This window comes from Triticum urartu, chromosome 3A (genome assembly GCF_056163025.1).
Source record: "Triticum urartu cultivar PI428250 chromosome 3A, HENAU_Tu73, whole genome shotgun sequence".
Lineage (NCBI taxonomy): Eukaryota > Viridiplantae > Streptophyta > Magnoliopsida > Poales > Poaceae > Triticum > Triticum urartu.
The window spans coordinates 141,295,535-141,367,623 of NC_141875.1; positions in this window are offsets into that span (position 1 = coordinate 141,295,535).

Genomic DNA, 72,089 nt, shown 5'->3' on the forward strand with positions numbered 1-72,089 from the left:
CATACCAAGTACCCATCACAATCCCTATCTCTCGCATTACATTAGTTGCCATTTGCCTCTCATTTTCCTCTCCCCCACTTCACCCTTGCCGTTTTATTCGCCCTCTCTTTCCCAATCTCCTTCTCCTTCTCTTTCTCCGTTTGCCTTTTTTCTCGCTAGCCTTTTTGTTTGACCGTGTGTTGGATTGCTTGTTTGTCGCGATGGCTCAAGATACTACCAAATTGTGTGACTTCACTAATACCAATAATAATGACTTCCTTAGCACTCCAATTGCTCCTCTTGCCAATACTGAATCTTGTGAAATCAATACTGCTTTGTTGAATCTTGTTATGAAAGATCAATTCGCCGGCCTTCCTAGTGAAGATGCCGCTACTCATCTGAATAGCTTCGTTGATTTATGTGATATGCAAAAGAAAAAAGATGTCAATAATGATGTCATTAAATTGAAGCTATTTCCTTTTTCACTTAGAGATCGTGCTAAAGCTTGGTTTTCGTCTTTGCCTAAAAATAGTATTGATTCTTGGAACAAGTGCAAAGATGCTTTTATCTCTAAATATTTCCCTCCCGCTAAGATCATCTCTCTTAGAAATGATATTATGAACTTTAAGCAACTTGATAATGAACATGTTGCACAATCTTGGGAGAGAATGAAATTAATGATACATAATTGCCCTACTCATGGTTTGAATTTGTGGATGATTATACAAAAAATTTATGCCGGATTGAATTTTGCTTCTAGAAATCTTTTAGATTCCGCCGCAGGAGGCACTTTTATGGAAATCACTTTAGGAGATGCTACCAAACTCCTAGATAATATTATGGTTAATTATTCTCAATGGCATACTGAAAGAACTTCTAATAAAAAAGTGCATGCGATAGAAGAAATCAATGTTTTGAGTGGAAAGATGGATGAACTTATGAAATTATTTGCTACTAAGAGTGTTTTTTCTGATCCTAATGATATGGCTTTATCTACTTTGATTGATAATAACAATGAATCTATGGATATGAATTTTGTTGGTAGGAATAATTTTGGTAACAACGCTTATAGAGGGAATTTTAATCCTAGGCCATATCCTAGTAATCCTTCTAATAATTATGGGAATTCCTACAACAACTCTTATGGAAATTATAATAAGATGCCCTCTGAATTTGAGAATAGTGTTAAAGAGTTTACGAATTCACAAAAGAATTTTAATGCTTTGCTTGAAGAGAAATTGCTTAAAGTTGATGATTTGGCTAGGAACATTGATAGAATTTCTCTTGAGGTTGATTCTTTAAAGCTTAGATATATTCCCCCTAAGCATGCTATCAATGAGTCTCTCAAAGCCATGAGAATTTCCATTGATGAGTGCAAGGAAAGAACCGCTAGAATGCGTGCTTCCAAAGATGCCTTTATTAAACTATGTTCTTCCAATTCCTATGAAAATCAAGATGAAGATCTAAAAGTTATTGATGTGTCTCCTATCAAATCTTTGTTTTGCAATATGAATCTTGATGAAACTGAATATGATCTTGTGGGGGGCCCGACTCATAAGCCGTGATCACCGAATGCACGTGTACAGTGATCCCAGAGATCAATGCTCACTGAACACACAGAAGCTGAATAACAAGAGTCTTACATCCATACATACCGTATTACACAAGTAGGACCATTATGGTCAAGTCTTGAGTATAACATCGCATCGGAAATCTTCGTCGATAACTTGGACCCATGCCATCTGCCTTAACCCTACAGGCATTCTGACTGGGAAGCGTCCTAGCTCGCATGTTCGTCACCGAAGTATTCTTCATCATATCCTGTTCTTTCATGCCTGGCCAATAAAATAACCAGGGGCAAGCCAATGAGTACTTAGAATATACTCGCAAGCAACCCATGTTTTGGTTCAAGATACAACAATGCATGATATAGGTAATTTTTTGCGGAAAGCTAGTTTTTGAGTGCAATGACATGTTCAACAACTCGTAAGACATGCATCAGGAGAATTCAAGTAACCAAGAGGACAGGTTACAGATATCAACACAAAGGGAGTGGGCTCCAACCCAACTCATCCATGTCAAGTCCTTTGACTTGACCCAAGTAGTTCTTCCCACACACACTGGTTTGTAAACAAGTGGACGTAGCCCAAGAGGGGTTACCTAACTGTCCTTGACCGTGGACACGGCTATTTGAATAGTTTTACACTCTGCAGAGGTTGCACACTTTACCCACAAGATCCGAGGAATTTCCGTGTCATCCACGACCCGCGGTACCTTAAGTACCCGGGGTAAGCACCCGATCACTATCTTTCCCTAGATGACACTAACATAGAGTCCACTCGATTGGCATTAACTCCCGTGCCCAACATTTCACATCTTAAAATTGTGGAGCCTCGCTCCCATTTTCATCACATACCACAAGCACGGGGTACCAACGGTGTGTCCGGTGCCCTGTGAAGACAGTCATGGCCACCCTACCTGGCACGACCCCGTCCCGAGAGAGAGCACCAACTCTCCCCCGTCACTAGTAATGCGTGCTCCAAGCTAGTATCGGCCTAGGTAATCAATAATGCCCTTTCCCATACAAGGGTAGAGTGGTTGCGCATGTAAGGTTGGAATAACGGTCGCAACTTAAACCAATCCGTTTTGAAAACAACACACATACTTGCCTCGATACACCACTTCGTCATCAAGTGGCTACCCAACTCATCATCTCCCTCGGGCATAAGTGGCACCCGACGGGGTTTTCGAAAAGTCCTTTGAAAATACTTTGTCTCCATCACCATGCATATTCCCATCCCTTTTGCGTAACACTACTTAGCATCCTATCTACTCCCACCGTCATAACCCTCATAAGGAGGTAGGGTCATGCACAATGCAAGTATCAACGAGGAAGTAACAGAGGCAACCCATCAAAGTGGTTACCATCTCATCATGATTCCGATGCAACACTAATAAAGTGCTATATGACATGCATAAAAACGGTTTCATAAATATGGTCAAAGGGCTACTTGCCTGTTTTAACAAAGTCTTCGAGGTCTTCAAATATCTCTGGTCCAACTCCAAGCATTTCGTCTACTTCGTCAACTATCGTCGAAAGCAACCATAATAAGCAACACAACAAGGCAGGAAATGAAAGTGCTCTAAAAATATTAATTTGACTTTTCTAGGACATCTCTGGTTATATGAAAATTAACCAGAGTGGTTTCATTGGAATTGGGTCAGTGGATATTTCTAAACATTTGGATATGATGGAATCAAGGGGTTTATGGATTTGCAAGAGGTGTACAGAAATATTATTTTGAAAAATGAGCAAGGATACCCATTTAACAAGGCATGATTTTAGAAGCATCTAGGAGTTGGTTTCACTGGTTTTGGAGTTCAAATGATTTCTCTATGAATTTGCAAAGTTGGCTATATATGAAGAAATAGACCATTATTTGAGGTGATACAGAAAGTATTAGTAAAAATGTTCAAAAACTAAGTTTTGAACTTATAGACATCTAGGATTTTGAATCATGGAATTTGGATAAAAAATGGGCTCTCTGTGATTTTCTAAAGTTTATGACAGAAATGGAAAAATGAGATTTGATAATTATTTGTGAAATAGATACTTGTGGAAAAATGTGCAAATAGCACCATGAGATAGGGCATGATTTTAGAAACTACTAGAAATTTGAATCATCAAATTTGGAGGTAATATGAATATTTGGGAGATTTTACAAATTATCTAGGAAAAGAAAATAAGAAAAAGACTATACCCTTATTCTGCGCACTGGGCGAGAGATAGGCATGGGCCGGCCCAGCTGCTCGGCTGCGCGGGTGACAGGGGCAACATCGAAGGCGTACCGAGGTAATACGCCTTCCCGCACGGGAGGCAACCCCGAGCTGGACCCGTGTCCACTTGCCAGCGTGGCCCGGTGGGTTTAGACACTGACGAGCGGGGCCCACCCGCAGGTCATCGTCTTCGTCTTCCTCCCGCGCGCTCGCCTGGCCGAGGGAGCAGAGAGCCCCGACGACGACTGCCGGTGCTACGGAGCACCTCTGGCGACGCTCTGGCTATGGATGAGCTCGGCGTCGAGCGCCACATCCATTCGTGTATGCCACAGCTGGCGGGGATGGTCGAGGCGACGGCGGCTTGGATGCCGGCGGACGGTGGCACCGGGCGAGATTGGGCACGGCGCTACGGTGCGTCCTCGGACGAGAGGAAGAGCGTGGGAGCTCCGCCTTGCTCAGGGGAGCCTGCTGGTGGAGAGAGGAGAGGGAGAAGAGCTCGGGCTCGGCTGAATTTAGGTGGAGGCCGGCGGCTCGGCTCCGGCCATGGGGAGCGATGGAGGGCTCGGGGACAGGTTTCGCTTCATCCCGTGGGTCTCTGGGAGGGAGAGAGGGCGAGTGGTGAGGAGAGGAGGGCTCGGGGAGGCCCTTAAATAGACGGGCGACGGTCCACCGAGGACTCGTGCGCCGGCGAGCTCGTTGCCGTCACCACGGGTCACAGGAGCTCGTCACGGTGTGTCTGGGGTGTTCCTGGATTCGGTCCAGTGCTAGGGGAGAGAAGAGAGAGAGCAGGGGGGCCAGGGGCACCGCGCGTGTGAGCTTGCTCACTGGTGCACTCAGGCGGCTGGCGCGCGTGCGAGCAGGGGTAGGAGGAGCGAGAAGGAGGAGGGGGCCGACCGGCTGTCGTGTTGAGGACGCCGAGGAGCATCGTCGGGCGCGCTGGGGAGGCCCGAGGTGGCCGGAGGTGCTTGGCAGGGGGCGGCTACAGTGCGAGAGCGCACTGTAGCACGCTCCAGAGCGCCCAAATGGCATGCCATGGCATTTTATATGCCTTGTGGGCGCGGCCACTAATGTCTGGTAGCTCTAGGAGGGATTAAAGAAAGGGGAGGAAGCATTGGATGCCATGGAGGGCCACTGGAATGAGGAGGGAGGTGAGAAAGGAGAAGAATGCTGCTGTCCAGAAGGGTAAATGGGGGTGTTTCACCCCTCAATCATTGAGCTGAGGCCAGGGAAGAGTTACTGGAGATAGGAGAAGACTAGGAGGAGATGTGGTAAAAAGTTGAGCTCAAGGAGAATAGTGTAAGTGGTCAAAATGGTGATTTTTGAAAAGTGACAGAAGGTGTTTGATGCAAATTTGGGCAAGCAAATTAACTCCACTTGACATGAGAATTAACAGGATCAAGTGTCACACATAATTGTGGTTGACCACCAAGTTTGAGTCCATTTTGAGAAAGTTGCCAATGCAACTTTTGTAAACCCTAGAAATCAGCAGAAATGGCTTTACCAAGATTTAGTCATGCAAATCTATTCTCCTTGATGCACCACTTGGTGTAGTGTCACCATTTGAGGATTTGAACATGTCCACAAAAATTCAGATCAAAAGGACACACTTGGCAATGTAGAGTTGTTCAAATTTGGTTCTGGACAGAAAGGGTTTTGGGGTACTTTGATCAAGATAACATTCTCTCCAACTTGTGCCATTTGGTCTAGATGAATTATTACACCATTTGAGCATGTGCACCAAGTTTGAGAGCATTTGGACATGTTTGACAGTGCAAAAATGTTCAAACTTGAAAAAGGACAGAAGTGGTTTTGAGAGGGTTTCATGGGGTTATACTATTCTCCATGACATGGTACTTGGCAAGATCATCAAAAATGTCATATGTGACATGTTAGAATTTTCTTGGATTTTTATGAAAATATTTCCTGTAGAAATATTTCAAATCCTTGATATGAGAAGAAATGGTTTTGGGAGGTTTTGTCCAATATTTTGATCATGACCATGTGTTGAAACTCATATATATGGAAAATATATGTCCATTGAGTCTCCCTAATTTTTCTCAATTTTTTTTAAAGCTTTAAAATAATTTTAACCTATTAAAGACCATTTCTGGCCTTAAGAAAAAGCATTTAAATCAAATAGGAAAATAACTTTTAAAATTATATTTTTGTGGTTTCTGGGTATCCTATATCTAATAGGAGTCAAACATATTTTTGGAAAGATTTTTACTGCCCTGAATTAAGTACTTGCAGTACAATTCTTAATTCAGGGATTTTTGGAAAACTAATTTTTGAAAATACTTTTTGGCCAAATTATTTTTGTAAGAAAATACCATATTGCTCTATACACATGGCATGATCATTGGTTCAAGAGTTTGGAGCAAGAAGATGAAGTATAGGAGTTGGAGGATTTATTTGATTTTTAGAGCACTTGCAAACAACAGACAAAATCCAAACAAGGCAAGGTCCAAAACACTCAAAAGTTTTTGTCAAACCACATTTTATCATGATTTATTAGCTTAAGTGTTGTGGCATGAAAATCAGGGTGTGATAGACCTACCCCCCTTACAAGAATCTAGTCCCCGAGATTCCCAGACTAGGCGCGGAAAGGAATACGGAAACTTGGATTTGGGGTAGTCTTCATGTCTTCATACTGCTTCTGCTTCCGTTTTGTGATCCATTGAACCTTGAAGTACTCGATGGCGTGGCTTCGTGTTTGTCGTCCTGCTTGATCCAGATTGCAATTGGGGTCTCTCGCGTAGGTCATATTGGGCTAGAGGTCGATGGCTCGTGGTCGATGTCCTTGTAGAGACCGGGCTAGTTAGGAAGTTGGAAACGTTTCCGGAGTGTGATGCGTGGAAAACGTTGTGCACAATGGGTAACTCAGGTGGTAACTCTAGCTGGTAGCCGTCTACTCTTCATATTGAGGTGATCTCGGAGGGGGCTGATGAACCTTGGTGTTGGTTCCCTTGGCATGGAAATGCTTGGTCCCATTGAGAGAAGTGGCTTGCAGTTACACCTGGTCTTCAACGCGGACGTTTATTTCTTGGCGATGGTGGTTGGTATAGTTCTTCCTCCTTGGCATGGCGGTCTTCAAATGTTTCTTCACCAGCTCAGTGATTCTTCTTCCGTCTTCGGGTAGACAAGTATGTTACCAAAATAAGGATGACAACTATCTTGTCTGAGCACTCCATGAAAACTTTGTTCACGGGGTACATAAAGTAGGCTGGGGGTATTGGTGGTGGTCACGGTTGAGTATGGTCCGAGGTGTTCTCGATTTAGAGTCAAGACCTATGGTAATGACCTGACCATGTTGTGGCTTAGTAGGGCTTAAGGGTTTCAAGGATTCTAGTGTGCGAGTGAACATTTTATTATCTTATCCTTAAGCACGGTTTTTGAGATGCCAATAGTCTATCTAGTCCTTCCAAAAAATAACCTTATACCATCGAAAGCATCATCTCGTATAGGCCAAATCCAATCATCACTCATGATTTACCAAAGTCTCAGATAATTCCTCAGGGTCACTGATACAAACTCATGAAGTCATTTGTCCTCTATTCCTATATCCTCAAATTGGTCTTCCTTATGGCATCGTCAGTTCTTGTGCTATATTAGGGTGACAATGTGCTTGCTCACTACGTCCACTAGTTCCGTAATGAGCCCAGTGATAAGCAAGGTTACGGAGGCTTAACTGGTTCTCTTGCAATTCTATGGGTTAAGCACATGGTTAAGGACTCGAGCTGGGGTATCTCATGAAGTCTCGAAGGGTCTAAGAATGGGTTTCTAGTCTGGGGGGTTAAACATGACTCTACGGGGTTTTACTTGGTCGAGGAGGCTGTAGAAAAGTTCTTCGGTGCTAGTTGGTTGCCGAAGTAGACTCCTTGGTGCATCTTGTCTTGCTGGTCTTCAGTTGAGGAGAGAGATGAGAGGGATAAGTAGCATAAAGGGGGATGCCTAAAGGGGGGGTTCTATAGTGTAGGTGCAAACAACGGGTGGCAAAAAGGGCCAAACAAAAGAAACAAGGTAAGGAAGGTGATATAGTCGCATACTTGTTGCCTAGGGCAAAAGTGCGACCTATATCAAAACACAAACAAATAAAAAGAAGCAAGACACAATCATGGTTCTATTCGAACCATCATACGGACTCGACTGCGCATAGGGGGTACACGACTCATCCTACCCTAGGGGTTCTCGGACTCAGTAATCGTGCCTTGAGCCTTGTGCAGTCTTTTGAGTTTTCCTCAGGTGTTGCTACGTCTCTTGTAGTTGTTTGATGAAACGATCCAGGTTGAGCCTGAATTCTTCAACAACTTCTTGCTTGTTGAAGTGATGGGGTGAAGGTGGCTCCTCGTAGCAGGCATTGACTCGGTCTTCTGTTGTCTTCTTATTCATGACGATCCCGTTTTGTCTTCTAAGGCGTCGATGGTACCAGGTAGGTAATCCTTTATGCAATGACATTAACAAGGCATAGTAGAGATCCAACATGTCGGTTACGTTGATGACAACATCGACACCAAGAGCGGGGGATGAAGAGAACCGTTTTCCTGCTCACTATAGTGAGGCGGACCAAATGGCGAGGTTCTCATCCACCGGTGGTTGCCGATACAACAACGGTAGTGACAGGGTTACTCTATTAGCAATGTATATCATGATCTCGCATATCCTATGCCATGATCATCATAGGCTAACGTTGCATCATCCTGGGCAAATTCAAAGGTGTCACCGTCCTCTGGGTCTTCATGTCCTCATTCTTCAAAGGCGTATCTTCTGTTGGCATCATCTTGCTGTGGTGTTGCCAATCTTGTGTTCAGAAGAGGTGGGTGAGTGTTTGGCAAGATGTAATCCTTCTAGGCTACCCATGAGGATTACAAGGAATCCCGTGGTCAGGGGCTTGAGGGTTCTAGCGACCGTTTGCAATAGTTTTGAAGGGAAGAGATCGATAGGGAAAGTATACCTTAGTTTTCAAAAAAAACTGAGAAGGGAAGAGAAGTATAGATAGTTTTGAAAACTAGTAATAGTTTTGGAAATAGTTTTACCCTAACTAACGACCATGCTAACTAAGGCTTCCTATAGTCAGGATGGCTCTGATACCAGCTCTGTGGGGACCCCGACTCATAAGCCGTGATCACCGAATGCACGTGTACAGTGATCCCAGAGATCAATGCTCACTGAACACACAGAAGCTGAATAACAAGAGTCTTACATCCATACATACCGTATTACACAAGTAGGACCATTATGGTCAAGTCTTGAGTATAACATCGCACGGAAATCTTCATCGATAACTTGGACCCATGCCATCTGCCTTAACCCTACAGGCATTCTGACTGGGAAGCGTCCTAGCTCGCATGTTCGTCACCGAAGTATTCTTCATCATATCCTATTCTTTCATGCCTGGCCAATAAAATAACCAGGGGCAATCCAATGAGTACTTAGAATGTACTCGCAAGCAACCCATGTTTTGGTTCAAGATACAACAATGCATGATATAGGTAATTTTTTTTGCGGAAAGCTAGTTTTTGAGTGCAATGACATGTTCAACAACTCGTAAGACATGCATCAGGAGAATTCAAGTAACCAAGAGGACAGGTTACAGATATCAACACAAAGGGAGTGGGCTCCAACCCAACTCATCCATGTCAAGTCCTTTGACTTGACCCAAGTAGTTCTTCCCACACACACTGGTTTGTAAACAAGTGGACGTAGCCCAAGAGCGGTTACCCAACTGTCCTTGACCATGGACACGGCTATTCGAATAGTTTTACACTCTGCAGAGGTTGCACACTTTACCCACAAGATCCGAGGAATTTCCGTGTCATCCACGACCCGCGGTACCTTAAGTACCCGGGGTAAGCACCCGATCACTATCTTTCCCTAGATGACACTAACATAGAGTCCACTCGATTGGCATTAACCCCCGTGCCCAACATTTCACATCTTAAAATTGTGGAGCCTCGCTCCCATTTTCATCACATACCACAAGCACGGGGTACCAACGGTGTGTCCGGTGCCCTGTGAAGACAGTCATGGCCACCCTACCTGGCACGACCCCGTCCCGAGAGAGAGCACCAACTCTCCCCCGTCACTAGTAATGCGTGCTCCAAGCTAGTATCGGCCTAGGTAATCAATAATGCCCTTTCCCATACAAGGGTAGAGTGGTTGCGCATGTAAGGTTGGAATAACGGTCGCAACTTAAACCAATCCGTTTTGAAAACAACACACATACTTGCCTCGATACACCACTTCGTCATCAAGTGGCTACCCAACTCATCATCTCCCTCGGGCATAAGTGGCACCCGACGGGGTTTTCGAAAAGTCCTTTGAAAATACTTTGTCTCCATCACCATGCATATTCCCATCCCTTTTGCGTAACACTACTTAGCATCCTATCTACTCCCACCGTCATAACCCTCATAAGGAGGTAGGGTCATGCACAATGCAAGTATCAACGAGGAAGTAACAGAGGCAACCCATCAAAGTGGTTACCATCTCATCATGATTCCGATGCAACACTAATAAAGTGCTATATGACATGCATAAAAACGGTTTCATAAATATGGTCAAAGGGCTACTTGCCTGTTTTAACAAAGTCTTCGAGGTCTTCAAATATCTCTGGTCCAACTCCAAGCATTTCGTCTACTTCGTCAACTATCGTCGAAAGCAACCATAATAAGCAACACAACAAGGCAGGAAATGAAAGTGCTCTAAAAATATTAATTTGACTTTTCTAGGACATCTCTGGTTATATGAAAATTAACCAGAGTGGTTTCATTGGAATTGGGTCAGTGGATATTTCTAAACATTTGGATATGATGGAATCAAGGGGTTTATGGATTTGCAAGAGGTGTACAGAAATATTATTTTGAAAAATGAGCAAGGATACCCATTTAACAAGGCATGATTTTAGAAGCATCTAGGAGTTGGTTTCACTGGTTTTGGAGTTCAAATGATTTCTCTATGAATTTGCAAAGTTGGCTATATATGAAGAAATAGACCATTATTTGAGGTGATACAGAAAGTATTAGTAAAAATGTTCAAAAACTAAGTTTTGAACTTATAGACATCTAGGATTTTGAATCATGGAATTTGGATAAAAAATGGGCTCTCTATGATTTTCTAAAGTTTATGACAGAAATGGAAAAATGAGATTTGATAATTATTTGTGAAATAGATACTTGTGGAAAAATGTGCAAATAGCACCATGAGATAGGGCATGATTTTAGAAACTACTAGAAATTTGAATCATCAAATTTGGAGGTAATATGAATATTTGGGAGATTTTACAAATTATCTGGGAAAAGAAAATAAGAAAAAGACTATACCCTTATTCTGCGCACTGGGCGAGAGATAGGCATGGGCCGGCCCAGCTGCTCGGCTGCGCGGGCGACAGGGGCAACGTCGAAGGCGTACCGAGGTAATACGCCTTCCCGCACGGGAGGCAACCCTGAGCTGGACCCGTGTCCACTTGCCAACGTGGCCCGGTGGGTTTAGCCACTGACGAGCGGGGCTCGACCGCAGGTCATCGTCTTCGTCTTCCTCCCGCGCGCTCGCCTGGCCGAGGGAGCAGAGGGCCTCGACGACGACTGCCGGTGCTACGGAGCACCTCTGGCGACGCTCTGGCTATGGATGAGCTCGGCGTCGAGCGCCGCATCCATTCGTGTATGCCACAGCTGGCGGGGATGGTTGAGGCGACGACGGCTTGGATGCCGGCGGACGGTGGCGCCGGGCGAGATTGGGCACGGCGCTACGGTGCGTCCTTGGACGAGAGGAAGAGCATGGGAGCTCCGCCTTGCTCAGGGGAGCCTGCTGGTGGAGAGAGGAGAGGGAGAAGATCTCGGGCTCGGCTGAATTTAGGTGGAGGCCGGCGGCTCGGCTCCGGCCATGGGGAGCGATGGAGGGCTCGGGGACAGGTTTCGCTTCGTCCCGTGGGTCTCTGGGAGGGAGAGAGGGCGAGTGGTGAGGAGAGGAGGGCTCGGGGAGGCCCTTAAATAGACGGGCGATGGTCCACCAAGGACTCGTGCGCCGGCGAGCTCGTTGCCGTCACCACGGGTCACAGGAGCTCGTCGCGGTGTGTCTGGGGTGTTCCTGGATTCGGTCCAGAGCTAGGGGAGAGAAGAGAGAGAGCAGGGGGGCCAGGGGCACCGCGCGTGTGAGCTTGCTCACTGGTGCACTCGAGCGGCTGGCGCGCGTGCGAGCAGGGGTAGGAGGAGGGAGAAGGAGGAGGGGGCCGACCGGCTGTCATGCTGAGGACGCCGAGGAGCATCGTCGGGCGCACTGGGGAGGCCCGAGGTGGCCGGAGTTGCTTGGCAGGGGGCGGCTACAGTGCGGGAGCGCACTGTAGCACGCTCCAGAGCGCCCAAATGGCATGCCATGGCATTTTATATGCCTTGTGGGCGCGGCCACTAATGTCTGGTAGCTCTAGGAGGGATTAAAGAAAGGGGAGGAAGCATTGGATGCCATGGAGGGCCACTGGAATGAGGAAGGAGGTGAGAAAGGAGAAGAATGCTACTGTCCAGAAGGGTAAATGGGGGTGTTTCACCCCTCAATCATTGAGCTGAGGCCAGGGAAGAGTTACTGGAGATAGGAGAAGACTAGGAGGAGATGTGGTAAAAAGTTGAGCTCAAGGAGAATAGTGTAAGTGGTCAAAATGGTAATTTTTGAAAAGTGACAGAAGGTGTTTGATGCAAATTTGGGCAAGCAAATTAACTCCACTTGACATGAGAATTAACAGGATCAAGTGTCACACATAATTGTGGTTGACCACCAAGTTTGAGTCCATTTTGAGAAAGTTGCCAATGCAACTTTTGTAAACCCTAGAAATCAGCAGAAATGGCTTTACCAAGATTTAGTCATGCAAACCTATTCTCCTTGATGCACCACTTGATGTAGTGTCACCATTTGAGGATTTGAACATGTCCACAAAAATTCAGATCAAAAGGACACACTTGGCAATGTAGAGTTGTTCAAATTTGGTTCTGGACAGAAAGGGTTTTGGGGTACTTTGATCAAGATAACATTCTCTCCAACTTGTGCCATTTGGTCTAGATGAATTATTACACCATTTGAGCATGTGCACCAAGTTTGAGAGCATTTGGACATGTTTGACAGTGCAAAAATGTTCAAACTTGAAAAAGGACAGAAGTGGTTTTGAGAGGGTTTCATGGGGTTATACTATTCTCCATGACATGGTACTTGGCAAGATCATCAAAAATGTCATATGTGACATGTTAGAATTTTCTTGGATTTTTTTTGAAAATATTTCCTGTAGAAATATTTCAAATCCTTGATATGAGCAGAAATGGTTTTGGGAGGTTTTGTCCAATATTTTGATCATGACCATGTGTTGAAACTCATATATATGGAAAATATATGTCCATTGAGTCTCCCTAATTTTTCTCAATTTTTTTTAAAGCTTTAAAATAATTTTAACCTATTAAAGACCATTTCTGGCCTTAAGAAAAAGCATTTAAATCAAATAGGAAAATAACTTTTAAAATTATATTTTTGTGGTTTCTGGGTATCCTATATCTAATAGGAGTCAAACATATTTTTGGAAAGATTTTTAGTACACTGAATTAAGTACTTGCAGTACAATTCTTAATTTAGGGGTTTTTGGAAAACTAATTTTTGAAAATACTTTTTGGCCAAATTATTTTTGTAAGAAAATACCATATTGCTCTATACACATGGCATGATCATTGGTTCAAGAGTTTGGAGCAAGGAGATGAAGTATAGGAGTTGGAGGATTTATTTGATTTTTAGAGCACTTGCAAACAACAGACAAAATCCAAACAAGGCAAGGTCCAAAACACTCAAAAGTTTTTGTCAAACCACATTTTATCATGATTTATTAGCTTAAGTGTTGTGGCATGAAAATCAGGGTGTGACAGATCTTCCTTTACCTATAAGGCGTTCTAAAAATTTGAAGTATTTAGATCTTTACTAGTAAACATAGGCGTTCTAAAAATTTGGAGTATTTAGATCTTTACTAGTAAACATACACGTGCAACGCACGTTTCAATTGTCATCAAATAATTATCAATAAATAGTTGTCCAATATTTACATGTTTCAATTGTCATCAAATAATTATCAAAAAATAGTTGTCTAATATTTACATAATTTTTCATCCGTACATGCCTTTATTACTGATTTATAATGTTTTTCGGATGGAAGCAAAACTAAATGACGGACAAATAAAGAATGTGCAAATTAGTTCAAGATCAATCAATTTATGTAACTTATGTTGCTAGTACAGACACCCTAGTAGTCACTAAATGAGGGAGTACTTCTTAGCCATATCATCCCCATTCTACCCTCCTCTGTCCCATCAAAGAAATTGACACATAACACATGGCTGCAACAGTCTCAACATGATGAAGAGCCAAATCAGTTGCCTCCTCCGTCTCACACATGACTTTGTTTCCTGTCATGTCACAAAAGAAGAAAACAATCCCTTTCTCTGTAAGATTGAACAGAGTCAAGCCATATAAGAAAATGGACAAGTTGATTTTTTCATCATGAAATTTTGTGTTTTGAAATAGGTACTAAAGATATATGTTTAGTCCATCAGCCAAATGGTTATACCCCAGAGTTGTTTACATCATTGCTTCACTCATGGTTCAATGCAATGATGGCATAAAAAATATCTTAGAAAAAGCCGGATACATAGTAATGCCTAATTAACACATGGTCAAAGCAATTATCAAAAACATGAAGAGCAGATTAACCATTGTTACATCCCAAATCTGTGAGAATATCTGTAAACAATTATCCGTAATCTGGGGTGTTTAGAGTACACCGGCTTTGGTTGTAATGGGGTGTGGCCGAGAGTGGATGTTCGCATCCATTTCGAGGCTTCTTGTACATTGTCTTTGCTCTCTTCTATAAAAGTATGATACGCCTCTGGCATACTCTCGAGAAACTAAATTGTAGAAGAAAAAGGCGCAGCTATCAAAAGAAAACAAAGCTTTTAACCTTGGTGCAGTAAAAACAAAAAGGTAACTTATCCCTACAGTCTAATAACAGAACAACACATGAATAAACAACTTGCTGTTTTCTGTAAAGGATGAATTTCATTGGCAGCATGTCTGAACTATCATAAGAAAATTAGTCAGACCTCCTAAAATTTGTTACTCAAGAAACTATCTGCAGGTCCTTGAAATTTTGCTATGCATTTTTGGAAGAGAAGAGGACCATTTCAAATTCACAATACTGCATGATAGTTTGTTTCTCGAGCCTAAACAAAAGCAACACTTCCTCTAGACACTTGCTTAATGTAAGAGCGGAACAAACTTTCATAACTTCAAAATGAAGATTTCGAAGTCATATAGATGGCAGATAATTCATACGTAAGGAGGAAATTAGTTTGCCTCCAAATCCAACAACAATCAACAAAAATACACATGGAAAATGGCATTTAATACACTATAAACAGAACACTGAATGGATAATGATACTAAAATGTGTTTATAATGGAACCAACCTGGACATGATGATAGATACACTAAGAATTTAAATTGTGAATGAAGTGTACTACGATCTTCATCAAGATCCGGTATTTCTTGTATATATCAGCAGTTGAGCACATCAAGTGCTTCTGAGATTGAACAACATGTTAAATTAAACCAACATTCCTTTCATCCAAGAAATGGAATGGAAAGTAGTGGGCAGATCAAGAGTAAGCTTGAATCACCACGGTATATTAGAGATGCAGGCCCTGAATTAGTTGGACTTGAGGGCGAGGAATTCCTTCCACCTGAGTGCAAGGAGATGTACCCCCAAATTCGTGACACTACCATAGACCTGCACGTGTGTAACATCATGGCAGCAAATTACAGTTTTCTAAAATATTGGCAATGTAACATCATGGCTGCAAATTTAGCTGAACGGTCTATGCTAACAATATAAGCATTAATTTAGATAATAGCCGAATGGCCATGCGTTGTAGCAGTTTAAAAAGCATATTATTGTAGCATGTCGACCTGCACACGCTGCCCAACTTTCTATACTTGGTCCATGACATGCCCTTGGCTCTGGTATGTAACAACCCGAGCTTTACCTCAACACCACAAACAGACATGCTCATGTTCAGCCTACAACAATTAAATTTTGGAATTAAGAAATGTGACAGTTTAGGGCAAAAATATCATAGCCTACCAAACATAAACTACAATGTAGCATATCAACATCATATGCCTCCCAGAAGCATTTAAAAGCAACTCAAATTGAATTTGGGTGTTGGATCTGATTACCTGAGATCATCTGCAACGACACGGTACGTAATCAAGAAAGATGGCAATGTAAAATAAATTATTATCGAATCTGACTTGAGATAGTAGACTAACTTGGTGGCATTTCATCAAGGACTATCATTATCACAAAAAAGAAGAGGGCCAATTGTCTATTAGAATGCACATGGGAGAATATATTGAAGCAGAAATAGAATATATGGCTGCATGTCTCAGTACAAAATATAATGTTGAAACAATGTATAAACTATGAACTTAACATAATGTAGAAAATATGGAACATAGCATTACATGAGGTATTTTCATGGAGAAAATGGGTACCCATGTGATAATTCTAACTGACACGATACTTTGAAATTTCTTGCATATACTTGTTCGCATGAGCTTGGGAATCAGAGCATGTAAATGTGGTGAACCACAAATGATAGGTTGTCTATGTGAAATGGTAAAAATTCAGATTGTATGACCAAAAAAGTTTATATGCTGAAATCGGAAGCACGGCTTCCGGTTTATATGCTGTAGACACTGAACTTCGTATCTACTACCCCTGACAAAGTTGCATCCTTTCTATTATTCAGAAAAAATAGCTTCCTTTTTGAGTAGAAAAAAACATAAATTCTTCCAATTCCATGAGCCAGGGCAGCTGCACTCTTCCAATTTGTCTCTGCAAAACTGTTCCAGCTGGAGCGGGCCACCATATCAAAAATGGATTTAGAAGAGTTATAACAATGGCAATACAATCAGTGCAGAGCAGAACAACACACAAGTCAAGATTTGGTGGAGAGGGGAAGGGACCGTACCATGAAAACCAGAGGGAGGCCGAGGTCCGACGTCTCGTCGAGGCCTAGGTCGAGCAGCTCGTCAAGGCGGAGGTCCTGCGGCTCGGCCACGACGTCCCAGTACAAATTGCCTTCGTCTCCGCCGCCGACGTCCTGGGCGACGCGACCATTGGAGCTAGGAAAATTCATGTGATAGTTCATATGCTAGAAAATTCTAAAAAATAGAAGACATGATTATGGAGAAACACCGAACAACAATATGAAATTTTAAAGCACACTACCAACTAAAATTGCCTCTTCAAGTTTCCTGTTACAAGCCTAAAATTATCACAGGAAGATAATAATGGTGAGTGTGTGCATCTTTTTCTGCTTTCAAGCCTGGTGGTGTTTTTCTAAGCCTGCTTCCAATTTCTGCATGCTAAACAGTCCGGTCAAGTAACTGAACTGTCCTAATTCCTTAGCATAGTGGGCCAGTTCGCTTAGATGGTCAGACAACACATCCTGGATACCAGTAAAGATCTTAAGTGCCTTTTGTTTGTTCAATTGATCTATGGATGCGGTGAGGTTACTATAGATCATATCCAACTCTTAAGGAAGGTCAGCTCTAAAAGGGTTCACCACCGGCCTATATGCAACACCTAGCTTTATCTCCTCCTGCTATTTCTGAATACAGTGTAGTATTATCACGGCTACAATTTACCAATTCTGGGCACAGAGCACAAGCTAGGTGCGTAAATGATGCATTGAGATATTGTTCGAACTAACAGAAAGTGCTACTGTGGGGATGGAAAATGAGGTAAAAAATTGAACCTGCTTTTAACTGCTGGTCAATAATGAACTCTTTCTCCTTCAGGTTATAGCACAAACTTGAAAGCCTGGAACAAATGGCCTACTTTCTAGAAACAGAGAAACGCAATAAGGGGATATAGAAGTGATAAAAGGTAAACACCCAACACCAGCGAACATTTTGTACAAACTCGTTTTATAATCAGTACCACTGATAGCTCATCCTTAGATCCAAAACCTTCTCGAAAAAAACTCAAATTCCAGAGAAGAATGTTGTATCTGGGTAAATATTTATGGTGGAATTCCTATTAAATGTTGCTCTGCTCCAGTAAAGCTAATGGTAGCTACACCAGAACATCATGCACTAAAATGACCTCTCTGAGGTATAAACTATACGGTGCCACGGAAAGAAATGAATGCAGCAGCTAGCTAGAAAGAAAGTGAGCAAAACTCTACATGCACTAAAAGGACTTTATGTGAGGGAGAACATTACTTAACTGTGTATGTGAGATTCAAGAATGCAACACCGATGCTTGTGATCTCTGCCGGCTCACCTAAAATTGAAGTAGCCTGCTCAAAAGAAAAGTTGGAAAGTCAACATACATATAATCAAGACCATAGTTGTCCTGCCCAAGTGAGACTTTCCAAAAATCCCAACCAATTCATGAAACCAGGAGAATATCTTTACATATACACCGATTTTGCAATCACAAGCATGAACTTCTCTTGTGTGCAAGCATCATATCTCAGGCAATAGCATCAATTTCGAAAATTATTGAACTATTTTGCCCTCTTTGGAGTCTGGACACAACCACATCTTTCTCCCTCGTGCTTCATCGGTCCATCCAATTGACGGTTCATCAGACTCTAAGGTCGGTTAGTCTGCAGATTAGGAATGGTTGAGCTTCAGAGCGCAAGGCAAACTTACTTGCTTGAGGACCGGGGGCGGCGGGGCGGAGGCCAAGCTGAGTGGGAGCGCGACGGGCGGCTCCGGCGGCAACCAGCGGCGAGCGAATCCAGGGGCGGGGCGGCTCCGGCGGCGACCAACCGCGAGCGGATCCAGGGGAGGGGCGGCTCCGGCGGCGACCAGCGGCGGGTCCGGCTATAGCGGCGAGTGGCTCCCGCAGCTGCTCCCGCGGAGGCTTCCGCGGGCGGCGGCTCCAGCGGCGAAGGGCGGCTAACAGAGTTCTGCCGGAGTTTGCAGGGCGGCGAATGGCGCGGGAGGAGGAGGAGAAGGGGGAGATCGTGCGCGCAGGGGTGAGAGTCGTGCGAAGAGGGAGATCGTGCGCGCAGGGGCGAGAGTCGTGCGACCGGTTTTGTCTTTTTTTACGGCGGTGCTGGGTTATCGATCGATGGCTTGTTAGCGTGGTTTGCAGTGTTAAACACCGAAGGATTAAGGGTCATTGGATTTTGCTGATGGATGGGTCAGATTGTTTGGATCTGCCCCTCTTTTTTTTATAGTGGTAGTAGATGATGAAATTGATGAAAGTGGGATTGAAAGAAATAAAAATCTAGATGTTGCTAAACCCACTATATTGGATTTCAAGGAATTTAATTATGAAAGTTGCTTTTTAATTGATTGTATTTTCCTATTGCAATCCATGCTAAATTCTCCACATGCTTATAGTCAAAAGAAAGCCTTCACCGAACATATTGTTGGTGCCTTGATGCAATCTTATGAAGAAAAACTTGACTTGAAAGTTTCTATCCCTAGAAAACTCTATGATGAGTGGGAACCAACTACTAAAATTAAAATTAAAGATCATGAGTTTTATGCTTTGTGTGATTTGGGTGATAGTGTCTCCACTATCCCCAAAACTTTGTGTGATTTGTTAGATTTCCGCAATTTTGATGATTGCTCTCTAAACTTGCATATTACGGATTCTACTATTAAGAAACTTATGGAAAGGATTAATGATGTTCTTATTGTTGCAAATAGAAATTATGTGTCCGTAGATTTCATTGTTCTTGATATAGATTGCAATTCTTCTTGCCCTATTATTCTTGGTAGACCTTTCCTTAGAACGGTTGGTGCGATTATTGATATGAAGGAAGGGAATATTAGATTTCAATTTCCATTAAAAAAGGGCATGGAACACTTTCCAAGAAAGAAAATAAAATTGCCATATGAAACTATCATGAGATCCACTTATGGATTGCCTACCGAAGATGGCAATACCTAGATCTATTCTCGCTTTTATGCCTAGGTAGGGGCGTTAAACGATAGCGCTTGTTGGGAGGCAACCCAATTTTATTTTTATTCATTGCTTTTTGCTCCTGTTTAGTAATAAATAAATTATTTAGTCTCTGTTTTGGTTGTGTTTTTTGTATTTAATTAGTGTTTGTGCCAAGTAGAACCGTTGGGAAGACTTGGGGAAAGTCTTGTTGAACTTGCTGTAAAAAACAGAAACTTTAGCGCTCACGAGAACTGCTGTCATTTTTATTTGGAAAGTGCTATTTAGTTAATTATTTTTGCAGATGATTAATAGCTAAATTCCTCACGTCCAGCAATTTATTTTAGAATTTTTGGGGTTCCATAAGTTTGCGTTAGTTACAGATTACTACAGACTGTTCTGTTTTTGACAGATTCTGTTTTTCGTGTGTTGTTTGCTTATTTTGATGAATCTATGGTTAGTAAAATAGTTTATAATCCATAGAGAAGTTGGAATAAAGTAGGTTTAACACCAATATAAATAAAAAATGAGTTCATTACAGTACCTTGAAGTGGTCTTTTGTTTTCTTTCTCTAACGGAGCTCACGAGATTTCTATTGAGTTTTGTGTTGTGAAGTTTTGAAGTTTTGGGTGAATTCTTTTGATGGATTATGGAACAAGGAGTGGCAAGAGCCTAATCTTGCGGATGCCCATGACACCCCCAAGATAATCCAACGACACCAAAAAGTCAAAGCTTGGGGATGCCCTAGAAGGCATCCCCTCTTTCGTCCACTTCCATCGGTAATTTACTTGGAGCTATATTTTTATTCACCAACATGATATGTGTTTTGCTTGGAGCGTCTTGCATTATTTGTGTCTTTGGTTGTTAGTGTACCACAATCATCCTTGCTGTACACACCTTTTAAAAGAGCCATACATGAATTAGAATTTGATAGAATACTCTATGTGCTTCACTTATATCTTTTTGAGTTAAGAAGTTTTGCTGTATGTGCTTCACTTATATCTTTTGAGCGCTATAATTTTTCTCTATGTACTTCACTTAGATTTTTTAGAGCACGGTGGTGGATTTGTTTTAAAGAAACTATTGATCTCTCATGCTTCACTTAAATTATTTTGAGAGTCTTAATAGCATGGTAATTTTCTTAATAATAACATGCTTGGTATTCAAGATTTGTGAAACTTTTTTTTTGAGTGTGTTGATGTAGCGACCCGACCCGAATGGATCAAGTCTCTGTGCTTATGTGTCATCCCTGGATCAGTATGCTGACACACACAGTACTCGAAGGATTTATAACAGAGGTAAATCACATGTATAAAGTAACGTAAATACTATTACCTCAATCCAATATAGCGGAAGCAACGAGGTTGTGGATTCCCATCAACACCAACGGCAAAGTTGAGTGTAGAAATCGTAACCCTAACGTATCACTTACTCGACGTAAGATAATCCTGCAACATGAGACGTTGCAGCCCGAAACGGGTCAGTACATTGAATGTACTGGCAAATTCACACCATAGAGAATAATGAACAATGGCTATCACTACATGCATATTTGGCTGGTGGAAAAGCTCTATGGTTATAAGGTTTTTGCGTAAAACCAATTTTTCCCTACTGCAAAGGAATAAGATTAATTACTATCATGGTGGTTGTGAAACATTGAGAATGGTTGACAGCATTCTCAATCCCAATTAAAAATAATTAAAACCCAACAACATTAATTAGAAGTAACATGTTGAGATTCACTTGATATTCAGGTACTAGATACTCAAGTTGTCCATAACCGGGGACACGGCTAATCATGATTAGTTTATACACTCTGCAGAGGTTTGCGCACTTTTCCCCACATGACTCGATCGCCTCCGTTTGTTTTCTCGCATTACATGGTGTTTGAGAAACGGATGACCGAGACATAGTCTTTCAGAAGCACTAGCACCTTACATGTGGGGTAGACCGGTACACCTACATCCCCTACATCTTCTAGTCCATCCCGTAAGATTTCGCACAACTTAGTCAACTATGCCAGAGCCCATAGTAGCATGTGGCTGCACACGGAAGTTTCTAGCATGAATTATCTTATGATCCCTTTGAGCCTGGGTGGCGGTCCAAAAAAAACAGGCAAGTCCTGATAGACATCAGGTGCCTCAATCCACCCAGATGTGTGTTTAAGTTGCCACCTTAGATAAACCATTAAAATTATCAACTCACATCTGTCATGGATATCACTCACCCAAACCACGTCTACTAGCATAGCATGGCATAATAAGCGAACGTAGAAGTAACTCCCAAGGGTTTCATAATAATACAGGTAATAGGTACTACCTCACCTACTTCTCATCCCACAATTTAATTAGATCCTAATCATGTAATGTGTGAGGATTGATCTAATGCGATAAAACTGGGTTGTAGAAAAGGTATGATCAAAGTGTGAACTTGCCTGCAATGTTGATGAAGATGATTCACACTCAAAACTCGTGATAGATCTACTCGTCACACTCCGGTCAATCTATCGTAAGCAAAAAATATTAACCACACAATAAGTACTCATCTAATGCACAAGTAAAACTCGAACAAGAGAACGAACCAGAAAGTTCAACTTAAGAACTCCGGTTTGCAAAGAAAGAACGAACCGAACAAACGACGGAAAACAAACGGCGGAAGAAAACAACTCGGTTCTAGCAAGTTGAAACTAGGTCAAATTTTACCGGGGAAAAAACTTGTTCAAGTTGATTAGACGGAACGGCGGTTTCGAAATGAAACTCCAGGCGCTTGAATCACCTGATTCCGATAAACGAGCGAGAAGATAAACTAGAACGAAGATCAGATCTGAGATCGCGATCGCGGAATAAATCCGACGAGAAGAAAAAGAAGAACGGTTAAACGAACGGACGTTCGTTAACCTAGAAGAATCCGGTGATCACGTTCGTTAGGATGAACGGTCCGGTGAACGGTCCAAGGCAACTAAATCGGAAAAGAAAACGAATTCGATCTATGGTTTCGGAGAAGAAAACCGAAATGAAAACCGATCTAGAAAAACCGGAATGGTTTAGCGAAGAACCGGAAAGAAAAACGAGTCGGTGGAGAAGAAAAGAATCGGAACGATTTATAGAAAAAACCGAACCGAGGGAAAGAAGAGACGCGGCGCGGTACCTCCGGTGAACAGCGGCGTTGGGCGGCGGCGGCGGTGCACAAGGCGGCGGCGGCGGTGACGCAGGGCTGCGGCGACGCGGCAAGGTGCGGCGGCGGCGGTGACGCAGGGCGGCGGCGGCGCGGCAAGGTGCGGCGGCGGCGGTGACGCAGGGCGGCGGCGGCGCGGCAAGGTGCGGAGGCGACGTGGGCAAAGTTCGGCGGCGGTGCTAGGGCACAAAGGCGGCGGCGCGGTGATGAGGTGGCGCGGCGGCGGTGTAGGGCGCGGGGTGGGGTGCGGCTTGGGAAGGAGAGGGGTTTGGTTTGATGTGTTTAGAGGGGGGGGTGTTGGGGTATTTATATTGGGGAGGGTTGAGAAAACTTGGGATAGGGGACCAGAAATAAGAATAAAAGTAGGAAAGATCTAGAAAAAGAAACGGAATAAAGGAAAGTAGAACAAAAGTCCTACTAGGACTTCCAAAGACAAAGGCGGCGGCTCCTCGAGCCTGGGCACGCGCGCGGCGCGGCGATGGCCTCGGCCTTGGCTGGCCGGCCGGCGACTTGGCCCAAGGCGCTGACGTTTTTTTAAACAGTTCCGCGCTTGGAAAAACACAGAAAAACAAAATTTATCGGACTCCAAAACTAATAAAGTAAATTTTCCCCAACTCCTAAAAATGAGTCAAACAAAATGAACTTTTCTCCGGGCCTAAAATAAAATTTTCAAAAACGCGCATTTTTCCCTATCCAAATAAAACGCAAACAAACACCGGAAAACGAAATTTGATCTATTTATTAAATCTTCATTTTTCCTATATTTGGGAAAGTCATATTATTCCCTCTCTCATATTTTTTTGATAATGGAAATATAATTGAAGATGAAATAAATAAATCAAATGATCCTCTTTTCTAATTCGAGAAAAGTCTCAAATAAGAAAATAACGAAAACTCCAACTCTCTTCGAAGGTCCTTGAGCTGCGTGAAATTTCTAGGATCGACCAAAAAGCAAGAAAATAAGATATGCATGATGATCTAATATTCCAAATTGAAAATAAAATAAATTCAAAGAACTTTGAATTTAATTCTTTGAAACTCCCAACTCATATTTCATATAATTTGAAGAAGTCATTTTATCTTCTCTCGTGAAAATCATTGAGTCGCATAAAGTTTCAGAATTGGAATATTTTCAAATGAAATTCAAATATTTTCAACACCCCTTGTCATTTAAATAAATGGAAGAAGTCATGTCATCTTCTCTCCGGGGTTTAGTGTTTGAAAAGCATTTGAATTCATAGAGATCAGAAAGCAAATATGAAAGTTTGGGAAAGTCCTTTTATTCCCTCTCATTTAACTTTCAAAAGAATTCGAATTTCACTCAATTTCACGCAATCAATCAAACAATCAATCAAATCTATCTATTTGTTTATAACATTCCAAAATTTAGAATTTTGGGATGTTACAAACCTACCACCCTTAAAATGAATCTCGTCCTCGAGATTCGGAGAGGCTAGAAAGAAAAGGTTAGGGTTTGGGGGTCTTCTCAAAATCCATCGATCATCACACGGGGTCTGGGGTGCTACCACCCCTAGAAGCATGGTTACGGTTTCATCAAAACTCATATACTTCATCCATATTCTTGACAGCGTCGGTCTTCTTAGATCTTCAGGATAATTCCTTATCCGGGATCTTCCGGTAGTGGCATAACCTTACCAAAAGTCTTTTGTCCTTTCCTCTTGGTCAGGTTATTTCGAGATTGGGTCTTCTTAGCTGACGGGTCTGGCGCCAAAACTAAACAACTATTGATATCTCATGGTGGTCAACAATTTATGGCTTCTCCTGCAGGAAATGGGTCTGGGTTGATCCTCACCGTATAACCTACGGTTGGCAAAAAGCTGCCGTGTACAAGGGAAAAATACATATACCATTCTAAGGTTTAACAAGGTTTAATATCACCGTCTCTCTACTATAGGTAAGTCACTCAGATTTACCATTCCATATAGCAAGGCGAATAATAAGAGTAAGTCGGTATGGTGATCAATCCATCCCGCACCCAAATCATTACCTTGTATACAGTTTAGCGAATCTCGCATTCTAACACTCGGTCATCCTCACAAACATTGCAGAATTTCTCTTGTCGACGAACCAAGTTCGAATGAATCCATAGATTGTGCAAGCCAAACAACCATCTATCATTCCTTCACAACTCTCAGGTTTTGCGTAAACTCCTATAAGATCGTCTATCGATAAAATCGTAACTTCCTCCAGGGTTTTTTCTTCAGCAAGAATGTGCTTGCTTCTTGGCAGGTCCTGGGGCCTGTGGGTTATGGCCCATCTCATCACTTGCAAACCTTGAACTCTTCATCGGGGCAGCGGATCTCTAATCCAACATCCAACTTCCAGCTTTCCCAGTATACTTAATTCCATCCAATTGCACTGTCTTCCTTCCTTCTATTGGCTCCAAACTAGGACATGATTACTCTGACTCATCATGGAGTTTCCATTGATCCATATTTCCGACATCATACCTCCTTTATATCCAATAGTAATTTATTTCTTCATCCTCGGGGTATCCCTCATACCGAGATAAAAACTTATACTTATGAAGTCCATATTCCACTTCGTGGAACATCATTATCCTTTTCAGGGTCAAGCGTCCTTACAGGGGAATATTGGCCATCTCTGCATGGCACTCCTTCAACTGGGAAATGTGAAACACATCTTGAACTCCTGACAGTCCTTCGGGTAACTCAAACTTGTAGGCCACTTCTCTCAAACGCTCCAAAACTCGGTATGGTCCTACAAATCTCGGGGCTAACTTTCCCTTAACTCCAATTCGTTTAACTTCTCGCAGAGGAGACACATGAAGACATGCTCTGTCTCCAATTTCATAGACTACCTCCTTGAGTTTTTGAGTCTACATAACTCTTCTGCCTGGACTGAGCTACCTTCAGTCTATCTCGAATCAACTTAACATTCTCTTCTGACTCCTTTGATCACCTTTGGTCCAAACAACTGATGGTCTCCAACTTCATCCCACATACTCTTGGGGCATCACACATATCGAGACAAAACTCGTATTCATTTTTGTTCGAAATCCACTCAGTGGAGTATCCTTATCTTTTCTAGGGGTTAATGGTTCTTACAGGGTACTACCACCCTTAAAATGCTCCAATATTTTTATAGACCATATTTCTCATATCCTCAAAAATGGTCAAAATCCTTCTTCATAGAGTAACAACTCATAAAATCCATATCTTTACCAACGATGCTAACTTTATTGCTTCTCCAATGATTACAATCTCTTGCTTTTCCATTATAAGTCTCAACTCAACACCTCAATATAAAAGCAAATGTTCTCACTTCTACTACTCCATTACTTCTGTTGCAAACTTAACTACCTAGCACAGGTTTCCTTCTCCTTGGGGCATTCTCTAGCAAAGTGCCCTGCTCCTTTACAACTAAAACATATTACTTCTGACAAGTTTCGAGGTTTCCTTGATTGCGTAGCCTACGTGGGTCCTTGGCTTCCTTTTTGGGCAATTGCTGAGGTAGTGCCCTGACTCCTTGTACTTATAACAAGTGACATGACTCAGATCCTTCCTGGAATCCAATCTACTTCTTTTTCTGGACTTTTCCATTCCCATCAGAGCTTCTATTTTCAGTGGGTCATACTCTACTTCCTCTGTCGGGAATTCTACTAAATCCCCATTCATACAATTTTGGGAGATGTGTCCTTCTTCTCCACATGAATAGCAAGACTTGGTGCAGGGTTTACTTCGGCCCTACTTAGGTGTGTTCTCCATCACAGCTTCTTCTAAAATTTCCATGAGGGCTCCTTTCATTTCTTCTTTCTTCTGCTGGATGGTTCTTTGTACCAAGGGGTAAATGTGACACTGAGCAGGGTAGTGGGTAGTCCCTTCACACAAGAAACAAGTGATCTACCTGGCTGGGCATTCTTCAACTGGGTGACTTCCTCCACAATTAGGGCATTCATCCTTGTGTTCTTTATGGGTGTGTCCTATTTCTCCACAAATCTTGCATGCACAAGGTTTCTTCATGTCCTTTCCATAAGGCTTCAACTTCTGGGACACAAACTGCGACTTTAGCAAAGTCAACTTAAATTCTTTCCAAGTGGTTACTCTTTGCCATCCTTTCATGGTTTGGTATATCTTCCACCAAGTAGCAGCACCTCTTTCAAAGCATTGAAGAGCATGCTGGGCCATATCCTTTCCGACTATAGGGTTGTTCTCCATGTGATCCTCCATGTTCTGAATCCATCGGTTCGTCTCCAATTGACTCATCGGTCCAGAAAATACAAGCTCATCTCCATTCATCCTCTATTGGGTTCATGGGTTTGGGGTGAGATAAGAGAGATTGAGAGGGAGATGCACACAATGCAAACAACAGTTTTGAAAAACAGATTTTTGTTGTGGCTGTCGAAAAACATCAAACAAATGAAAGCTCACAAACGTCGCATCTAACGTAGGTATATAACAGGGGTTTGGTCTTCTAAAGTCAACGTCGCCAAACTCTTCAAGCCTTGTTCATGCCTCCAATGGCTTCTTCTGATCATGCTTGTCTTTCTCAAGTTCTTTTGCCAGATCAACTCTGTTGACGCGAAGTCTCTCGTGACATCCTTTAATATTCTGGAGTTGTATTCCAAACTTCTAGGTTTCAACATCCTTGGCATGAGCCATGGTCATACTGTCCTTCAATTCCTGACAAATCTCTGGTATCTCAAGGTTTTACTTCTCTAGCTTGGCTGCTTTCAACTTCTGGTCTTAAGTTCTTCACGAAACGCTTCCTTGTCTAATACGACTTCCTGGAGCTCCACCTTAAACTTCTTGATGTAATACTCCAGATCCTGGTGATACACCGGCTAGGGTTAAAACTTCATCTTATGATAGGTGCTCCGTCAGCCTTCTTCCATCAAATCCATTCTGAAGACTTGCATCCTTAACTCAGCACGGTGACAATAGCATTAGGGGGTGATGACATCACGGATAACCGTGTTTCTGCCCTTGTCATTGCCATGAGCTATCTTCCATAGTTGATATCCCCTGCCTTAGGATTTTCTTCGAGTTCTCGTACTCCTTGTTTCAGTCTTTCTTCGATACACCTTGATCTCAGGTATTGTCAACTTCCATAATCTGTTAAGTTCCATAAGGGTAGCCTTCCTAGGTCATACAAATCTAGGGATTCTTCAGAGCCTCCAATTCTCCTAGTCTTCAGAGTCTTCAACAGCTGTAGTTTCCATTATCATAATGTATGGTAAAATCCTCTTCATTCCGAATGGTCTTAGTTGTCTGATATCCTGTACTTCTTGGAGTGGTCTCATCAGTCGAATCCTCGAGTGGTCAAGAGGGAAAAGGGTATGGTTTCACTAAAGGGAAATTTTGAATAAACTCAGAAGAGAAGAGAGGTAAAATATCTTTTTGAAAGGGAAAAGTTGTAGAGAAAAATCTTTGCTATGGGCTTGCCAGTTTCTAGGGTCACGTCCTACAGTCAACATGTGCTCTGATACCATCTTGTAGCGACCCGACCCGAATGGATCAAGTCTCTGTGCTTATGTGTCATCCCTGGATCAGTATGCTGACACACACAGTACTCGAAGGATTTATAACAGAGGTAAATCACATGTATAAAGTAACGTAAATACTATTACCTTAATCCAATATAGCGGAAGCAACGAGGTTGTGGATTCCCATCAACACCAACGGCAAAGTTGAGTGTAGAAATCGTAACCCTAACGTATCACTTACTCGACGTAGGATAATCCTGCAACATGAGACGTTGCAGCCCGAAACGGGTCAGTACATTGAATGTACTGGCAAATTCACACCATAGAGAATAATGAACAATGGCTATCACTACATGCATATTTGGCTGGTGGAAAAGCTCTATGGTTATAAGGTTTTTGCGTAAAGCCAATTTTTCCCTACTGCAAAGGAATAAGATTAATTACTATCATGGTGGTTGTGAAACATTGAGAATGATTGACAGCATTCTCAATCCCAATTAAAAATAATTAAAACCCAACAACATTAATTAGAAGTAACATGTTGAGATTCACTTGATATTCAGGTACTAGATACTCAAGTTGTCCATAACCGGGGACACGGCTAATCATGATTAGTTTATACACTCTGCAGAGGTTTGCGCACTTTTTCCCACATGACTCGATCGCCTCCGTTTGTTTTCTCGCACTACATGGTGTTTGAGAAACGGATGACCGAGACATAGTCTTTCAGAAGCACTAGCACCTTACATGTGGGGTAGACCGGTACACCTACATCCCCTACATCTGCTAATCCACCCCGTAAGAGTTCGCACAACTTAGTCAACTATGCCAGAGCCCATAGTAGCATGTGGCTGCACACGGAAGTTTCTAGCATGAATTATCTTATGATCCCTTTGAGCCTGGGTGGCGGTCCAAAAAAAACAGGCAAGTCCTGATAGACATCAGGTGCCTCAATCCACCCAGATGTGTGTTTAAGTTGCCACCTTAGATAAACCATTAAAATTATCAACTCACATCTGTCATGGATATCACTCACCCAAACCACGTCTACTAGCATAGCATGGCATAATAAGCGAACGTAGAAGTAACTCCCAAGGGTTTCATAATAATACAGGTAATAGGTACTACCTCATCTACTTCTCATCCCACAATTTAATTAGATCTTAATCATGCAATGTGTGAGGATTGATCTAATGCAATAAAACTGGGTTGTAGAAAAGGTATGATCAAAGTGTGAACTTGCCTGCAATGTTGATGAAGATGATTCGCACTCAAAACTCGTGATAGATCTACTCGTCACACTCCGGTCAATCTATCGTAAGCAAACAATAGTAACCACACAATAAGTACTCATCTAATGCACAAGTAAAACTCGAACAAGAGAACGAACCAGAAAGTTCAACTTAAGAACTCCGGTTTGCAAAGAAAGAACGAACCGAACAAACGACGAAAAACAAACGGCGGAAGAAAACAACTCGGTTCTAGCAAGTTGAAACTAGGTCAAATTTTACCGGGGAAAAAACTTGTTCAAGTTGATTAGACGGAACGGCGGTTTCGAAACGAAACTCCAGGCGCTTGAATCACCTGATTCCGATAAACGAGCGAGAAGATAAACTAGAACGAAGATCGGATCTGAGATCGCGATCGCGGAATAAATCCGACGAGAAGAAAAAGAAGAACGGTTAAACGAACGGACGTTCGTTAACCTAGAAGAATCCGGTGATCACGTTAGTTAGGACGAACGGTCCGGTGAACGGTCCAAGGCAACTAAATCGGAAAAGAAAACGAATCCGATCTAGGGTTTCAGAGAAGAAAAGCGAAACGAAAACCAATCTAGAAAACCGGAACGGTTTAGCAAAGAACCGGAAAGAAAAACGAATCGGTGGAGAAGAAAAGAATCGGAATGATCTATAGGAAAAACCGAACCGAGGGAAAGAAGAGACGCGGCGCGGTACCTCCGGCGAACGGCGGCGACGGCGTCGTTGGGCGGCGGCGGTGCACAAGGCGGCGGCGGCGCGGCAAGGTGCGGCGGCGGCGGTGACGCAGGGCGGCGGCGGTGCGGCAAGGTGCGGCGGCGGCGGTGACGCAGGGCGGCGGCGGCGCGGCAAGGTGCGGCGGCGGCGCTAGGGCACAAAGGCGGCGGCGCGGTGATGAGGTGGCGCGGCGGCGGTGTAGGGCGCGGGGTGGGGTGCGGCTTGGGAAGGAGAGGGGTTTGGTTTGATGTGTTTAGAGGGGGGGATGTTGGGGTATTTATATTAGGGAGGGGTGAGAAAACTTGGGATAGGGAACAAGAAATAATAATAAGAGTAGGAAAGATTTAGAAAAAAAACGGAATAAAGGGAAGTAGGACAAAAGTCCTACTAGGACTTTCAAAGACAAAGGCGGCGGCTCCTGGAGCCTGGGCACGCGCGCGGCGCGGCGATGGCCTTGGCCTTGGCTGGCCGGCCGGCGGCTTGGGCCTTTGGCCCAAGGCGCTGAGGTTTTTTTGTTTTAAACGGTTCCGCGCTCGGAAAAACACAGAAAAACAAAATTTACCGGACTCCAAAACTAATAAAGTAAATTTTCCCTATCCAAATAAAACGCAAACAAACACCGGAAAACGAAATTTGATCTATTTATTAAATCTTCATTTTCCCTATATTTGGGAAAGTCATATTATTCCCTCTCTCATATTTTTTTGATAATGGAAAAATAATTGAAGATGAAATAAATAAATCAAATGATCCTCTTTTCTAATTCGAGAAAACTCTCAAATAAGAAAATAACGAAATCTCCAACTCTCTCCGAAGGTCCTTGAGCTGCGTGAAATTTCTAGGATCGACCAAAAAGCAAGAAAATAAGATATGCATGATGATATAATATTCCAAATTGAAAATAAAATAAATTCAAAGAACTTTGAATTTAATTCTTTGAAACTCCCAACTCATATTTCATATAATTTGAAGAAGTCATTTTATCTTCTCTCGTGAAAATCATTGAGTCGCATAAAGTTTCAGAATTGGAATATTTTCAAATGAAATTCAAATATTTTCAACACCCCTTGTCATTTAAATAAATGGAAGAAGTCATGTCATCTTCTCTCCGGGGTTTAGTGTTTGAAAAGCATTTGAATTCATAGAGATCAGAAAGCAAATATGAAAGTTTGGAAAAGTCCTTTTATTCCCTCTCATTTAACTTTCAAAAGAATTCGAATTTCATTCAATTTCACGCAATCAATCAAATCTATCTATTTGTTTATAACATTCCAAAATTTAGAATTTTGGGATGTTACAAACCTACCACCCTTAAAATGAATCTCGTCCTCGAGATTCGGAGAGGCTAGAAAGAAAAGGTTAGGGTTTGGGGGTCTTCTCAAAATCCATCGATCATCACACGGGGTCTGGGGTGCTACCACCCTTAGAAGCATGGTTACGGTTCCATCAAAACTCATATACTTCATCCATATTCTTGACAGCGTCGGTCTTCTTAGATCTTCAGGATAATTCCTTATCCGGGCTCTTCCGGTAGTGGCATAACCTTACCACAAGTCTTTTGTCCTTTCCTCTTGGTCAGGTTATTTCGAGATTGGGTCTTCTTAGATGACGGGTCTGGCGCCAAAACTAAACAACTATCGATATCTCATGGTGGTCAACAATTTATGGCTTCTCCTGCAGGAAATGGGTCTGGGTTGATCCTCACCGTATAACCTACGGTTGGCAAAAAGCTGCCGTGTACAAGGGAAAAATACATATACCATTCTAAGGTTTAACAAGGTTTAATATCACCGTCTCTCTACTATAGGTAAGTCACTCAGATTTACCATTCCATATAGCAAGGCGAATAATAAGAGTAAGTCGGTATGGTGATCAATCCATCCCGCACCCAAATCATTACCTTGTATACAGTTTAGCGAATCTCGCATTCTAACACTCGGTCATCCTCACAAACATTGCAGAATTTCTCTTGTCAACGAACCAAGTTCGAATGAATCCATAGATTGTGCAAGCCAAACAACCATCTATCGTTCCTTCACAACTCTCAGGTTTTGCGTAAACTCCTATAAGATCGTCTATCGATAAAATCGTAACTTCCTCCAGGGTTTTTTTCTTCAGCAAGAATGTGCTTGCTTCTTGGCAGGTCCTGGGGCCTGTGGGTTATGGCCCATCTCATCACTTGCAAACCTTGAACTCTTCATCGGGGCAGCGGATCTCTAATCCAACATCCAACTTCCAGCTTTCCCAGTATACTTAATTCCATCCAATTGCACTATCTTCCCTCCTTCTATTGGCTCCAAACTAGGACATGATTACTCTGACTCATCATGGAGTTTCCATTGATCCATATTTCCGACATCATACCTCCTTTATATCCAATAGTAATTTATTTCTTCATCCTCGGGGTATCCCTCATACCGAGATAAAAACTTATACTTATGAAGTCCATATTCCACTTCGTGGAACATCATTATCCTTTCCAGGGTCAAGCGTCCTTACAGGGGAATATTGGCCATCTCTGCATGGCACTCCTTCAACTGGGAAATGTGAAACACATCTTGAACTCCTGACAGTCCTTCGGGTAACTCAAACTTGTAGGCCACTTCTCTCATACGCTCCAAAACTCGGTATGGTCCTACAAATCTAGGGGCTAACTTTCCCTTAACTCCAATTCGTTTAACTTCTCGCAGAGGAGACACATGAAGACATTCTCTGCCTCCAATTTCATAGACTACCTCCTTGAGTTTTTGAGTCTACATAACTCTTCTGCCTGGACTGAGCTACCTTCAGTCTATCTCGAATCAACTTAACATTCTCTTCTGACTCCTTTGATCACCTTTGGTCCAAACAACTGACGGTCTCCAACTTCATCCCACATACTCTTGGGGCATCACACATATCGAGACAAAACTCGTATTCATTTTTGTCCAAAATCCACTCAGTGGAGTATCCTTATCTTTTCTAGGGGTCAATGGTTCTTACAGGGTACTACCACCCTTAAAATGCTCCAATATTTTTATAGACCATATTTCTCATATCCTCAAAAATGGTCAAAATCCTTCTTCATAGAGTAACAACTCATAAAATCCATATCTTTACCAACGATGCTAACTTTATTGCTTCTCCAATGATTACAATCTCTTGCTTTTCCATTATAAGTCTCAACTCAACACCTCAATATAAAAGCAAATGTTCTCACTTCTACTACTCCATTACTTCTGTTGCAAACTTAACTACCTAGCACAGGTTTCCTTCTCCTTGGGGCATTCTCTAGCAAAGTGCCCTGCTCCTTTACAACTAAAACATATTACTTCTGACAAGTTTCGAGGTTTCCTTGATTGCGTAGCCTACGTGGGTCCTTGGCTTCCTTTTTGGGCAATTGCTGAGGTAGTGCCCTGACTCCTTGTACTTATAACAAGTGACATGACTCAGATCCTTCCTGGAATCCAATCTACTTCTTTTTCTGGACTTTTCCATTCCCATCAGAGCTTCTATTTTCAGTGGGTCATACTCTACTTCCTCTGTCGGGAATTCTACTAAATCCCCATTCATACAATTTTGGGAGATGTGTCCTTCTTCTCCACATGAATAGCAAGACTTGGTGCAGGGTTTACTTCGGCCCTCCTTAGGTGTGTTCTCCATCACAGCTTCTTCTAAAATTTCCATGAGGGCTCCTTTCATTTCTTCTTTCTTCTGCTGGATGGTTCTTTGTACCAAGGGGTAAATGTGACACTGAGCAGGGTAGTGGGTAGTCCCTTCACACAAGAAACAAGTGATCTGCCTGGCTGGGCATTCTTCAACTGGGTGACTTCCTCCACAATTAGGGCATTCATCCTTGTGTTCTTTATGGGTGTGTCCTATTTCTCCACAAATCTTGCATGCACAAGGTTTCTTCATGTCCTTTCCATAAGGCTTCAACTTCTGGGACACAAACTGCGACTTTAGCAAAGTCAACTTAAATTCTTTTCAAGTGGTTACTCTTTGCCATCCTTTCATGGTTTGGTATATCTTCCACCAAGTAGCAGAACCTCTTTCAAAGCATTGAAGAGCATGCTGGGCCATATCCTTTCCGACTATAGGGTTGTTCTCCATGTGATCCTCCATGTTCTGAATCCATCGGTTCATCTCCAATTGACTCATCGGTCCAGAAAATACAAGCTCATCTCCATTCATCCTCTATTGGGTTCATGGGTTTGGGGTGAGATAAGAGAGATTGAGAGGGAGATGCACACAATGCAAACAACAGTTTTGAAAAACAGATTTTTGTTGTGGCTGTCGAAAAACATCAAACAAATGACAGCTCACAAACGTCGCATCTAACTTAGGTATATAACAGGGGTTTGGTCTTCTAAAGTCAACGTCGCCAAACTCTTCAAGCCTTGTTCATGCCTCCAATGGCTTCTTCCGATCATGCTTGTCTTTCTCAAGTTCTTTTGCCAGATCAACTCTGTTGACGCGAAGTCTCTCGTGACATCCTTTAATATTCTGGAGTTGTATTCCAAACTTCTAGGTTTCAACATCCTTGGTATGAGCCATGGTCATACTGTCCTTCAGTTCCTGACAAATCTCCGATATCTCAAGGTTTTACTTCTCTAGCTTGGCTGCTTTCAACTTCTGGTCTTAAGTTCTTCACGAAACGCTTCCTTGTCTAATACGACTTCCTGGAGCTCCACCTTAAACTTCTTGATGTAATACTCCAGATCCTGGTGATACACCGGCTAGGGTTAAAACTTCATCTTATGATAGGTGCTCCGTCAGCCTTCTTCCATCAAATCCATTCTGAAGACTTGCATCCTTAACTCAGCACGGTGACAATAGCATTAGGGGGTGATGACATCACGGATAACCGTGTTTCTGCCCTTGTCATTGCCATGAGCTATCTTCCATAGTTGATATCCCCTGCCTTAGGATTTTCTTCGAGTTCTCGTACTCCTTGTTTCAGTCTTTCTTCGATACACCTTGATCTCAGGTATTGTCAACTTCCATAATCTGTTAAGTTCCATAAGGGTAGCCTTCCTAGGTCATACAAATCTAGGGATTCTTCAGAGCCTCCAATTCTCCTAGTCTTCAGAGTCTTCAACAGCTGTAGTTTCCATTATCATAATGTATGGTAAAATCCTCTTCATTCCGAATGGTCTTAGTTGTCTGATATCCTGTACTTCTTGGAGTGGTCTCATCAGTCGAATCCTCGAGTGGTCAAGAGGGAAAAGGGTATGGTTTCACTAAAGGGAAATTTTGAATAAACTCAGAAGAGAAGAGAGGTAAAATATCTTTTTGAAAGGGAAAAGTTGTAGAGAAAAATCTTTGCTATGGGCTTGCCAGTTTCTAGGGTCACGTCCTACAGTCAACATGTGCTCTGATACCATCTTGTAGCGACCCGACCCGAATGGATCAAGTCTCTGTGCTTATGTGTCATCCCTGGATCAGTATGCTGACACACACAGTACTCGAAGGATTTATAACAGAGGTAAATCACATGTATAAAGTAACGTAAATACTATTACCTTAATCCAATATAGCGGAAGCAACGAGGTTGTGGATTCCCATCAACACCAACGGCAAAGTTGAGTGTAGAAATCGTAACCCTAACGTATCACTTACTCGACGTAAGATAATCCTGCAACATGAGACGTTGCAGCCCGAAACGGGTCAGTACATTGAATGTACTGGCAAATTCACACCATAGAGAATAATGAACAATGGCTATCACTACATGCATATTTGCTGGTGGAAAAGCTCTATGGTTATAAGGTTTTTGCGTAAAGCCAATTTTTCCCTACTGCAAAGGAATAAGATTAATTACTATCATGGTGGTTGTGAAACATTGAGAATGGTTGACAGCATTCTCAATCCCAATTAAAAATAATTAAAACCCAACAACATTAATTAGAAGTAACATGTTGAGATTCACTTGATATTCAGGTACTAGATACTCAAGTTGTCCATAACCGGGGACACGGCTAATCATGATTAGTTTATACACTCTGCAGAGGTTTGCGCACTTTTCCCCACATGACTCGATTGCCTCCATTTGTTTTCTCGCACTACATGGTGTTTGAGAAACGGATGACCGAGACATAGTCTTTCAGAAGCACTAGCACCTTACATGTGGGGTAGACCGGTACACCTACATCCCCTACATCTGCTAGTCCACCCCGTAAGAGTTCGCACAACTTAGTCAACTATGCCAGAGCCCGTAGTAGCATGTGGCTGCACACGGAAGTTTCTAGCATGAATTATCTTATGATCCCTTTGAGCCTGGGTGGCGGTCCAAAAAAAACAGGCAAGTCCTGATAGACATCAGGTGCCTCAATCCACCCAGATGTGTGTTTAAGTTGCCACCTTAGATAAACCATTAAAATTATCAACTCACATCTGTCATGGATATCACTCACCCAAACCACGTCTACTAGCATAGCATGGCATAATAAGCGAACGTAGAAGTAACTCCCAAGGGTTTCATAATAATACAGGTAATAGGTACTACCTCATCTACTTCTCATCCCACAATTTAATTAGATCTTAATCATGCAATGTGTGAGGATTGATCTAATGCAATAAAACTGGGTTGTAGAAAAGGTATGATCAAAGTGTGAACTTGCCTGCAATGTTGATGAAGATGATTCGCACTCAAAACTCGTGATAGATCTACTCGTCACACTCCGGTCAATCTATCGTAAGCAAACAATAGTAACCACACAATAAGTACTCATCTAATGCACAAGTAAAACTCGAACAAGAGAACGAACCAGAAAGTTCAACTTAAGAACTCCGGTTTGCAAAGAAAGAACGAACCGAACAAACGACGAAAAACAAACGGCGGAAGAAAACAACTCGGTTCTAGCAAGTTGAAACTAGGTCAAATTTTACCGGGGAAAAAACTTGTTCAAGTTGATTAGACGGAACGGCGGTTTCGAAACGAAACTCCAGGCGCTTGAATCACCTGATTCCGATAAACGAGCGAGAAGATAAACTTGAACGAAGATCGGATCTGAGATCGCGATCGCGGAATAAATCCGACGAGAAGAAAAAGAAGAACGGTTAAATGAACGGACGTTCGTTAACCTAGAAGAATCCGGTGATCACGTTCGTTAGGACGAACGGTCCGGCGAACGGTCCAAGGCAACTAAGTCGGAAAAGAAAACGAATCCGATCTAGGGTTTCGGAGAAGAAAACCGAAACGAAAACCGATCTAGAAAACCGGAACGGTTTAGCGAAGAACCGGAAAGAAAAACGAATCGGTGGAGAAGAAAAGAATCGGAACGATTTATAGGAAAAACCGAACCGAGGGAAAGAAGAGACGCGGCGCGGTACCTCCGGCGAACGGCGGCGGCGACGGCGTTGGGCGGCGGCGGCGGTGCACAAGGCGGCGGCGGTGGCGCGGCAAGGTGCGGCGGCGGCGGTGACGCAGGGCGGCGGCGGCGCGGCAAGGTGCGGCGGCGGCGTGGGCAAGGTGCGGCGGCGGCGCTAGGGCACAAAGGCGGCGGCGCGGTGGTGAGGTGGCGCGGCGGCGGTGTAGGGCGCGGGGTGGGGTGCGGCTTGGGGAAGAGAGGGGTTTGGTTTGATGTGTTTAGAGGGGGGTGTTGGGGTATTTATATTGGGGAGGGGTGAGAAAACTTGGGATAGGGGACAAGAAATAAGAATAAAAGTAGGAAAGATCTAGAAAAAGAAACGGAATAAACGGAAGTAGGACAAAAGTTCTACTAGGACTTCCAAAGACAAAGGCGGCGGCTCCTGGAGCCTGGGCACGCGCGCGGCGCGGCGATGGCCTTGGCCTTGGCTGGCCGGCCGGCGGCTTGGGCCTTTGGCCCAAGGCGCTGAGGTTTTTTTTATACAGTTCCGCGCTTGGAAAAACACAGAAAAACAAAATTTATCGGACTCCAAAACTAATAAAGTAAATTTTCCCCGACTCCTAAAAATGAGTCGAACAAAATGAACTTTTCTCCGGGCCTAAAATAAAATTTTCAAAAACGCGCATTTTTCCCTATCCAAATAAAACGCAAACAAACACCGGAAAACGAAATTTGATCTATTTATTAAATCTTCATTTTTCCTATATTTGGGAAAGTCATATTATTCCCTCTCTCATATTTTTTTGATAACGGAAAAATAATTGAAGATGAAATAAATAAATCAAATGATCCTCTTTTCCAATTCGAGAAAACTCTCAAATAAGAAAATAACGAAATCTCCAACTCTCTCCGAAGGTCCTTGAGCTGCGTGAAATTTCTAGGATCGACCAAAAAGCAAGAAAATAAGATATGCATGATGATCTAATATTCCAAATTGAAAATAAAATAAATTCAAAGAACTTTGAATTTAATTCTTTGAAACTCCCAACTCATATTTCATATAATTTGAAGAAGTCATTTTATCTTCTCTCGTGAAAATCATTGAGTCGCATAAAGTTTCAGAATTGGAATATTTTCAAATGAAATTCAAATATTTTCAACACCCCTTGTCATTTAAATAAATGGAAGAAGTCATGTCATCTTCTCTCCGGGGTTTAGTGTTTGAAAAGCATTTGAATTCATAGAGATCAGAAAGCAAATATGAAAGTTTGGGAAAGTCCTTTTATTCCCTCTCATTTAACTTTCAAAAGAATTCGAATTTCACTCAATTTCACGCAATCAATCAAACAATCAATCAAATCTATCTATTTGTTTATAACATTCCAAAATTTAGAATTTTGGGATTTTACAGTTGAATACTAAGAAAAGTTGGATGCTTGATAATTGTTTTGAGATATGGAGGTAGTAATATCAAAGTCATGCTAGTAGAGTAATTGTGAATTTGAGAAGTGCTTGAGTTAAAGTTTGCAAGTCCCGTAGCATGCACGTATGGTAAACGTTATGCAACAAATTTGAAATATGAGGTGTTATTTGATTGTCCTCCTTATGAGTGGCGGTCAGGGACAAGCGATGGTATTTTCCTACCAATCTATCCCCCTAAGAGCATGCACATAATACTTTGGATTTTGATGGCTTGTAGATTTTTGCAATAAGTATATGAGTTCTTTATGACTAATGTTGAGTCCATGGATTATACGCACTCTCACCCTTCCATCATTGCTAGCCTCTACGGTACCGTGCATTGCCCTTTCTCACATCAAGAGTTGGTGCAAACTTCGCCGGTGCATCCAAACCCCATGATATGATACGCTCTTTCACACATAAACCTCCTTATATCTTCCTTAAAACAGCCACCATACCTACCTATTATGGCATTTCCATAGCCATTCGTAGATATATTGCCATGCAACTTTCCACCATCCAGTTTATCATGACACATTCATCATTGTCATATTGCTTAGCATGATCATGTAGTTGACATAGTATTTGTGGCAAAGCCACCGTTCATAATTTTTTCATACTTGTCACTCTTGATTCATTGCATATCCCGGTACACCGCCGGAGGCATCCATATAGAGTCATACTTTGTTCTAGTATCGAGTTGTAATCATTGAGTTGTAAATAAATAGAAGTGTGATGATCATCATTCAATAGAGCATTGTCCCAAAAAAGAGAAAGGCCAAAGAAAAAAAAGGGGCCCAAAAAAATAAAAAAAATAAAAAGGGGCAATGCTACTATCCGTTTTTCCACACTTGTGCTTCAAAGTAGCACCATGTTCTTCATATAGAGAGTCTCTTGAGTTATCACTTTCATATACTAGTGGGAATTTTTATTATAGAACTTGGCTTGTATATTCCAACAATGGGCCTCCTCAAGTGCCCTAGATCTTCTGAGCAAGCAAGTTGGATGCACACCCACTTAGTTTCTTTTGTTGAGCTTTCATACATTTATAGCTCTAGTGCATCCGTTGCATGGCAATCCCTACTCCTTGCATTAACATCAATCGATGGGCATCTCCATAGCCCATTGATTAGCCTCGTTGATGTGAGACTTTCTCCTTTTTGTCTTCTCCACATAACCCCCATCATTATATTCTATTCCACCCATAGTGCTATATCCATGGCTCACGCTCATGTATTGCGTGAAAGTTTATGAGTTTGAAATTATTAAGGTATGAAACAATTGCTTGGCTTGTCATCAGGGTTGTGCATGATGAGAGCATTCTTGTGTGACGAAAATGGAGCATGACTAAACTATATGATTTTGTAAGGATGAACTTTCTTTGGCCATGTTACTTTAAGAAAACATAATTGCTTTGTTGGTTTGCTTGAAGTATTGTTATTCTCTATGTCAATATGAACTTTTGTCTTGAATCTTCCTAATCTGAATATTCATACCACAATTAAGAAGATTTGCATTGAAATTATGCCAAGTAGCACTCCGCATCAAAAATTCTCTTTTTATCATTTACCTACTTGAGGACGAGCAGGAATTAAGCTTGGGGATGCCTGATACGTCTCCAACGTATCTATAATTTTTGATTGCTCCATGCTATATTATCTACTGTTTTGGACTATATTGGGCTTTATTTTCCACTTTTATATTATTTTTGGGACTAACCTATTAATCAGAGGCCCAACCCAGAATTGTTGTTTTTTTGCCTATTTTAGTATTTCGGAGAAACAAAATATCAAACGGAGTCCAAACGGAATAAAACCTTCGGGAACGTGATTTTCTCATCGAACGTGATCCAGGAGACTTGGACCCTACTCCAAGGAGTCAAAGAGGTGGTAACGAGGGTGGGGGTGCCCCCACCCCCTAGGGCGCGCCCCCTGCCTCGTGGGCCCCTCGATGCTCCACCGACATACTCCTTCCTCCTACATATACCTACGTACCCCCAAACGATCAGAACAAGAGCCAAAAACCTAATTCCACCGCCGCAATTTTCTGTATCCACGAGATCCCATCTTGGGGCCTGTTCCGGAGCTCCACCGGAGAGGGCCGTCATCACGGAGGGCTTCTACATCATCATAGCCCCTTCAATGAAGTGTGAGTAGTTTACCTCAGACCTTTGGGTCCATAGTTAGTAGCTAGATGACTTCTTCTCTCTTTCTGGATCTCAATACAAAGTTCTCCCCCTCTCTTGTGGAGATCTATTCGATGTAATCTTCTTTTTACGGTGTGTTTGTTGAGACCGATGAATTGTGGGTTTATGATCAAGTCTATCTATGAATAATATTTGAATCTTCTCTGAATTCTTTTATGTATGATTAGTTATCTTTGCAAGTCTCTTCGAATTATTAGTTTGGTTTGGCCTACTAGATTGGTTTTTCTTGCCATGGGAGAAGTGCTTGGCTTTGGGTTCGATCTTGCGGTGTCCTTTCCCAGTGGCAGAAGGGGCAGCAAGGCATGTATTGCATCGTTGCCATCGAGGATAACAAGATGGGGTTTACTTCATATTGCATGAATTTATTTCTCTACATCATGTCATCTTGCTTAAAGCGTTACTCTGTTTTTAACTTAATACTCTAGATGCATGCTGGATAGCGGTCGATGAGTGGAGTAATAGTAGTAGATGCAGAATCGTTTCGGTCTACTTGTCACGGACGTGATGCCTATATACATGATCATGCCTAGATATTATCATAACTATGCTCAATTCTGTCAATTTCTCAATAGTAATTTGTTCACCACCGTACAATACTTATGCTCTTGAGAGAAGCCACTAGTGAAACCTATGGCCCCCGGGTCTATTCTCATCATATCAATCTCCATCACTTTAATCTTGCTTTTCTTTTTTACTTTGCTTTTTACTTTTCACTTTGCATCTCTATACCAAAAATACCAAAAATATTATATCTATCAGATCTCACTCTCGTAAGTGACCGTGAAGGGATTGACAACCCCTAATCGCGTTGGTTGCGAGTAGCTATCATTTTGTGCAGGTACGAGGGACTTGAGCGTGGCCTCCTACTGGATTGATACCTTGGTTCTCAAAAACTAAGGGAAATACTTACGCTACTCTGATGCATCATCCTTTCCTCTTCGGGGAAAATCCAACGCAAACTCAAGAGGTAGCATCCCATTACCAAATGGAGAGTTAATAGAATACTTGAAGCGCTGAGGCTGAGGTTTGTTATGGGTAGAAAGACTGAAGTCCAAGAGTTTGGGTTTAGGGTACTCTCGTTTTATGCCACACACATGCTTTAGTTCTCCTTGGATGTTCTCAATGTACATGTCTTATAGAATAATGCAGCCAGATGCTGCTATCTCACGTGACATAGAATGTGGTGAGATAGAATGACGACAGTTCGCAGAATCTGCATAAAAATGCAGTAAAAGTAATTAATAAATGTAAATGAGAAAAGAATGAAAATGTATGTAACTAATACCTTTCTTTGATTCTTGTACTGGTGTTAGGTCAATGTCGAGATCAAAGGAGGGTGGCTCTATATCGCATAGTGAAGGACGTGGGTATGTTCTGTTGAGGTGTAAGCTCATCTCTTGCCCACTCTTAACCGACCGATTCAAATCGAGTGATCCATTTGGACCTGGTGTACAGATTGATGTAGATGTATTGGCATGCAGATTATTTGCTGCGGGTATGTTGGCCATAAATTGCATATGGGCTATAGCTGAAAAGAAATGCATTAACTATTACTTATTAAAATTGCTATGAGTCGATGAAAGTTTTGAAAATACCTAAGGGACGCTGCAGCTGAACATGAGAAGTTTGACGAAATACATTGGCCCATGAATCTATATTTGCATATGACAAATTGTCCCCTTTCAGGAATGCTTGCTGAAATATCTGTAAACATATATACACAACGTGTTCGATTGCAGACACTATGTTAAACGCATATAACTAGAGAATTATGAAAATACCTTGCTATTATCAGGATTGGTCTCCGATGGGACAACGCCACTTTCAGCTCGAAAAGCCGACATCATACCCACAGCAGGTCTGCTGTAACAGACATCACTTCTTGGACGTAGCTGCAAGAAAATAATGCATGTAAGGACATAAAAAATGAAGATAAATATGTAAAATAGGTCCCAAGTCATTATGATAGGCAGACTATAATGCAACAATGAGATTTTTTTCTACCTTCATCATCCCAAACTAGGTTGGCTTATACTGATTCTTCTCTTTGAGGTCCATACTCATTCTTACTTTTATTGCATGTTGATCATACGCCATAATTCGTGGGAAGCAATCATGCTTGAGACTTAGCGGTCCCGAATCCAGGTTGTCCAAGTAGAATATCTGAATGTAGAATGTCATTATTAACTGGAATTATATGCAAGCTGTTTATACAAAGTTAGATTTGTTATGCATGTAAATACCTGTAGAAAGATGACACATCCGTTTATATATGTGGCTTTTGTTTCATCAGTAAGCTTGTTGGCCAATGCCCGTGCTGCTGCTATAATGTCATTAATGACATACCTCGCCCAGTTCCAGTTAGGGATGTCATCCGAATTCTTGAGCGCCATAAAATATCTCGGACATATATTGTCCAACAAAGTTTGCGGCGCAAGGAATTTTGTCATCAACAATAGAATGAGGGCAGTCTTGAAGGCAACAATTTGTTCATCCGACATTGGTGCTTCATGTTTCTTGCTTAGAATATCAGTGAGTACACTTCTCGTGATTTTTTAAACTCTGAGACATTCAGTCGGATGCATATTATATTTTTTATGTGATTGATTTCTTCCAAGGAAGGAATTCGCAACTCCTTTCCCGTGAATGGGATACCCAGAACTTTGTGAACATCACCATCAGTGAAGTAGAGAAGAGTTCCATCACCCATTCTAATTGCTATATCCTTAGTGGATACCCTAGATAGAAGGTTGTGACTAAATTCATGAGAGTTTGTGATTTCAGGTAGTTTCAAAATGCCATCAAACTTCATCTCACTGACTAAGCATTTCTTCTCATCATTAATATCTTTCACGATGGACGAAATTGAAATGGGTGTGCATCTAGAAACCGGCGCTACATATTTAACGGGAAGTGATGACGACCTGACCGGTGGCTCCATGAAGTCGTCATCATGGTCTGCAGTGGTAGCCATCTTGCCACGACCAACCCCAACAGTTTTCTTTCTTCTTGCAGTAGCACACCTCTGTAACCTGGGCATGAATATACCTACAATAGGAAAAAATATGTAAATTGCTATAGCTGTGATGGAGAAAAACGACCGCAATAGGCGACCATGGAGGTGACACTGGCTACCATGGCCAAGCTAAACGAAGGGGGCATGATCACCTGGGTATGCTCATGCGAAGATTAATGATGAAACGATGATGATTTGGGTATGCTTGTGGAGAAGACAAACCAAGGAGAGGTGAAATCAGCGGGGTGTGCGCATGTAGAAAATGAATCAGCACGGAGAGTGGATCACGTATAGGTATGTAATGCAAGCTGGATATTTTGATTTCCTCCCGCTTTAATTCCTCGGCCAAATTATGGCAGTGCATGAGCCCTTTTTTGGTAAGCAATCAAATTAGAGTGCAACTTTTATTTTTTGGAAACGGTCGAATTAAATAGCAACAGAATAATGCGAAACATTATGATAGGTATTATTAATTTATCCGCATGCAATATTATTGGAAGGTGGGAATCGTGACTAGGTAATAAATATTTGTAATATTATGGAAGGTTCAAATTCATGTGCATGCCAATGTATTTAATGTTTTTAATGGGTTGGGGGTTGGGCATTTGTAAACCCGATCTATCTTGATAGGATGATGAGTTGATCGAACGGCTAATGCTCTAGGTGCGTGGGCACCTAGGTGCCCCAAACATTTTACCTATATATATATGATGACCCACAAGTATAGGGGATCAATTGTAGCTCTTTTAGATAAGTAAGAGTGTCGAGCCCAACGAGGAGCAGAAGGAAATGACAAGTAGTTTCCGGTAAGGTATTGTCTGCAAGTGCTGAAATTGTAAGTAGCGAGTAGTTTAATAGCAAGATAATTTGTAACGAGCAAATAACGATAATACTAACAAAAGTGCAGCAAGGTAGCCCAATCCTTTTGAGGCAAAAGACAGGCCAAAATGGTCTCTTAGGATAAGCAAAGCATTCTTGAGGGTACACGAGAATTTCATCTAGTCACTTTCATCATGTTGGTTTGATTTGTGTTCGCTACTTTGATAAAACCCTCCTGCAAGCATCTGCAACTACGATAAAAGTATTAATAATAAATTCTAACCATAGCATTAAACTTTTGGATCCAATCGGTCCCTTACGAAATAGCGCATAAACTGGTGTTTAAGCTTCTGTCACTCTCGCAACCCACCATCTAATTGCTACTCCACAATCCATTCCCTTAGGCCCAAATATGGTGAAGTGTCATGTAGTCGATGTTCACATGACACAACTAAGGGAATAACAACATACATACTATCAAAATATCGAACACATATCAAGTTCACATGATTAATTGCAGCGTGATTTTTCCCGTGACCTCAAGAACAAAAGTGACTACTCACAAATGATAAACATGTTCATGATAAAAGGAGTATTAAATAGCATAATGGATATGAACATATAATCTTCCACCAAATAAACCATATATTAATCAACTACAAGATGTAATCAACAGTACTAGTCACCCACAAGTACCAATCCCTAGTTCCGGTAACAAGATTGAACACAAGAGATGAACTAGGGTTTGAGAGGAGATGGTGCTGTTGAAGATGTTGATGAAGATTTCCCTCCCCAAGATGGGAGAGTTGTTGGTGATGATGATGATGATTTCCCCCTCCGAGAGGGAAGTTCCCCCGACGGAATTGCTCCGCCGGAGGGCAAAAGTGCTCCAGCCTAAGTTCCGCCTTGAGGTGGCGGCGCTTCGTCCTGAAAGTCCTCTTCTTATTTATTTTCTAGGTCAACACCACTTATATACTAGAAGATGGGCACCGGAGGTGGGCCGAGGAGGCCACAACCCACCAGGGGCGCCTGGGGGGCCTGGCGCGCCCAGGTGGGTTGTGCCCACCTGATGGCCCCCTCTGGTGTTTATTGGCTCCAGTATTTCTCAAATAATCCATAAAAAAATCTCCGTAAAGTTATGAATATAAACAAATATAGGTGGCCTGAATAGGTGGCCTGACGTAGCTTTTCCAGCTGTCGGAATTCTCCCTCTTGGTGTGTTCCTTGCAAATTATGAGAGAAAAGGCATTGTAATTACTCCAAAAAGCATTATTATGAATAAAAACATTATAAATAACAGTAAGAAAACATGATGCAAAATGGACGCATCAACTCCCCCAAGCTTAGACCTCGCTTGTCCTCAAGCGAAAACCAAAATCGAAAAACATGTCCACATGCTTTGAGAGAGACGTGTCGATAAAAACAAAATACATACATAGAAGCATCATGTTGATTATTATAACAGCAACAAAATTAAACATAGGAATTTTATCATAGAACTTTTATCATATACTTCTCATGAATAAGTAATAGTTCATCACACAATCGAAGTATAAAGCAAAAAACTCTATTAGAAACCAACAAACTATGTTCTCAGTCAACTTTCCAACTACAATTCATCATCTTTTCAGGAAGTGTCACGTGTCAGAGCCTTTAGGAAAGTCCACATACTCAACCAACATATAGTATTCTATGATTGCTAACACTCACCTCGTACCATGAGCAAAACGTTTCAACCAGACACATAGAAAGATAGGGGCTTATGATTTTGCCTCCCAACATACTCACCTCAAGGGTGATGTCAACAATAATAACTCATGCTATCTATATTCAACTGGACATATGTGCCTAGATCTTTCCTCACCACATGATGCTTGCCGAAGGAGAAAAATAAAAGGAATAGAGGGAAAAACTTTGACTCTTTGCATAAAAGTAATAGATAGGCCCTTCGTAGAGGGAAGCAGAGGTTTCCATACGCTTATTTGTTTGTATGCTCAATCCCTTAGTGCAAGACAACGTCACGTTGTATTGCCCCTTAATATGACAACCTTTATTATGCAGTATGTCGCTTTTATTCTTTGTCATCCAAGTTCGTACACCGCTCAATTTTCTCTTACACTAAATGATCTCACACTTTTAGAAGCAATTTTTATTTCCTTTTTGCACCGATGACAACTTACTTGAGGGATCTTGCTCAATCCCTAGGTAGGTATGGTGGACACTTGAAAAAGATTTGGGTTTAAGGGTTTTTGGATGCACAAGTAGTATCTCTACTTTGTACAGAATTTTGGCTAGCAAAGATAGGGGAAAGCACCACATGTTAAAGGATCTATGACAATATGACTTCTGTGTGAATATAAACAAATATAAACCATTAAGTTGTCTTCCTTGTCCAATGTTAACAATTTTGGCATATAATATTTTGATGTGGGCTCACAATCACAAAAGATTTCTAGGATAGTATATCTATATGTGAATCTTCCCTTCCCTTATTAATTCTTTCATGAGTTTTAGCATTGACTAATGCTATGTTTGTCAATCCCTAATAAAAGTTTCTACTTATACTTTTCCTTATGAGGTGCTATCACCTACCATAGGATTAGTATATAATCTTTTCATTATTTATTTCCTTTCTCTTTTTCTTTCTTTCTTTCTTATTTCTTTCTTTATTTGCAACATGAAAGTAAAAACTCAAACTAACTTTATTATATAACTTGCACACGATTACAAGGATAGATCACTAAGCAAGCTCTCAAAGAAGAAAGGATCAAACTGAACTTTTATTTATCTAAAGCAAAAGGATTGAACTAAAATAAGTAAAAGCAAAAAGATAGTGGGATGATACGATACCGGGGCACCTCCCCCAAGCTTGGCGGAAGCCAAGGGGAGTGCCCATACACGATACTCAATTTTCTTTTGGTGGTGAAGAAGATGGTGGTGGTGATGAAGCAATCCTATCTTTAAGGATTAGAAGGTTCTCCAATCGATGGATGACACTCCTGAGGTGGGTGATGTGCTCTTGATGCAAAATATTCTCACGAGTGAGATACTTATTTTGTATGCAAACTATTTCAATGATGTGAAAGGCTTCAATCTCAGCAGGAGTGATATGAGTAAGGTAAGGTTTAAGGATATCTTCCTCCTCCTTGTCAGCTGGCAGTGCTTGTTCGAAGACCAGAGGCTAGTCTACGGTAACCTCCTTGCTCTCATCTCCTCCGGTAGCTCCCGCGGGCTCTTCTCTCTTCAGCTCGATCTTCATCAACCAAGCATCCTCTTCCGCGTGGTTGGAGGAAGAAGAAGACATGATGGCTGGCCTAATAGATCTGACAGAAAACAGCAAGAAAAGAGAACCGAGGATTTCTCCGCGATACGGTGATCAATAGGTTCAGGAAGTATATATAGATTTTTTTATCTTGGAGGACAAGTACATGGTAGAAAAAGGAGTATGGAAGGTTTCCCAGGTGGCACAACCCACCTGGGCGCGTCAGGCTTGTGCCCACCAGGGGACACTTCCTGGAAGTTTCTTTATTTCCAAAATTTTAAAATATTCCAAAAGTGATAAAAAATATTTTTGCGGATTTTTCGGAGTCCCTTTACTTACCGTATCACGTACCTCCTTATTTTCACGGTTCTGGAGTGTTCTGGAAGGACTCTTTTATGTGCTCTTCCGGTGTCAAAGTTTGGATAATATTACTTTCAACATTAATAGGTTGTTAGCACACGAACACGTCACTGTGTACCCTCGACGCCGGAGGTGATGCACCACAGCTCACATCGAAGGAGACCCGCCGGAAGCGCGGTACACAAGACAATCCGACGGGCTCTTTTGTACACCCGAAACCCCACATGCCCAGGAGGGACCCGTCAGGGAACGTGGTGGCTATGGGCTTCCCTAGGTTGGCTTGACCGCCCCTAGGGCCTCGAGGTTCGCCGCCCTGCCAAAGAAGAACGGATGATGAACGAGGAAGAAGAAGAACAAGGGAGAAGATAAAAGATAAAACGTGGTAGATGATTTGATCGATTGTGTGTTGTTCAATCGTCCGTCACCTCTCATCTATTTATGAGGCGGATGGACTTCCCGTACAAGAAAAGGACTAAAAATTCCATCCAAAACATCAAAAACCCTAACCTAACTCGGACAGGAATCTTTGGTAATTTCCCGGACCAACTCGGTGTCACCGATTTGTTTGTTTTGGTCCCACCGAGTGAACGTTGCCAACTCTCTATATCCTTCTGTAATTTCTCGGATCAACTCGGTCTCATTGATCGGTTTGCTTCGGTCCTACCGAGTGAACATTGCCAAATATCTTGTAAATTTTCAGACCAACTCGGTCTCACCGATCAAATCAACTCGGTCGGTCCGAAATGACTCTGCAGCTTTTGTTTCTGACCTTGTTTTGCCTCCACAAGTTGCATACGAACTCAGATTAAGACGATTTTTATATCGAAATCAATCTTTTTTCGACGAGACACACAACTTTCATGTTGAAACAGTTTCCATAAGAGGCTATCTTGATTGAGTTTTATGCCTTTCTTTACTCTGGTGTCAACATGAGCATCTCTGAACTTGTCATAACTTTTGAGTCCGAGCTCCGTTTTAGACCATCTTCATATCCATCTTGATCTTATCGAAGAGACATTCCAAGGTGACTTCCAATCATAAGTTTGAATTGGTCTTGATATAACCTATGCTAATTTTATGACTATGCCAATTTTGAGCGTCAACACACGCCCCCCCTGTTTTTCGGCATAGCTAGCATGCCGAAAAATGATGTGTACCATGTTGGTTCTAAGGACGATGTCAACACTCCATCGACCATTCTGCATCTTCTTAGGACAATAAGTATATATCTGTCGTTACTTGTTTGAATCCTTGATGCAAACTTGGGTGAAACCTTCTCAATTTCATTAACAATCCGGTGATAAATTTCCATAGATATGTATTTCAAAGTCATCATCCGAACCATATTGTTGACCCTTTCATTGGGATCTTGCAGACAATCAAGAATGAATTCCCTCTAATCCTTTCTTTCACCTGCATACAAATTTCATTAGTGGCCGAAGCAATGGGCTTTGGTTCGGCCTTACCTATGTCGGTGAGATCAAGCATCGGCTATTGATAGATGTGCAATACACCATGATCAACATGGTAGCCGAATGCTTGTTGCGCCAAATCATTTGCTCTTCAAATTTCATGTCTAGATATATGAGAAATATTAAAGCAACCCAAGGTAAATTTTATATCTAGAGATACCTCAAGGTAAACTATAAGTGATTCGTCAAAACATTGATGACCCTTGGATATTTGTTGCACTACTCATAAAAAATCACCCAAAGCCTCAATGTGCGTAGCACCTATGGCACCCAAAAGATCCAAACCGAATAACATTGCATATTCGGCTTTGATTATTGTGCAAAAAATATTTTAAGTGGCATGAGGCTTCACAAAATAGCACCATAAGGAGATATATAAACAACACCAACACCTTGGCCACTGTTATGAATTCAACCATCAAAACATAATCTCCATACTACTAGAAAGACAAGGCTAATATCAATATTATGCATGTGATAAATCCGATGGTCGATAATAAAACAACAATGATTTGGCCTCTCATATTCGTAGGCCAAATCATATATATTAAATCAAAGGATAAACCCACTCAATTTCTATGAATCAGTCTATGCAACATATTTTGAATGGCATCGGTCATAATGTTTCATCTCCATGCAAGCATAATATAAGTATATGTATAGATTGCCATGAACATGTACCTTGTCTTGCTCTCCAATCAAACTAAGGATGATGTTAGAATGGTACACCGACCATGCTTTGTCATATTCTTAGGGCGATAAATAAATATAAGCCACCTCCATAAGGTTCATGTACAATTCATCCACCAAAGCATGTATAGCCGAAATAAACAAATGAAATGACAAATCAAGTATTTCGGCTCTTTGGATCAGCAACAAACTTGTAGCTAATCAAATGTATAGTGATTTGGTAATACCCTCGCATGATATAGAAGATTATGTTGCATCCATGGATGAAAATAAATCCATGGAGGGTAATTGATCATACCTAGGGATGAGTTCCATGGCAAAGGCATCAATGGTATGGTTGAAGAAAATGGATGATGTGCTAACTGAAGATTTTGATGTTGTGATGCACTCCTTCGACTTAACTGTTTGTTGCTTCCATCCTTCTCTCTCTTCACTTTTATTGTACTTATTGTAATGGAAGCTTGCACATAATTCTCATTTTGGGTACTTCCTTTCGGAATCCATGCCATATTCCTTTCCTCAAGTTCTTGTGCACTAAGTTTTTGCCATTTCTTCTTTTGCCAATATGATAGCTGATATGTCTCCGTCGTATCTACTTTTCCAAACACTTTTGCCCTTGATTTGGACTCTAACTTGCATGATTTGAATGGAACTAACCCGGACTGACGTTGTTTTCAGCAGAATTGCCATGGTGTTATTTTTGTGCAGAAATAAAAGTTCTTGGAATGACCTGAAAATCAATGGAGAATTAATTTGGAATATATAAAAAATACTGGAAGAAAGATCCATGTCAGGGGGGCCTCCACCTGTCCACGAGGGTGGGGGGCGCGCCCTACCCCCCTGGGCGCGCCCCCTGCCTCGTGGGCCCCCTGACGCTCCACCGACCTCAACCTTGACTCCATATATTCACTTTCGGGGAGAAAAAAAGCAAGAAGAAGGATTCATCGCGTTTTATGATACGGAGCCGCCGCCAAGCCCTAAAATCTCTTGAGAGGGCTGATCTGGAGTTCGTTCGGGGCTCCGGAGAGGGGAATCCGCCGCCATCATCATCATCAACCTTCCTCCATCACCAATTTCATGATGCTCACCGCCATGTGTGAGTAATTCCATCGTAGGCTTGCTAGATGGTGATGGGTTGGATGAGATTTATCATGTAATCGAGTTAGTTTTGTTAGGGTTTGATCCCTAGTATCCACTATGTTCTGAGATTGATGTTGCTATGACTTTGCTATGCTTAATGCTTGTCACTAGGGCCCGAGTGCCATGATTTTAGATCTGAACCCATTATGATTTCATCAATATATGAGAGTTCTTGATCCTATCTTGCAAGTCTATAGTCACCTACTATGTGTTATGATCCGACAACCCCGAAGTGACAATAATCGGGACCACTCCCGGTGATGATCGTAGTTTGAGGAGTTCATGTATTCACTATGTGCTAAGGGTTTGGTCCGGTACTCTATTAAAAGGAGGCCTTAATATCCCTTAGTTTCCAATAAGACCCCGCTGCCACGGGAGGGTAGGAAAAAAGATGGCATGCAAGTTCTTTTCCATAAGCATGTATGACTATATTCGGAATACATGCCTACATTACATTGATGAACTGGAGCTAGTTCTGTGTCACCCTAGGTTATGACTGTTACATGATCGATCGCATCCGGCATAATTCTCCATCATCGATCCAATGCCTACGAGCTTTTCATATATTGTTCTTCGCTTATTTACTTTTCCGTTGCTACTGTTACACTCACTATAAAACCCAAAAATATTACTTTTGCTACCGTTACCTTTTGCCACTGTTACCACTACTATCATATTTCTTTGCTACTAAATACCTTGCTGCAGATATTAAGTTTCCAGGTGTGGTTGAATTGACAACTCAGCTGCTAATACTTGAGAATATTCTTTGGCTCCCCTTGTGTTGAATCAATAAATTTGGGTTGAATACTCTACCCTCGAAAAGTGTTGCGATCCCCTATACTTGTGGGTTATCAAGAACATTTTCTGGCGCCGTTGCCGGGGAGCATAGCTCTATTCTTTGAGTCACTTGGGATTTATATCTACTTATGATTATGAAGAACTTGAAAGATCAAAGAACCAAGATTTTTCCCTCAACTACGAGGGGAGGTAAGGAACTGCCATCTAGCTCTGCACTTGATTCACCTTCTGTTTTGAGTAAACTTGCGACACCTAAACCTGCTTCTGCTATTAATTCTGATATGTCGCATGTTATTGATGATGCTACTTCTGCTTTGCATGATACTTATGATGAAACTACTTCTATACTTGATAATACTGTGCCACTAGGTGAATTTCTTGATGAACAACTTGCTAGGGCTAGAGAGAATGAAATTATTGAAACTCATAATATTGATGAAAGTGATGATGAAGATTCTCCCCCTAGATATGAATTGCCTGTTGTTCCTGAGGGTTATGTTATGGATGAAGAAAATGCTAGAGACTTTCTTGCTTGCAATGATAGAAGTGATCTTAAGAAACTATTAGCTAAGCTGAGAGAAAAAACTCTGAATGCTAGAATGAAATATAATTACTGCTTATGCTACTTCACCTATCTTTATTACTGATAAGGATTATGATTTCTTGGTTGATCCTAATATAATTACTTTGGTTGAATCTGATCCTTTTTATGGCTATGAATCTGAAACTGTTGTGGCACATCTTACTAAATTAAATGATATAGCTACCCTGTTCACTAATGATGAGAAAACTCGCTACTATTATATCCTTAAAATATTTCCGTTCTCATTAAAGGGTGATGCTAAGATATGGTTTAATTCTCTTGATCCTGGCTGTGTGCGTAGTCCCTAGGATATGATTTACTACTTCTCTGCTAAATATTTCCCCGCTCATAAGAAACAAGCCGCTTTAAGGGAAATATATAATTTTGTGCAAATTGAAGAAGAGAGTCTCCCACAAGCTTGGGGGAGGCTTCTATTACTTAATGCTTTGCCTGATCACCCTCTTAAGAAAAATAAAATACTTGATATTTTTTATAATGGACTAACCGATGCTTCCAGAGACCACCTGGATAGTTGTGCTGGTTGTGTTTTCAGGGAAAGAACAGTTGATAAAGCTGAAATTCTATTGAATAATATGTTGACCAATGAAAATAATTGGACACTTCCTGAACCAACTCCTAAGCCAACTCCAAAGAAAAGGGGTATTTTATTTCTCAGTCCTGAAGATATGCAAGAGGCAAAGAAATCTATGAAAGAAAAAGGTATAAAAGCTGAAGATGTTAAGAATTTACCGCCTGTTGAAGAAATACATGGTCTTAATTCATCACCTATTGAAACACACAGTCTTGATAACCCTAGACAGGCAGTAAAGGTAAATTCTCTCTATAGATATGATAAAGCTGAAATCCCTCCTGCTAAATTTTCTAGCCAATGTTTGGATGAATTTGATAACTTTATGGTTAAGCAAGAAGATTTTAATGCATTTGTTGGTAGACAATTGAAACATAATGCTTACATGATTGAACACTTGAGTGATTATATGGCTAATGTTAAAGGTGAACTTAAACTTATTAGTAAACATGCTTCTATGGTTACCACTCAAGTAGAACAAGTACTTAGAGCTCAGAATGATTAGCTCAATGAATTGAATAGTAAAAATAATGACTTTACTGTTAGAGTTGCAACTAGAGGAGGTAAAGTGACTCAGGAACCTTTGTATCCTGAGGGCCACCCTAAGAGAATTGAGCAAGATTCTCAGAGAACTAATATAGATGCACCTAGTCCTTCTAAGAGGAAGAAAAAGAAAAATGAACCTGTTGTAGACACACCTAAGAATCCCAATGATATTTCTATTTCTGATGCTGAAACACAACCTGGTAATGAACATGAACCTAGTGATAATGTTAATGATGATGTTCATGTTGATGCTCAACCTAGCAATAATAATGATGTAGAGATTGAACCTGCTGTTGATCTTGATAACCCACAATCAAAGAATCAATGTTATGATAAGAGAGACTTTGTTGCTAGGAACCACGGTAAGGAAAGAGAACCATGGGTTCAGAAACCCATGCCTTTTCCTCCTAAACCATCCAAGAAAAAGGATGATGAGGATTTTGAGCGCTTTGCTGAAATGATTAGACCTATCTTTTTGCGTATGCATTTGACCAATATGCTTAAAATGAATCCTTATGCTAAATATATGAAGGAAATTGTTACAAATAAGAGAAAGATACCGGAAGCTAAAATTTCCACTTTGCTTGCTAATTATACTTTTAAGCGTGGAATACCTAAGAAACTTGGAGATCCAGGAGTACCAACTATACCATGTTCCATTAAAAGAAACTATGTTAAAACTGCTTTATGTGATCTTGGAGCCGATGTTAGTGTTATGCCTCTCTCTTTATATCGTAGACTTGATTTGAATAAGTTGACACCTACTGAAATATCTTTGCAAATGGCTGATAAATCAAGTGCTATACCTATCGGTATTTGTGAGGATGTGCCTGTTGTGGTTGCAAACATTACTATTTTAACGGACTTTGTTATTCTTGATATTCCCAAGGACGATAGTATGTCTATTATTCTTGGAAGACCCTTTTTGAATACTGCAGGGGCTGTTATTGATTGCACCAAAGGCAATGTCACTTTTCATGTTAATGGTAATGAGCATACGGTACACTTTCCGAGGAAACCACCTTAAGTCCACAGTATCAATTCTATTGGAAAAATTTCAACAATTACTATTGGAGGTTTTGAATTTCCTCTTCCTACTGTCAAGAAGAAATATGACATTCTTATTGTAGGGGACATGCATATCCCCGTTGAGGTAACCTAGTGTTATTCGAAAATTCTCTGGTTTCATGCAATTCGGAATGAGTTTGTTAACAAGACTTGATCAACCTTGTTAGTGGATTCCTTTTGATGAGCATGAGATGGATGAATTTAGAAAACACAACTCTCTGTACCCTCTTTTTTACTTTCTGTTATTTATATTAAATAAAGCAAAAATAGTATTTTTCTGTCTGTTTTTTGAATTATCCATGCAATAAAAAATACCCCGAAAATAAAAGTTCTCCAAATGCCCTAAAAATTAAATATGATTTTTTCTCGAATATTTGAGAATATTTGGCACTGAAAACACAGCAGGGGGAGCAGCCACGTGCCCACGAGGGTGGAGGGCGCGCCCTACCCTCCTGGGCGCGCCCCCTGCCTCGTGGACCCCACATGGGTCCCCTCCACTTATTCCAGCTACCACACACTCCTTCTTCCTCCCACAAAAATCACCAACCAGCTCAAACCCGAGTCCAAGCTCATCTTGCTGCCATTTTCGATCTCCTTGCTCAAAGCTCCATTCACAAAACTGCTTTGGGGGATTGTTCTTTGGTATGTAACTCCTCCAATGGTCCAATTAGTTTTTGTTCTAGTGCTTTATTCATTGCATATTTTTGCTGCTTAGGTGACCCTATTCTTGAGCTTGCATGTCAAATTTATGTGGTCAAAAGTAATTTTAATGCATGATATTGCCTCTAGGCACTTGTAGGAGTAGTTGCTATCAATATTGTTGAGTTTGGTTCACTTTTATTTTGAGTTACTAAAATTTTTAGAAATTTTTCAGAGGAAGAAATATGTTTAGGAAAATGTACCAAGGTGGTTCTTCAAGGAAGCAAGGACCCAGACTCGCAATACGCGATGAGGACGAGGAACCACCAAGGGATGCTCAAGTGCGGCCCTATGAATGACCGTCAGAGGACTTCATGGTTCGAGCGGGAATCAAGGAGGAATTTGAAGCTTATGTGTGTAATGCTGATCTTGAGAGCTTCGAGGCAGATAAGTGTCGTCAATACCTCTATTTAACTGATTCATTTGTGAGAAGGTTTAAATTTTCATCATCACGCAATTCTCAAACTGTCCTGTTCGATATTTATGATAAATCCTATACCATGGACTTACAAGATTTTAACACTGCTTGTAAACTCCCATAGTGGGGTGATGTTAGTGAACCTCGCAAGTCTGAATTTATAGATTTTCTTGCTAGTATAACTGTGGGGGAATCTAGGGAGGTGACGCAAGCTACCATAGGGAGCATTCATTTTCCTGCTATACATTATGTTGCTCTCTTCATAGGTAGATGCATTAATGGTAAAGATGAAGCATGTCACATGTGTGTGCCTAATCTTAGCGTTCTCAGAAGCGCTATTTTAGGAGATAAACAATACAACTTGGGGGCTATCGTTGCACGTAGGTTGCATAATAATCGTATTCATGGAGATTTCTTTGGTGGAATTTATGCAACTCGTATAGCTAACTTTCTTGAGATACCCATACGTGGAGATGATATTGAGTTTCCTCCTTCTTATCTAGATTATGATGCTATGGTTCATCATTAGTTTGTTGAGAGGAACGATCAGTTCCTCCAGTACCGACTAATCTTTGACAGACAACGCACCTATCACGTCGCTCTCCCTGCTCCTACTTTCTTTGACTTTCAGGCAAAGGGTAGATATGTTATAACCAGGGAGGAGGCGACTGAGTATGAGAGGAGGGCGGAGACAGCTCGCCTCCAAGCTGCAGCTCATCAGGCAATTGCCGCTGCATCCCAGTACGACCCCAGCTACAACTTTGGAGATCCGCCAGGCTAGCCGTGGCCATAGACCAACTTAGGCCAAAATCCTAAGCTTGGGGGAGTACATATTTCTCACCGACATTACATTCATGTTCACACACTCATGCTAGTTGTCGGTGCTCATACTTTTCACTGTAATATCCATGCTAGTTTATTTTCCTTTTTATGCTTTCTTCTTGTGTGTTTGATAAACCTTAAGAAAAAAACAAAAAAATTAGTTGTAGCTTCTTAAGCTAGTTTACTTTCCATGCCTGTGGTGGTAGTAATTAAAAAAAACCTAAAAATATTTCTCGTTCTTCTTTTGCTTGTTGGGAGCCTTCCCGTGTAAATAGTTTTGTTTCTTTTCTTTGGGGGTCGAGAGGAGAAGATCATAATGAAAATGTTGAGTGGCTCTTATATGCATTATTGTTGATCTAACAAAGATCCCATATTACCTTGTCTTATCTCTTGAATTGAATGCTTGCAGATTCCAGCTTAGTCCAATGCACATGCACTATTATTATTATCCACACTATTCGGTCGTGCAAGTGAAAGGCAATAATGATGATTATATGATGAACTTATTGAGATGAGAAAAGCTGCTATGAACTCGACCTCTCTTGTTTTTGTAAATATGATTAGTTCATCGTTCCTGATTCAACCTATTATGAATAAACATGTTTGCAATGACAGTTAGAGATTGTAGTTGCTTATGCCATGCTTAATTAGCTAGGATCTTATAATGGTTTACCTTGCGTGCCAACATGCTATTAAAATGGTTGTGATGTGGTATTATAGGGTGGTATCCTCTTTTGAATGATTCGAGTGGTTTGACTTGGCACATGTTCACGCATGTAGTTGAAACAAAATCAACATAGCCTCTACGATATTTATGTTCACGGTGCATTATATCCTACTCATGCTTGCATTCGGTGTTGATTAATTTTAATGCATGTTCATGACTGTTATCGCTCTCTAGCTGGTTGCTTCCCAGTAGTTTTCTAACCTTCACTTGTACTAAGAGGGAATACTGCTTGTGCATGCATCCAATTCCATAAACCCCAAAGTTATTCCATATGAGTCCACCATACCTACCTATATATAGTATCTACCTGCCGTTCCAAGTAAATTTGTATGTGCTAAACTCTAAACCTTCAAATAAACATTCTGTTTTGTATGCTCTAATAGCTCATGTATCAACTAGGGCTGTTTGTATCTACCATTCTAAGCGGGTTATTCTCACGAGGAGTGGACTTCGCTCCTCACTCACGAGAAAATGGCTGGTCACCAGGATGCCCAGTCCCATGCTTTATGCAAATCAAATCAAAATAACTGCAAACAAAACTCCCCTGGGACTCTTGTTAGCTGGAGGCACTCGTTGTTTCGAGCAAGCCATGGATTGATGCTTGTTGGTGGAGGGGGAGTATAAACTTTACCATTCTGTTTGGGAACCACCTATAATGTGTGTAGCATGGAAGATATCGAGATCTCTCGGTTGTTATGTTGACAATGAAAGTATACTGCTCAAAATATTATTCATATCTATTTCAAAACCAAGCTCTGGCACCTCTACAAATCCCTGCTTCCCTCTACGAAGGGCCTATCCATTTACTTTTATGTTGAGTCATCATCCTCTTATTAAAAAGCACCAATTGGAGAGCACCACTGTCATTTGCATCCATTACTGTTAGTTTACATTGAGTATGACTTGACTGGATCTCTTTTACCATGAATTGCAATGTCTAGTCAGTCCTTGACCTTTAAAGGTGCTCTGCATTTATGTTTTGCAGTCTCAGAAAGGGCTAGCGAGATACCATCTTGTTATATCATATTATGATTGTTTTGAGAAAGTGTTGTCATCCGAGATTTATTATTATTGCTCGCTAGTTGATTATGTCATTGATATGAGTAAACATGAGAACTAAATGTTATTGTGAATATGGTTATTTCATAAAAACTTGAATGCTGGCTTTACATATTTACAACAACAAGAGCAAACAGAGTTTGTAAAAGTTTTTCTTTATCACTATCAGTTTATCAACTGAATTGCTTGAGGACAAGCAAAGGTTTAGGCTTGGGGGAGTTGATACGTCTCCATCGTATCTACTTTTCCAAACACTTTTGCCCTTGTTTTGGACTCTAACTTGCATGATGTGAATGGAACTAACCCGGACCGACGCTGTTTTTAGCAAAATTGCCATGGTGTTATTTGTGTGCAGAAATAGAAGTTCTCGGAATGACCTGAAAATTAACGGAGAATTATTTTGGAATATATAAAAAATACTGGAAGAAAGATCCACGTCAGGGGGGCCTCCACCTGTCCACGAGGGTGGGGGCGCGCCCCCTGCCTCGTGGGCCCCCTGACACTCCACCGACCTCAACCTTGACTCCATATATTCACTTTCCGGGAGAAAAAAAATCAGGAAGAAGGATTCATCGCGTTTTACGATACGGAGCCATCGCCAAGCCCGAAACTCTCTCGGGAGGGCTAATCCGGAGTCTGTTCGGGGCTCCGGAGAGGGGAATCCGTCGCCATCTTCATCATCAACCTTCCTCCATCACCAATTTCATGATGCTCACCGCCGTGCGTGAGTAATTCCATCGTACGCTTGCTGGACGGTGATGGGTTGGATGATATTTATCATGTAATCGAGTTAGTTTTGTTAGGGTTTGATCCCTAGTATCCACTATGTTCTGAGATTGATGTTGCTATGACTTTGCTATGCTTAATGCTTGTCACTAGGGCCCGAGTGCCATGATTTCAGATCTGAACCTATTATGTTTTCATCAATATATGAGAGTTCTTGATCCTATCTTGCAAGTCTATAGTCACCTACTATGTGTTATGATCCGGCAACCCCGAAGTGATAATAATCGAGACCACTCCCGGTGATCACCGTAGTTTGAGGAGTTCATGTATTCACTATGTGTTAATGCTTTGGTCGGTACTCTATTAAAAGGAGGCCTTAATATCCCTTAGTTTCCAATAGGACCCCGCTACAATGGGAGGGTAGGACAAAAGATGTCATGCAAGTTCTTTTCCATAAGCACGTATGACTATATTCTAAATACATGCCTACATTACATTGATGAACTGGAGCTAGTTCTATGTCACCCTAGGTTATGACTGTTACATGATCGATCACATCCGGCATAATTCTCCATCACCGATCCAATGCCTACGAGCTTTTCATATATTGTTCTTCGCTTATTTACTTTTCCGTTGCTACTGTTACAATCACTATAAAACTCAAAAATATTACTTTTGCTATCGTTACCTTTTTCCACCGTTACCACTACTATCATATTTCTTTGCTACTAAATACCTTGCTGCAGATATTAAGTTTCCAGGTGTGGTTGAATTGACAACTCAGCTGCTAATACTTGAGAATATTCTTTGGCTCCCCTTGTGTAGAATCAATAAATTTGGGTTGAATACTCTACCCTCGAAAACTGTTGTGATCCCCTATACTTGTGGGTTATCAATAAGCCGAGTGGGCACCCCAGCTGTGATTTTGTTTGAAGCAATGGCAACTCTTGTTTTACCTTGTGCACTCTCAACTTCTTCTCTTCAGATTTGGCACTTGATTGACTTGCCTCATCGCCTTTAGTAGCCAATGTCAACACTTTAATTGGCTCTTTTTCATTTGAGATCAAATCTAAAGTAGCACTCTTACGGCCATCGTTTTAAACACGGTAAACTTGCTTGACCACCTCTTTCTTGTTCCTTGAGCTCCGGACCGATTCCTTGTGATTGAAACGGTCTTTGACATGTGATTGTTCATCAAATGTTGATCTTCTTGGAGCTGCATAATGTTGGTGAGACGGTCCAAAATAAGATGGATTATGTGCCCCTGTATCATACCTGTCCCATGATGGATATGGATTTATATGAGCATGGGGAGGTATCCATGACATTGGCATCGGCGGCCCAAAGTAAGGATATGAATATGCTGCATTGAGATTCTCACTTTGCCAATACCAATCCTTGGATTTGCGCCCAAGAGGTGATCTTGATGCTTTTGAATTACTTGACCGATAAGCACTTTTATCTTCACTCTTATTTTGATATTTATCCAATAGTTCAGCGAAGGTGATTTTTGATCTCTTACACTTGCGCTTATTTCAGCCTTTGTTTTCTTTTGGTTTGCTTTCATCGATCATTGAATTTGCTTGCTGCCCCTAGTCCTTGGCGTCTCCATTGTAGCTTCGACGGAATTCTCTCCCTCAAGATTATGTTCATTATGCTCTTCAATAACTTCCTTACTTGAAAGCTTGATCCCATCACCTGCAGTTTTTACCTTCTCTTTAAATGGATCGGCTTGACGCAGCCGATGCAAAAACTTTTTGCCATCGGGACCAATTGGAATAGACCGGTCATCTCTTGGTGTTTCAACAAAGTTCAATCATCCTTTTTCAATGGCCGGTTTAACTATTTGACGAAACATGTTGCAATCCTCAAAATTATGGTTGAATGAATCATGCAACTTACAATACATTCGTCCTTGGATTGATGGCTTAACATGGTGATCAAGAATTGTAATGTAATTATTTTTCAGCAACAAATCAAATATTTGATCACACATGCTTGAATTGAAGGTATACTTATTGTTTTCTAGCCGATCTTGCTATGTGAATGGCTTTGGAGATAAGAAAATGAATGGTTCAGATTTGGAATCTCCCCATTTGGCTATGCATTGTGTTTTCCACTCTATCTCCAATGTATTTGGATAAGATATTATATTAGCATCGGTTTTCTCAATAGAATTTAACCTTGGCTTTAAATTTCTGAAATGAAGATATTTAGAACATACATGTCTCAGTTGAGACCAAGTGCAAGCCAAGTACGAAATAAGCAAAGCTACCCAACTAGATATGAAGTTTAGATAAAGCAAACGGGAAAGCTTTGGCTGTAACAATAAGTCATTATCGGTCTTTATAAATGGCACAATGGGTTGATTGATATGTTCCATAACAATTTTATTGCTAACAAGTAAATTACCCTTCCTCATTGGTCTTTCAAAATTATTTAAGAGGATTTTTCTAATAGATGCATCAACAATAAAGTTTTGACCAAATCTGAAAATAGGTAAATTACTTGCTAAACATACCACTTCAAATATGTTGGGAGAGCATGATGGTGGTGTGGCTTGAACAATATCTTGCTTCATCTTTGGGTGGCTCCCCAACGCCTCTTCATCATCTTTTTCTTCATTCTGTGCATCATTATCTTGAAGATCCTTATCAGCCAAACTTTGTTTGGCTACTTGCTCTTGTCCTTGAGGCTTGTCAATTTCTATGACATGGAACTCATATGGTAGGAAGTAGGTTCCATTAACTTCAGAAAAATCAAGCATGGTTGTTTCCCTATGCTTGCCATGCCCTTTCTCAATAATGCTTGCCTCTTTGGATTTGATGGATTCAGAATATATACTACTTGATTCGGCTTTTTCAACCGAAGCACTTTCAAGTTCCGAATCATCCTTCTTTTCATTGATACTACCAATTGGCAATGCTTATTTTATTTTAGCCAATTATTTTTCTATTTGTTTCTGGCGGCGAGTGGCAAGTTGGCTTTAAGCGCTTTCTCAATTTCAGCCCACTCCGGATACGATCGCCCCCAATGCTTTTAGATTCTTTCAGCAATGACACACGGGTGTTGCTAAAATTTTGCAATAGTGTAGGGGGTGAATAATATGATGTAGTTGAAGGAAATATGCCCTAGATGCAATAATAAAGTTGTTATATATTTCCTTATATCATGATAAATGTTTATTATTCATGCTAGAATTGTATTAACCGGAAACTTAGTACATGTGTGAATACATAGACAAACAGAGTGTCACTAGTTTGCCTCTACTTGACTAGCTCGTTGAATCAATGATGGTTAAGTTTCTTAACCGTAGACATGAGTTGTCATTTGATTAACAGGATCACATCATTAGAGAATGATGTGATTGACTTGACCCATCCGTTAGCTTAGCACAATGATCGTTTAGTTTGTTTCTATTGCTTTCTTCATGACTTATACATGTTCCTATGACTATGAGATTATGCAACTCCCGACTACCGGAGGAACACTTTGTGTGCTACCAAACGTCACAACGTAACTGGGTGATTATAAAGGTGCTCTACAGGTTGATACGTCTCCAACGTATCTATAATTTTTGATTGCTCCATGCTATATTATCTACTGTTTTGGACATTATTGGGCTTTATTATCCACTTTTATATAATTTTTGGGACAAACCTACTAACCAGAGGCCCAGCCCAGAATTGCTGTTTTTTGCCTGTTTTAGGGTTTCGAAGAAAATGAATATCAAACGGAGTCCAAACGGAATGAAACCTTCGGGAACGTGATTTTCTCAACGAACAAGACCTAGGAGACTTGGACCCTACGTCAAGACACAAAAGAGGAGGCCACAAGGTAGGGGGCGCGCCTACCCCCCAGGCGCGCCATCCACCCTCGTGGGCCCCCTGTTGCTCCACCGATGTACTCCTTCCTCCTATATATACCTATGTACCCCCAAACGATCAGATACGGAGTCAAAACCCTAATTCCACCGCCGTAACTTTCTATATCCACGAGATCCCATCTTGGGCCTGTTCCGGAGCTCCGCTGGAGGGGGCATCGATCACGGAGGGCTTCTACATCAACACCATAGCCCCTCCGATGAAGTGTGAGTAGTTCACCTCAGACCTACGGGTCCATAGTTAGTAGCTAGATGGATTCTTCTCTCTTTTTGGATCTCAATACAATGTTCTCCCCCTCTCTTGTGGAGAACTATTCGATGTAATCTTCTTTTTGCGGTGTGTTTGTTGAGATCGATGAATTGTGGGTTTATGATCAAGTCTATCTATGAACAATATTTGAATCTTCTCTGAATTCTTTTATGTATGATTGGTTATCTTTGCAAGTCTCTTCGAATTATCAGTTTGGTTTGGCCTACTAGATTGATCTTTCTTGCAATGGGAGAAGTGCTTAGCTTTGGGTTCAATCTTGCGGTGTCCTTTCCCAGTGATAGTAGGGGCAGCAAGGCACGTATTGTATTGTTTCCATCGAGGATAACAAGATGGGGTTTTCATCATATTGCATGAGTTTATCCCTCTACATCATGTCATCTTGCTTAAGGCGTTACTGTGTTTTCATTAACTTAATACTCTAGATGCATGTTGGATAGCGGTCGATGAGTGGAGTAATAGAAGTAGATGCCGGCAGGAGTCGGTCTACTTGTCTCGGACGTGATGCCTATATACATGATCATACCTAGATATTCTCATAACTATGCTCAATTCTGTCAATTGCTCAACAGTAATTTGTTCACCAACCGTAGAATACTTATGCTCTCGAGAGAAGCCACTAGTGAAACCTATGGCCCCCGGGTCTATCTTCATCATATTAATCTCCCAATACTTAGTTATTTCCTTTGCTTTTACTTTACTTTGCATCTTTATCATAAAAATACCAAAAATATTATCTTATCATATCTATCAGATCTCACTCTCGTAAGTGGTCGTGTAGGGATTGACAACCCCTTATCGCGTTGGTTGCGAGGATTTATTTGTTTTGTGCAGGTACGAGGGACTAGCGCGTAGCCTCCTACTGGATTGATACCTTGGTTCTCAAAAAATTGAGGGAAATACTTACACTACTTTGCTGCATCATCCCTTCCTCTCCGGGGAAAACCAACGCAGTGCTCAAGAGGTAGCATAGGTGTCTCCGATGGTACTTGTAGAGTTGGCATAGATCGAGATTAGGATTTGTCACTCCGATTGTCGGAGAGGTATCTCTGGGCCCTCTCGGTAATACACATCACTATAAGCCTTGCAAGCATTATGACTAATGAGTTAGTTATGGGACGATGCATTATGGAATGAGTAAAGAGACTTACCGGTAATGAGATTGAACTAGTTATAAGGATACCAACGATCGAATCTCGGGCAAGTAACATACCGATGACAAAGGGAACAACGCATGTTGTTATGCTGTTTGACCGATAAAGATCTTCGTAGAATATGTAGGAACCAATATGAGCATCCAGGTTCCGCTATTGGTTATTGACCGGAGACGAGTCTCGGTCATGTCTACATAGTTCTCGAACCCGTAGGATCCGTACGCTTAAAGATAGGTGATGATCGGTAATATGAGTTTATGTGTTTTGATGTACCAAAGGTAGTTCGGAGTCCCGGATATGATCACGGACATGACGAGGAGTCTCGAAATGGTCGAGACATAAAGATCGATATATTGGAAGCTTATATTTGGACATCAGAATAGTTCCAGGTGAAATTGGGATTTTATTGGAGTACTGGGAGGTTATCGGAACCCCTCGGTAAATGTATGGGCCTTATTGGGCCACAGTGGAGAAAGAGAGAGGAGACCAGGGCAGGCCGCGCGCCCCCTCTCCCTCTGGTCCGAATTGGACAGGGAGGGGGGCGGCGCCCCCTTTCCTTCCTCCCTCTCTCCCCCTTCCTTCTCTCCTAGTCCAACTAGGAAAGGGGGATCCTACTCCCGGTGGGAGTAGGACTCCTCCCGGCGCGCCCTGCTAGGGTCGGCCACCCTCCCCCCCTTGCTCCTTTATATACGGGGGCAGGGGGCACCCCAAGACACACAAGTTGATCAGTTGATCTTTTATCCGTGTGCGGTGCCCCCTCCACCATAATCCACCTTGGTCATATCGTAGAGGTGCTTAGGCGAAGCCCTACATTGGTAGCATCATCATCACCGTCATCACGTCGTCGTGCTGACGGAACTCTCCCCCGAATCTCTGCTGGATCGGAGTTCATGGGACGTCACCGAGCTGAACGTGTGCCGAACTCGGAGGTGCCATCTGTTCGATACTTGGATCGGTCGAATCGTGAAGACGTACGACTACATCAACCGCGTTCTCATAACGCTTTCGCTTATGGTCTACAAGGGTACGTGGAGGACACTCTCCCCTCTCATTGCTATGCATCACCATGATCTTGCGTGTGCGTAGGAAATTTTTGAAATTACTATGTTTCCCAACAGTGGCATCCGAGCCAAGTCTATGCGTAGATGTTATATGCACGAGGAGAACACAAAGGAGTTGTGGGCGTGGGTATATACATATTGCTTGTTGTCACTAGTTGATTCTTGATTCAATGGCATTGTTGGATGAAGCGGCCCAGACCGACATTACGCGTACGCTTACGCGAGACTGGTTCTACCGACGTGCTTCGCACATAGGTGGCTAGTGGGTGTCTGTTTCTCCAGCTTTAGTTGAATCTGATTCAATGAACAGGGTTATTTCTGAAGATCAAAAAACAATCACTATACCGCGTTGTGGTTTTTGATGCGTAGGTAAGAACTGTTCTTGCTTAGCCCGTAGGAGCCACGTAAAACTTGCAACAACCAAGTAGAGGACGTCTAACTTGTTTTTGCAGGGCATGTTGTGATGTGATATGGTCAAGACATGATGCTAAATTTTATTGTATGAGATGGTCATGTTTTGTAACACAGTTATCGACAACTCGCAGGAGCCATATGGTTGTCGCTTTATTGTATGAAATGCAATCGCCATGTAATTGCTTTACTTTATCACTAAGCGATAGCAATAGTCGTGGAGGCAATGGTTGGCGTGACGACAACGATGCTTCGATGGAGATCAAGGTGTCAAGCCGGTGACGATGGTGATCATGACGGTGCTTTGGAGATGGAGATCACAGGCACAAGATGATGATGGCCATATCATATCACTTATATAGATTGCATGTGTTGTTTATCTTTTATGCATCTTATTTTGCTTAGATCGACAATAGCATTATAAGATGATCTCTCACTAAATTTCAAGGTATAAGTGTTCTCCCTGAGTATGCACCATTGCGAAAGTTCGTCGTGCCGAGACACCACGTGATGATCGGGCGTGATAAGCTCTACGTTCACATACAACGGGTGCAAGACAGTTTTGCACATGCAGAATACTCGGGTTAAACTTGACGAGCCTAGCATATGCAGATATGGCCTCAGAACACTGAGACCGAAAGGTCGAGCGTGAATCATATAGTAGATATGATCAACATAGTGATGTTCACCATTGAAAACTACTCCATCTCATGTGATGATCGGACATGGTTTAGTTGATATGGATCACGTGATCACTTAGATGATTAGAGGGATGTCTGTCTAAGTGGGAGCTCTAAAGTAATATGATCAATTGAACTTTAATTTATCATGAACTTAGTACCTGATAGTATTTTGCATGTCTATGTTGTTGTAGATAGATGGCCCGTCCTGTTGTTCCGTTGAATTTTAATGTGTTCCTTGAGAAAGAAAAGTTGAAAGATGATGGTAGCAATTACACGGACTGGGTCTGTAACTTGAGGATTATCCTCATTGCTGCACAGAAGAATTATGCCTTGGAAGCACCGCTAGGTGCCAAACCCGCTGCAGGAGCAACGCTAGATGTTATGAACATCTGGCAGAGCAAAGATGATGACTACTTGATAGTTCAGTGTGCCATGCTTTATGGTTTAGAACCGGGACATCAACGACGTTTTGAACGTCACGGAGCATATGAGATGTTCCAGGAGTTGAAGTTAATATTTCAAGCAAATGCCCCGATTGAGAGATATGAAGTCTCTAATAAGTTCTACAACTGCAAGATGGAGGAGAATAGTTCTGTCAGTGAGCATATACTCAAAATGTCTAGGTATAACAATCACTTGATTCAATTGGGAGTTAATCTTCCGGATGATAGTGTCATTGACAAAATTCTTCAATCACTGCCACCAAGCTACAAGAGCTTCGTGATGAACTATAATATGCAAGGGATGGATAAGACAATTCCCGAGCTCTTCGCGGTGCTAAAGGTTGCGGAAGTAGAAATCAAGAAGGAGCATCAAGTGTCGATGGTCAACAAGACCACCAGTTTCAAGAAAAAGGGTAAAGGGAAGAAGGGCAACTTCAAGAAGAACGGCAAGAAAGTTGTTGCTGAAGGGAAGAAGCCCAAGTCTAGACCTAAGCCTGAGACTGAGTGCTTCTACTACAAAGGGACTAGTCACTGGAAGCGGAACTGCCCAAGTATTTGGCGGATAAGAAGGATGGCAAGGTGAACAAAGGTATATGTGATATACATGTTATTGATGTGTACCTTACTAATACTCGTAGTAGCACCTGTGTATTTGATACTGGTCCTATTGCTAATATTTGCAACTCGAAACAGGGACTATGGATTAAGCAAAGATTGGCTAAGGACGACGTGACTATGTGCGTGGGAAATGCTTCCAAAGTCGATGTGATCGCGGTCAGCACGCTACCGCCACGTCTACCTTCGGGATTAATTTTAGACCCGAATAATTGTTATTTGGTGCCAGCGTTGAGCATGAACATTATATCTGGATCTTGTTTAATGTGAGACGGTTATTCATTTAAATCTGAGAATAATGGTTGTTCTATTTATATGAGTAATATCTTTTATGGTCATGTACTCTTGAAGAGTTGTCTATTTTTGATGAAGCTCGATAGTAGTGATACACATATTCATAATATTGAAGCTAAAAGATGCAGAGTTGATAATAATAGTGCAACTTATTTGTGGCACTACCGTTTAGGTCATATTGGTGTAAAGCGCATGAAGAAACTCCATTCTGATGGACTTTTGGAATCACATGATTATGAATCACTTGGTACTTGTGAACCATGCCTCATGGGCAAGATGACTAAAACGCTGTTCTCCGGAACTATGGAGCAAGCAACAGATTTGTTGGAAATCATACATACTGATGTATGTGGTCCGATGAATGTTGAGGCTCGCGGCGGGTATCGTTATTTTCTCACCTTCACAGATGATTTGAGCAGATATGGGTATATCTACTTGATGAAACATAAGTCCGAAACATTTGAAAAGTTCAAAGAATTTTAGAGTGAAGTGGAAAATCAACGTAACAAGAAAATAAAGTTTCTACGATCTGATCGTGGAGGAGAATATTTGAGTTACGAGTTTGGTCTTCATTTGAAACAATGCGGAATAGTTTCGCAACTCACGCCACCCGGAACACCACAGCGTAATGGTGTGTCCGAACGTCATAATCATACTTTACTAGATATGGTACGATCTATGATGTCTCCTACTGATTTACCACTATCATTTTGGGGTTATGCTTCAGAGATGGCTGCATTCACGTTAAATAGGGCACCATCTAAATCCGTTGAGACGACGCCTTATGAACTGTGGTTTGGCAAGAAACCAAAGTTGTCGTTTCTTAAAGTTTGGGGCTGCGATGCTTATGTGAAAAAGCTTCAACCTGATAAGCTCGAACCCAAATCAGAGAAATGTGTCTTCATAGGATACCCAAAGGAGACTGTTGGGTACACCTTCTATCACATATCCGAAGGCAAGACATTCGTTGCTAAGAAGGATCCTTTCTAGAGAAGGAGTTTCTCTCGAAAGAAGTGAGTGGGAGGAAAGTAGAACTTGATGAGGTAATTGTACCTGCTCCCTTATTGGAAAGTAGTTCATCACAGAAATCTGTTCCTGTGACTCCTACACCAATTAGTGATGAAGCTAATGATGAAGATCATGTAACTTCAGATCAAGTTACTACCGAACCTTGTAGGTCAACCAGAGTAAGATCCGCACTAGAGTGGTATGGTAATCCTATTCTGGAGGTCATGTTACTTGACCATGACGAACCTACGAACTATGAGGAAGCAATGACGAGCCCAGATTCCGCAAAATGGCTTGATGCCATGAAATCTGAGATGGGATCCATGTATGAGAACAAAGTCTGGACTTTGGTTGACTTGCCCGATGATCGGCAAGCCATCGAGAATAAATGGATCTTCAAGAAGAAGACTGACGTTGACAGTAATGTTACCATCTACGGAGCTCGACTTGTTGCGAAAGGTTTTCAACAAGTTCAAGGAGTTGACTATGATGAGACTTTCTCACCCGTAGCGATGCTTAAGTCCGTCCGAATCATGTTAGCAATTGCCGCATTTTATGATTATGAAATTTGGCAAATGGATGTAAAGACTACATTCCTGAATGGATTTCTGGAAGAAGAGTTGTATATGATGCAACCTAAAGGTTTCATCGATCCAAAGGGTCCTAACAAAGTGTGCAAGCTCCAACGATCCATCTATGGAATGGTGCAAGCATCTCAGAGTTGGAATAAACGTTTTGATAGTGTGATCAAAGCATATGGTTTTATACAGACTTTTGGAGAAGCCTGTATTTACAAGAAAGTGAGTGGGAGCTCTGTAGCATTTCTCATATTATATGTGGATGACATATTGTTGATTGGAAATGATATAGAATTTCTAGATAGCATAAAAGGATACTTGAATAAGAGTTTTTCAATGAAAGACCTCGGTGAAGCTGCTTATATATAGGGCATCAAGATCTAGAGATAGATCAAGACGCTTAATTGGACTTTCACGAAGCACATACCTTGATAAAGTTTTGAAGAAGTTCAAAATGGATCAAGCAAATAAAGGGTTCTTGCTTGTGTTACAAGGTGTGAAGTTGAGTCAGACTCAATTCCAGACCATTGCAGAAGATAGAGAGAAAATGAAAGATGTTCCCTATGCTTCAGCCATAGGCTCTATCATCTATGCAATGCTGTGTGCCAGACCTGATGTGTGCCTTGCTATTAGTTTAGCAGGGAGGTACCAAAGTAATCCAGGAGTGGATCACTAGACATCGGTCAAGAACATCCTCAAATACCTGAAAAGGACTAAGGATATGTTTCTCGTTTATGGAGGTGACAAAGAGCTCGTCGTAAATGGTTACGTTGATGCAAGCTTTGACACTGATCCGGATGACTCTAAGTCACAAACCGGATACATGGTTTTATTTAACGGTGGAGCTGTCAGTTGGTGCAGTTCTAAGCAAAGCGTCATGGCGGGATCTACGTGTGAAGCGGAGTACATAGCTGCTTCGGAAGAAGCAAATGAAGGAGTCTGGATGAAGGAGTTCATATCCGATCTAGGTATCATACCTAGTGCATCGGGTCCAATGAAATTTTTTTGTGACAATACTGGTGCAATTGCCTTGGCAAAGGAATCCAGATTTCACAAAAGAACCAATCACATCAAGAGACACTTCAATTCCATCCGCGATCAAGTCAAGGAGGGAGACATAGAGATTTGCAAGATACATAATTATCTGAATGTCGCAGACCCGTTGACTAAGCCTCTCTCACGAGCAAAACATGATCAGCACCAAGACTCCATGGGTGTTAGAATCATTACTGTGTAATCTAGATTATTGAATCTAGTGCAAGTGGGAGACTGAAGGAAATATGCCCTAGAGGCAATAAGAAAGTTGTTATTTATATTTCCTTATATCATGATAAATGTTTATTATTCATGCTAGAATTGTATTAACCAGAAAATTAGTACATGTGTGAATACATAGACAAACAGAGTGTCACTAGTTTGCCTCTACTTGACTAGCTCGTTGAATCAATGATGGTTATGTTTCCTAACCATAGACATGAGTTGTCATTTGATTAACGGGATCACATCATTAGAGAATGATGTGATTGACTTGACCCATCCGTTAGCTTAGCACGATGATCGTTTAGTTTGTTGCTATTGCTTTC